At 42.8% G+C, this 56,788-nt stretch overlaps 1 protein-coding gene across 3 annotated transcripts; it reads right to left on the minus strand.

The window, feature by feature from the left end:
* Nucleotides 1-4,967: 4,967 nt before the first annotated feature.
* On the minus strand, nt 4,968-54,046 carry KIZ (kizuna centrosomal protein). 3 transcript variants are annotated; one of them, XM_010574910.1, is made up of 14 exons: nt 53,972-54,046; nt 51,251-51,313; nt 49,612-49,765; nt 44,140-44,229; nt 39,304-39,679; nt 36,492-36,741; nt 32,009-32,143; nt 30,682-30,846; nt 29,215-29,365; nt 25,462-25,621; nt 24,383-24,463; nt 14,881-14,980; nt 6,860-6,903; nt 4,968-5,071 (listed from the first exon to the last, which is right to left on the minus strand). In XM_010574910.1, exons 2-14 carry the CDS (start codon nt 51,277-51,279, stop codon nt 4,968-4,970), a joined length of 1,839 nt encoding a protein of 612 aa, XP_010573212.1. In that variant the 5' UTR covers nt 51,280-51,313; nt 53,972-54,046. The 3 variants fall into 3 exon arrangements, with proteins under 3 accessions (XP_010573212.1, XP_010573213.1, XP_010573214.1); XM_010574911.1 differs by lacking the exons at nt 24,383-24,463; nt 25,462-25,621 and having other exon boundaries at nt 5,000-5,071; XM_010574912.1 differs by lacking the exons at nt 4,968-5,071; nt 24,383-24,463; nt 25,462-25,621 and adding an exon at nt 5,831-5,866.
* Nucleotides 54,047-56,788: the final 2,742 nt, after the last annotated feature.

Below are 56,788 nucleotides of genomic sequence, written 5' to 3' on the forward strand. Positions count from 1 at the left end.
GGAGGGGGCGGTCACGTGAGTCGCACGCGGCGGGGCCGCCATCTTAGAGGCGGGCGCGCCCCAGTGCGCAGGCGCAGGGCCGAGGGCGTCATGGAGGTTTGAGGGCAGAGGCGGCGGGGCCGCCGTCTGGGCTTGCCCCTGACCTGCCGTGAGGGGCCCGTGGCGTCACATCGGCCCGGAATCTGTAGGGGAGCTCCTTAGGCACAAAGATGACAGTCGGAAGGGAAAAGCCTGAGGCTAAACTGACGTCTGAGGCAGCACCACATGCCGTCCTTGCTCTCAGACGGGGCTCTGTGTGAAAACTTTCCTCCATTAGCTGCCCTGTTAAACAAAAAAGGTAGCTTGCCGTCGTGGGATGGTTTGGGCAGAAGACACATGACAAAAGTGATTCAGGGCATGGCTGCTCTGTCAGAACTAAAGCTGTGAGGCTGCTTTCAGTTTCTGTGAGCCTCTCTCCACAGTAAGGAACTTGGACTGAAAGGTGAGGCTCTGGAAGAGGCCTTTTCACCTTCGAAGGAGGGAGGGAGCTGTTGGCAGCGCTGGCAGGGTGGTGGAAGAGCAGCAGAAGCTGAGGGGATGTGGCCAGAAGCAGCGAGCATAAAATCACTTTTTGCAATTCGTGACAATGGCAAGAGGCAGCGTAAAGAAACCCCGTCCTATTGCTTTGCCCGTTGCATAAGCAAATACTATTAAGTTAGCCGTTTGACGATGTTGAAATGGAATTAAACCTTCAGGCATTAAATAGGATTAACATGAGGAAGATTTTGTGCTCTGCTATGTCCTGTCGCTATACATCACCTTCATTAGGAGGGCAGTGACGGGGGCGAGGACATGAAAAAGCAGCCTGGGAATCATTAACAAAAATAACAAAATCTCAGCAGTGCTTGTTGAGTCAATGCCGCTGATTTGGGGAGGGGAGAGGAACCTTGCTACCTTGCTAATTTGCTGTAGAACAAATTAACCCAATATTGTATTTCTCATTATTTTTAGCCGCACTTAGCTGTTGTTAAGCCATTTTCTGGTGTCACTCCTCTTAATAAAATCTGTGACTTGAATAAATTTCCCCAGCAACTTTGTATTGGCACCACATCTGTGGTATCAGCGAAAGATTGTCCTTTATCTGTTCCTTACAAAGTGTACCCTGATTGAAGTTTCCTATTGTAGTGCTTCTCCTCCTGGAATTTAGTATCGAGCACGACAGCTTAGTATTAACGTTTTGTTTGTATTGATGGGCAATCAGTTGTTTTTCTGATAATGCTAAAGAAAACAGAAGACAGCAGCACTAGCAAATGCAAATGAAATGTGATCATCTTATCTTATAATTACTTGAGTAAACAAGTGCTGAAAAAATTAATACTGCAACAAACATTTCCTTGAAAAGTCAATCTGCATTTTGCTTAAAAAAAAACCAAACAAAAACCCACCAAACAAAACAAAACCCAAACCCTTACAAATATCCTAAAGCAAAACTTGTGCTGCAGGAACTTGTGACCTGGAATCCTCGGTGAGGGAGTGTGCCCAGTACTTGGTAGATGAAGGCACAGTTTTTTAAGAACAAGATAGGCAAGGCAGAGGCAGCTGAGTGGGAGGGCTGCTGTTGTGCCAGGTGTGCACCAGTGAACTGAAAAAAATGGAGTCTTCTCTTGTGCAAGAAGCAGTAGCAGAGGTCTGCCACTAGAGAAAAATAATCTCGTTGACAAACAGCAGTTAACAGTTTCTGCCAAATGTCCGATTTGAAGTGGGGATGAGCTCCTTTCTCAGTACGACCTTCTTTCCCGGGAAGCGACTGCCAGCTCCGTCGGCTTCCCCATCAGCAACCGAAGGCCCTGCTTCTCTCTGCAAGGTTTCGGAGTCCAGGCTGCATGCCCACACAAGACTCCCATTTCGGCTCACCAGACAACGGCACTCATCTGGCATTTTTTTGTCAGCCCCTATGTGCTAACTTGTTTTTGTCAGCGGATGTACAGGGGCATGAGCCGAAGTTTCGCCTAGCAGCTGTGTGCGTGTGACATGTGAAAAAAAGACCATAGCACCAAGTCGCTGCACATGCACAGCAGGAATACGGGAAGACTTTTCGTTACAGTATTTTCCATAGATGAGTGGCATGCTGATTTAAATCTGTTAAGGCTGTATTGATTACAGTCCCCCTGTCCATCACCATCATCTGTCATCATCTTTGGGCTGCCAGTATGACAGCTGTGAAGGAGCAGAATAAAGTTGACTGGCAGAATGTTTTGCATCTAATGAGTCTGTGCACAATAAGAGTATAATAAATAATGCTCTGGAGGAACTCGGCTATCGCTTGAACACCGAAAGAGAGATATTGCCTTAGCAGAAGCTCCCAAAGCCATCTGTCATCTGTCACGAGTTGCATGTCTGTGGCTGAGCTGGACTGAGGGAATGGAAAGCACCAAAGACTGGTGATGGGTGCCTTGTATCATGCAGAGATATAAAGTGGGCTGACATCAAGAACCCAGAATCACTCAGGAAGAGCTTAAAACTACAAAGGTGTTGTGGATTTGATGCAATGTTACTTAGCAGCGCAGGCTGCTAGAGAGACTTTTTCCAGATGAACCTTGGTCTGACATTTACTGAAAAAATCACGTAGCAATAGTCTGTCTGTGGTGTGACATGCTGGTGAGCTTACATTTAGCAGATGGCTACGACCATCAGGAATGAATTACCACGGCTTAGGGATGATCAGAAAAAAGCAGCAAGGAATGATGACCCAGCGAGGTACCAGCCCTCGGATGGTGGGTTCAGACAGTGGTTCCGATACAGGTCTCCTGGGTGACGTTGAGCATGCAGTACACGAAGAACAGTAAGCCTCCAACACGCTGCTAGGAGAAGCCCCTAAACCTACTTGGTGGTCCACCAAGAGCAGCAGCATGACAGCGTGCCAGCCCTTCTGGTCGCATTGCCATCAATCGCAGAACTTGTTTTCAAGGGTCACAATTTGCAGGACGGTCCTGTGATTCCCATCCCCTGCCCCCTTGAGGCTTTGATAGCCAGGTGTTGACTGAGGCTGGCCATAGCAATGAAGAGCTGGGAGCTGTTCCACCCTCTCCAGCAGCCTGGCACAGCCCACACCATCGCCTGGCACATGGGAATTGCTGCTTTGGGAAGCAGGAGACCTCCTGTGGTCCCCATGGGCTGCCTTCTCCTCCCAACACACCTCCAATCCCTTGACTAACTTGCCCATCACACAACACAGGGGCTTCTCTGTGGGACAGTGGTCCCACAGGACATGGGGAGCTGGTGTGGCAAAAATTGGGAAGGGCAGAGGTATCTTTGCTGGTTTTGTGGCTGAGGCTGTATCAGCTAGCCAGCCTCTGAAGGGAGGGATCACAGGAGCCTTAATCCAAAATAGCCTGTGGTCAAACAGGCACGGAAACCCCAGCACTGTGGGGGAGGACATTAAAGCCTTCACTAAAGTCCAGCTTCAGTCCTTTAGTCAAGTCCAGCTGTCCCACATGACATCAGCCCTGGTCATATACCCACCCAGCTCCATTCTTCATGCAGCTGATTTTCCCATTGTTGGAACATTCAGCACTGCACCATTGCCAATGTTAGACTGAAAACCACGAGATTAGGCAAGCCAGCAGACATCTGTACTAAGGGTTTCTTCTCATTTTCAAGCCTTCTGCAAGCCTTTATTTCATATTCTCAAGCTTGTCTCGGACCACACACTTTTTTTATTAAATTGAATATTGTTACCATTTTAAAATTGTTTTTGATGGACTGGGTCCAGAGATTGGTGCCTGTATTCAAAGATGCAGTACTGCTTTGCAGTGGAGTTTAATTGGGGTGCTGTTTTTTGCTTTTGAACTTATCGTAATTATGAACAGATTTTTTTTTTTAATATGTCCCCTGGTTTCTCCCTTCGAAAGAAAATCTCATGTTTAATGAACTTAATTTTAGATAAAAGGAATTAAAAGGAGAAAATTAAAAATGCATGAAGCTCCTAGAGTCATCCAATTACTGTGATGTCCATACAGCAATGCCAGCATGGATTTTACAAAGCAAGTAAAAGCAGAAAATCACTGGGGCTTGCCACATGTAAATGCCGCTCTATTCCAAAACGTGCCGAATTAGAAATGTACATTTTATGCATTTCTTCTTCTTGATCTGTTGCAGAAGAAGATAAAGATCAAACATGCCAGCCCACCCTGAGTAGCATATGTATGCATACCCAGAATGCTCGCTTTCTTTCTTCAAAACCCCATCTAGCTCGAAATACCAGAATACATACAAGCAGCAGCAGAGGATAGTCTTTGCATTCACAGTGCAACAAAAGCAGCGATCAGGCTGGTTGGAGGAAGTGGCACTACTGAGCAGTTCCCAGCAAGAGAGAGGCAAGCCGGATTTGGCCAATCAAATAGCACTGTCAGTTCCAGATCACTAGCGATTTGACTCCTCACCTGTGGCAGCCTCCTCACCTCTGCCACACAGAAGAGTTACCTGTCACACAGCTGCGTCCTGCACCTGTCCTGCTGGCACCGGGCAGGAGATGCTCACAGTGAGCAGGGGACTGCAGACAAGCAGCGCCCAGCCCCAGCAATGAAGAAACAGGACACTACACAGAGGGACCCCGCTGCCTGCCTGAGGAGGAGGTTGTTTCATAGACAGCCCCCACCCTCCGAGGTGACAACGCTCAGAGGCGAGCACTGTGCAAGCATCTCCGAGAAAGCAGGCATCTCAGGACAGATCTTCACTCATCCCCCAAAACCAAATAAATCACAAAAAGGCTCAGTCTCACAGGGCAGGTTTGCCATCAGATCAGGAAAACACTTAGCAGTTAAGAGAAAGCATGCATACAGGAAGGCCATGAACAGTACCAACTAATATTTATTTTGTATTTAAATTTTATTTGAATATAAAGCAATAAGCTGCACTTTAAACAGTGGCACTCTCAATATACACAAGACGATACTGCTTATTTCTTCCCAAAAGCGAGCGGGGGAATCTTAATCATAGAAGTCATCAAATTCGTCTGCTTCTGTGCTGTGAGTTTGTGGGCGCAAAGCAGCCTCAATCTCGGAGCTGCTGTCTTCAGATTCGCCCCAGAAAGCTGAGGGTGAGGAGAGAAAAAAAAAAAAAAAATCTTTTCCATGTTTATGTCATTTATGTCACAGACATGATCATTTTACAGCTCTCCAGGGGCAGCTAGACACCATGGCTTATAGAGAAGGTCAGAGTTTTGAAGACCACAAGACCTCAGCGTGCATTTCCAATACAGCGTGCTGTCAATACGTCGTGGTCTCCAATACCGGAGCTGCTGTGGCCAAACAGTGGGTTCATTCAGAGGTCCCACTTCATTGTTCCTCAAGGTAGCTTGAGAGAACATTTCCACTCCAAGCAATTTACTTGACCAGCTGCTGCCTGAATTACAGCTTTGTCTATTATGTTCCACTTTCTCCCTCTACTTGACCCTGCGGTGAAGTCACAATCAGAGCATGACATCACAGAGTTGGCATAAAAATGGCAATGATGTCACACATGAAAAATGACCACTTTGAGATGGGATCAAATACAGGCAAGATTGACTTCAAAGAACTGCATGGCTTTAACAAACAGCTCTGGGAATTAGCAAACAATTTCACTGAAATAAACAGAATCACATTTAAATTCAGAGTGCCTGGGAGATTCCTCAATACATAAATTCATTTGACCTGAAAAAAAGTAAAAAGCAGGGCACATGGGGAAGCACAAGTCAAGCCCACAGTCACTTACAAAGCTGTGCTGTCTGCTTTCAGAGGGCTGCTGTTTGTCGAAAGTCAGTGCAGTAGCCACGATATCCCAAATGAGGCATAAGACTCAGGAACAGGGATTCAGGCAGCAGGAGGGAGGAAGGCTGTCATACCTCCTACAGAAATTTCAGCTCATGTTTGGTTGAGGCACCATTAATGCGTTCAGCGCTTTTGATGGCACAAGCTATATAAACATCTTATCTACAAATGGAGCAGCTGCATCTTTCATCCTATATCCCTGGCCCCCTGGACTGCAGGTCTGCACTCGGCTGGGAACATCAGAGTGGCGCCGGCTGCACCCTGTGCTTGCTCCCATGCTTGACACCTGGGCAGAGGCTGAACATGGCTGAAAGGCTCCAAAAAAATGAAATTCCTCAGCAGAGAAGGAAATGGGCTGGGGTTGTGAGGGCACCTTTCAAATGGCACCACAGCAGCTGTTGTTTATGGCATCCTTAAACCAGCCCAGACACCACACCTCTAAAATATGTTCTGTACCACTTGGGACTGCATAGTGCCTAAAGCTGGGCTCCAGGCGAAGAGCTGCCTGCTCCCAGCACTGACTTCACTTACAGAAGGCTCCATTAGAGGTGACTTCAGACACCAGTGGTCCTTATGGTGGTTAAAAGAGAAAAACAAAATGCAGGGGAGAATGAAAATGTGCAGGACCCAAACACCAGCTAAAAAAGAAAGCCTGCTTGCTCGTGGAAAACAACTGTTCCAGATTTTTTGTTCCAGGTGCACGGGCGCCTTTGTGCACCTACCTATTGTAACTGTGCAGACACACGGGCTGCTGCCCATCCACTTCTGCAACTCATATTTCAAAGGGAAGATCAAGAAAACATCAGGTTTTTCCTTCTCTAGGCTTTCTCCCACCTGCTGTTCACTACTGTTTGATTTGATTTGAACCCCGAAGCAAAGATCACTACTCCTTCCATACCACTGACAACTATTTGCTGGCTCCTGTATTGAGACAGGGCCATTCCATGCTTTCCCATCTCCTCATGCCCATATTTTATTCAGTTCCATGATGTTGTCCTTAGAGGTTTTCTACAATATAAATTACACTTAGAAAGACATCTGTTTTAAAGGGCGTAACATTGGCTTCTTACCTTTGGATTTTATAGCAGCTACCATTCCCTTCCTGGTTTCAGTCCTGTAAAAGAGAAAGATTTCAAATAATCAGCACAATGTGACAAAATTAAAAGAATGTAAGTCAACTTTTAAAAAAAAACCCAACTGTGAGGTGGTTTAAAAAAAAAAAATCAGTAACTTCTGTAACTACTTTTTCTTTAAAAATAATTATTTTGTCAAGGGTTTCTTCACCTTTATGTCTTCTAAAAAGTGGAGAAATTAACATGCAGCAGGGAGACTGGTCCAGATGTTCAGGCAGCATGAACTGGAGTCATTCCTTGGTAACAGCTCCAATTTACACCAATAGTGAATTAAGGGTACAAAGGATCAGAGCTCCGTCTATCTTTTGCGGCCTTTCAGATAATGCAAAGAAAGTAAAGAAAAAATCCAAACAAAAATAAAAGCACCCCCCACCGATGCTCACTGAACTTCCTTAGTCCCCTTCCTGCCAGTGTCCTCCTCCAGCCCAGCTACTGGGTTCCCATAGCATCATCCACATCCCTATGTAAATGTGCAATCTCCCGGCTGCCTTTGATCTACCTTGATGTATATGCAGTTGCGACTCTGTTCTGTTAAATGACTGCTCTTGTGTCTAGAGCATCACAGGCCCTTTTGAATCTCTCAAACAAGCTGGAATCATTTTGATCTTTTGTGTGTAGCGTGTGTATTGTGTTGGGGCTGTGAAATAATCACATAGGGGCAATGATGTAGGAGAATTAACTGTTATATTAACAGTCCTGCAATAAGCTCTAAAAATAAAGCTTCAGCTGATTTTAATAAGGAAGATCAAATAGGAGATATTTGTGACATTGCTGTGTGAACTAGTAAAATATAAGCAAATGCCAAGCTGCAATTTGAAGCTGTTGTCACAGTCAAAACAGGACTCAATCAGCTGTCAAAAATTCCACATGATTTGCTGCATTTCATTTAAAGACATGGCAGCTAATGCATAGTTGTTTAAAGTGGGGAGTTAAAAATATTCTACTATTGTGGAGGCATTTATGAAGGAGATACATAAAAAAAAAAGAGATGATTCACTGCTTGTCTTGTACCACTGTATTCAGTGAGAATTTCGGATTGCAGCTGGAAAGCTAAACTTCAAGCAGGGGGAAGTTTCATTATGTTACAGCTACCTATGTTACAAGAACTTTTCCTTCTAAATAAGAGAAAGCTCATACTCTTTAAATCACATTCCTTTTCTACAAGCTGTGAATGCCATTAGCACACAGCCTCCCTCTTTGCAGATACACAAAAAAATCCCTGAAATAGAATATTAAATGTAGCCAAAGTTCAACCAAGACACCAAACTGAGGCTTAAGTACTAGTAACAGTAACAATACTAGTAAAGTATTAACAGTGATATAACTAATTATTAGCTTATTAAGTAAAAAAAGTTCAAAATGTTAGCCTTCAGATGTTTGTCTGCCATTTTAGCATTAGCAAACCATGCAAATGCCTTTCTGTTTTATTCAGAGTCAAACCCTACACTGCATTACACTTCAACTTCTCGTTCAAATACATTTACTCAACAGTTATTTCCAGCAAGTATTTTAAGTCGGAGCCTCTGGGCTGAGTCCTGCAATATGAACACCCTTAACTCTTGTTCACTTTGGTGAGATTCCATGACCCTCAGCATTTCCCAGGAGGTGATCCACGTATCCCAGGCTTAGCCCATAAAAATGTGCTCAAGAGGCTGCAACTCTGGCAGCTGGATCGTTTTTCCCCTGGGTGTAGAGAGAGAAACCACTTGTTGCTGAGCTACAAATTGAGAGGTGACTTCTGTGGCAGACTGCACAAGAACCATTTTCTCTTCAAGTAGTTCAGTAAAACAAGATCAGGCAGCTGGCAGCTACCGCTTCCACTGCCTGCTGCTTCGTCTCCCATTGTCAAGAAGGGAAGCATGTGGGGTTTTGTTATTCAGCCATGCTAGGAGGTCCCTAGAAGTGATTTTTTTGCTCCACTTCTCTCCATGGTTCAAGCCCAGATCAAACACGAGAGGGTTGGTCATTTGGGCCCAGAGCCCCTGCTGTGCTGAAGACCACTGCGCACAACGTGGAGTGTGGGACCACCACTGCAGGACTTCCCAGGTCTCAGGCGGCTTGGTCCTCTGGACAACTCAAAGCACTGTGAGGTGCTCCAGGTCTGGCTGAAGGCCAGCGGTCTCATGGAGAAGTTGCAGCGGATAAGGACCACCATGGCTGTAGGAAGGTCTGGAAACCTTCCTCCTTCTGGCCTGGCTTCCCATGAAGAAGGTGGTCAATGCTGACAGGAGAGGGGGAGAGACAGATGTTTGTATTCTACCAAAACCCATCTATTTGCTGGGGTTCATCCTCCCGGAGCTTATCCCACCGCACGTAGAATGGGATTCACCCCCAGAACAGCACAGAGCTGTAGCGCTGCACCCCAGGAGCTGGGCGTTAGCGTGACACAGCAGTCCATAAAGAGAAAGACGGGGAACAGGGCGTCAGCAAAGGCTTGGCACAAAAGCTGTTGGCACACAGAGAAACGCCTGGGGAGATAGGGAAGAATGGAGCTAGGACTTCAGAAGGGCCAGATTGGAAATCGCAGCTCCACCAAACCAAGCCTGGAAAATGCTGCAAGATAGCTTTGTAACAGGGAATAAAATTACTGAATTATGTCTGAAGTGTTGGTCAAGGCTGATAAGATGCAAGAAGATCTCTACGTTGCAAAATTCAATCATGAAAGTTATCATCTGGTATACTGAGCACACAATAACGACACAGACCTCCGCGAAGAAATTTTAGGAGTATAAATGAAGTAAGGCCAGTTTCACTGCCTTGACTAATCCCCCGTCGTGACTCTTCAATATCCATTTACACATTTGCTTCTTCCCTAAAATAATTCCAAACTGAACCCAGGCTCTAACAATGAAAAAACCCCAAACTAGTTTAACTTCAAAGGGCCTTTTAATCTCTCCTTTACTGTGATGAAACAGGCTTTTTGTATTGAAGATGCTGCAACAATAAGAAATGAAAAAGCTCCAAGAAAATATTTTTCCCTCTCTAAAGAAAATTAATATTAAGAGGAAAATACCAGACCAACAAGAGCCAAGTTAATAGAGGTGGCGCACAGAAAAACAGCAGAAAATGTTTACTTTACTCTGAGTATCTTTTTGCTATAGCACCTGTTGAACCTCTCTGTTTTAGTGTCAAGTAAAAAAAGACACCCAAACGCCAAGGGGGGTAGAGACCCAATTGCAAAAAAAAGAAAAAAAAAAACCACCCCAAAACCAAACACCACAAAGAAAACTACCCAAACATCAAGGGGAAAGAAAAAAAAAAAAAACAAACCAACAAAAACCACCCAAGCACCAAGAGAAAAAAAACACCACCCAAATGCCAAGTTTTATCAGAAAAACAAACAAAACACAAAGTGTAGCAGTGTCAGGAACACTGATACTCCAGCTAATCTTGTCAGAGGCTCGAAGCCTGCGTGCCTCCATCCTGCACAAGCGCTGCTGAGGCAGCATGCCACAGAAAACAAATCGAGCACTTCTTTTTCACAGGGTGGTGCTTATTAACCCTCAGCGAGAGAAGCGATGAAGCTTCTCCCCAGCAATACGCAAGGATGCGGATTCGTAGATCCATCTTTAAAAAGCATGTTTCAAAACCATCTAAAAGCCTCTTGGTAGTAAGCAGGCCAGGCTGCTTAGTGGCAGTGCCTCCGATGTGACAGTCTCAGCTGGGTATCCCCCATGATCATACGCTTTCCTGCCAGTTCCTGCAGAACCCCGAGGGCTCTATCATTTTCTGCTGATCATTTACTAGAAACTGGGCATCACAAGTATTGCCCACCCTGGAAAGTCAGTATAAACTAAAAAAATCCATTCATCATGCCAGAATTGGAGTAATACTATTGAATTTAAGTAATTACACGGCAAGCAGGATGACCTTTTTTTTTAGGATACAAAGACCTACATCGAGCTACATTTAAGATCGTTCGCTGTTTAGATATACCATGCTGAAGAAAAAACCCTACCATTCTTGCCTAGAGAAACTGCTAACACAAAGACTGCATCACAGGGCTGTGATGAAGCTGTGTCGGAAAAGCGTAGGGCATCGCCGCAAAAATAAACTATTTCCTCTGTACTACAAACGCAACGTATTTTGATAGATGTTGTTGCTTCTCCCCACAAACCATTCCCCACAAATATCCGTAGAGCATCCCCACTACAACATTACGATTTCTGCAACAGCTGGATGCTACGATTTAGGAAAGTAAGCTCACAGAAATATCTGTAACGTCAGAAAAACGTGCTTGAATTTACAGTCGGCTTCTTACAGAAGTGATGTGACAACTGAAAGTACAGCAGGAGGGTACAACAGCCGGATACGGGCTGGTTTCTAGGTGTATCTCTCAGGAGCCTGGAAACACGCTATGCCACTTTCCCTGGATTTCCCGGTAAACGCATCTCCCGAGCGCTCCCAGCACCAAACCTCTGGAGACTCTCCCCAGAGCCCCGGCCAAGGCGGGCTGTTCTCCCCCCCAGCCAGTCAAGGGATGTTGGGGCCGGTTTTGCAGGGGGGGACGCGGGGGATGCGCAGAGCCCGAGTGCCCCCCGATGGCCAGCCTCGGTGTTAAACATCGCCCCCGAGGATAATTAAGAGGATGAATTATAATCTGCCAACTTTTATTTGCATGTCATTACATCTGTGTTTGGTAAAGGCGGCTTTCGACTAGAAAGCTGCCTTCAGAGACCAGACCGGATTACTTCCAGAAGACAGATTAATCAAAGTTTAAAATACTTTACACCATGTTTATGTCCTGACAAATTAAAATTGTTCGTTGGTTCTCAGTCGATAATGCATCTCTAATCTCCAGATTATTTCGAAACGAGACAGCGCAAACAAGTCAAAGAAAAATAAACTGCTTGCATCAAAAATTCGGAATTACCCAGAAAGCTAGTGACCTCCACTGGCTGCATCCATCGCTACAGGACCATGAAATGCCACACACATCGCCTGCTGCCCGCTCTCGCTGAGAGATTCAGTCCTGACTTCTGATACCTTTTCCCCCAAGTAATTGTACAATTTAACGTGCTCTTTTCTGCTGCAAAACGCTAACTCCTCAAACGAAAGCTGCATCTCTGTGCACGTAAATATTCCCTCAGTAAAGTAAATGAAGGCAGGAGAAAGTAGTTTTATAGCTAAGCAAAGAGCAGGATGATATTTGCGGGAGAAGAGGAAGCTCTGGCATGCACCTCCGAACAAAAGGGAACAAGTGGTCTTTACTCGGAGAGCAGCTTCCTATTAAGACTCACTCCTTCGTACATTATGCCTTTCATCCCCACTCAACCACAAAATGATTTTGCTGTAGGAAATACAATGGCAGAAAAAGATTTACATTGAAAGAATCTTTAATAATAAACTGTTGCAGATCTGCCTACTTCCCCATGATTTATAATACAATAAACATCGGATTCTATTAAGTCTCATGCACTGAAGACACGCACTGAAAAACCGAATATGAAAGCCCTCAATTCTTCCCGTCTCCAGTACCATAATAGTGAAATGAGCATGTATAAATGTGCTAAGAGTATCTCTTTGCATCTTTTATAGCTTGTGTGTATTAATCTGTAAAGCTTATTAAGAAAGTCATTGCTATGCAAAGCAGCACCCAATCTCTTTCTCTTGCTTTTCAACAGAGCGCAGTGTTTAGCCAATAGGACTGGTCCCCTGCCCCTCATTCGGCATTCATAACATGCAACATTTGCACAATGTATCTCTCAAAGGCTGCTGAATAGAAAGCCTTAATACTCATGTAAACAACTGCAAACCAATTACTTAATGAATCAGGCCCACACATAATGAGGTGCCAGACAAAGAGCTATAAATGCATTTTTGCGCCCGAGCCTCTGCTTTAAAGTAAAATCCCTCAGCTGTAGTTTGGGCTTAACTGGCACATCATAATTATTGTCTGGAGGACATCAGAGGAAGCCATTTTTTTTATTTAGGTCCAGCAGGGTCTTTTGCGAGGTCACTCATCAGCTCAGTGACAAAACGGAGCAAAGAAGAATTTATAAAAAGTACCACAGCAGTGCTACACAGTTATGTTTATTCTCAAGTAGTGGGTTTCGAGACCACTTGTAAAAGCAATAAAGCCCGAGAAGTGACTGCAGTAAGTGGAGCGCTTAAATGTGAGCGGCAAAGAAATTGCACTGCGTCCTGGCCGCAAACAAGCGGCTGGCCGCCCTTTCCATTTCTCCATCTTTCTCACTACTTTTGCCACTCTCGGTCTCTGCAGAGCAGATGCCAAGTGTCCAAAAGCAAGGGTTGTTAACAAACTTCATGTTTAGCAGGCTGCGTTATTTTTGACTTATTTTGAAAAACTAACTTTAAGCCGCTGTGAGAGATTTCTTTTTTTAGAGCAGCATCATCATGTATCAGCACATGAAGCGCACTTGCTTCTCAGTGCTGAAAGGCATGAAATTATAGGGCAGAGAAAATTATTTTAAAATCTATCGCAAACAAGAATTTGAAAAAAACAGCAAAAAAAGTACGCTGTATGAACAGCATCTGAAAAATGTATTTTGAAGTTGCCGAATGCATTATTAGCAAGCAGTGCAACATCCAAGGGGGAAAAACCTTGGAGGCTTTTTTTTTTTAATTAAAAAAGATAGTTCATTTTAAATTATACATATTTTATTCAGGTGCTTAGCAGTGATGCTGTAAGCAAGTTCTCCAGGGCGTGATCCTTTTCTTCCTGCTGCCTGGGCTTCAGTAAATTATTAAAATTTAACATTTAAAAATTCATCTATAGGAGCACCCTTACATTTCACAGCATTAGATAGTATGATTTGGAACATCATTCTCAAAGTTTCAGAAAATTTAAAAAGAAAAGAAAAAAGAAAAAAAGAGTTTGAGCATAAGACTATAAAATTAATCCTAAAGAAAAGCATGAATGCCATTCATCAATACTGTATTACAGCTTGTATTTACTGTACTTGAAGAATTACAGAAATACTGTGATTTTACCACAAAATGCAGAACAACACTTGCAAAATTGGAACTGACCTCATCAATAACAGCATAAAAAAGCTAAAGAAAGATAGCGATGCCGTATAAGCAGAAGGAGTTAAACATTTATCAAAATGCTTTAAAGTCCTTTCCTGAGTGCTATTGATGGCAGTTTTCAGACCAGGAGCCGCGTAGCAGCAGCACCCACTTGCTGGGCTGTTCTAATAAGAGCAGATAAGGATCTAAAGCCCAGCCAATATTTCATGAGATGGCTGTGTTATATCCTATTTTCTGCTGCTTCTTGACCACTAATTTGATTGCTGCTGTTTGATTACTGTTACATGCCAATGAAGAATACAAGGAACATCCAACAGAACTGCTCAGGGACCCAAAGGGAACTGCTGTAGTTAAACCCGCACACAAAAATCCCCCCAAAAACCCACAAACCAACTTTTTTTCTTAAAATAAAAAAAAGAAAAAAAAAAAAGAAAACCTGCAGCCTTTAGGTACATGGGAGGCCATTAATTAAACCTACTCAGTTGGAAAGCAAGAAAGGCAAGTTATAAATACCCCAGTAAATATAAAAAAAAAACCCAAACCCTGAGCCCATGAAAAGCGTTATCCAGTTACAGCTAGTTTACATCTCAGATACATGGAGAAGAAACCCACCACTTTATTTCTTGAAGACTTTATGTTTTATGTCTGCCCCTCTCCTGACAACTCCTATTGTCCGGCCCCTGAGTAGCCCTACTGAGAGCAGCTGTACACGCTAATTTGTGGTTCACCGAGATGTCAATTGAGTCTTAAAATGAGAAAACAACAGCTGCAAAACAATACTTGGCTGTGGCACAAATATTTTCTAAGGTGTACCAAAGTTTAAGATGTTATATTAGATAAACATAAATACAAACCTTAACCCTAGATCAAGTAAAGAATAAATTAATTGGAGCTTCAGGGATTTTCTGTCAGCGCTTCTCATTCTACAGAAGCATTTCAAATGTTACAAGATTTAACAACTTTACCTTGAGAAGGGAGGACTTCTTTCATTTGGTGAAGAACTAGTTTCTGAATGCATTTCTTGGCCTGCTTTTGCTTTGGAACTATTATCGCCAGTATCCCGACCTGTTAAGTGAAAACACGAAATGTAAATTTTCAAATAATGATGGCTGGACCTTATGACAGCGTGCAGTGCCTAGCAGCAACACACTCTTATTTTCAAATAGATGCACATAATGGCCACAGTCTCAGTTTGATGACAAAGTCCAGAGAAGAGCACACAGTTATGGTATCTGCCTCAGGACTGCTTGCTCATGATTAAGTGGAAATCAGTTAAACACACAAAAAACAAGAGTCCCTCACTATCAGTTTTCTGATGATGATTTCTTGTGAATAGTGAAATTTCTATATGCTTTACCTCATTTTAGAAAAAAGAGCAAACACTGAGATTCTTTTAAGAGCTGTATTGCATCATGGTAACTTCACACAAAACTTAAAAGGATTTCTGAGGTCTTTCTACTCTTTTTTTTTTTTTTTTAATTCCTGAGTTCTCATTTCTTTAGTTAATCAGGAAGCAAATTTATTTTTATTTCCCTTCCCCTTAAATGTAGATTATTTTTTGTATAGGATAGTTACAGTTCTCTTAATATTATTTGATACATCAGTATTTTCAACCATTCTCTTGAAATAGAGCTGCATTTGGGAGACACAAATCTTGGGATTTTTATGACTTAAACAGCTAAATACACAGCTATTTCAAAACCTTTTATCCATGCTGTCCTTTCTTTCCTTTCACCCCCCCGCTCTGTGTATCTCATTTCCATTCTGTAGAGATTGATTTAAAAAAAAAAAAAAAAAAAAAAGAGGTAAATGAATTCATTCACTGGAATTGTACATTTGCTCATCTTTGTACTCGTTCCCAAAGAACATGATGCTCAAGTACAAATCCCACTTTGAAAGGCTACTTTGCATATATATATGAAAATATTTATATATGAAAATATTTATATATAAAAGTACTGAAGTTATAAACAACCCCTGATTGTTTCCAACTTCATTCCAACCCAGGATAATTTAGTATTTCTGTACATCTTGGACACTCTACTTTCTAACTGGCTGTGCACATCACCAGTCCGCTCCAGCAGCTCACACCACTCTGCGCTTGGATTTCAGTAGCACAAATCTTGCTCGGTCTCAGCAACAAAGAGGTGCAAGATGCCAGACTGGCACAGGGGATGGCAGTGCTCGGGCACAGGTGCTGCACTGGCAGCAGCATGCTGCTTGCGAACAAAGTCCGACCACTTCCCAGAGAATGCATGGAGAAAAAAAGAAATCAAGAATGGGAGGGGAAAAACAGAGAAAAGGAGAAAAAAAAGAAAAGGAAAAAAGGGGGACACCTCCCTTTCCCATGATGTACATGCACAGAGGAGCAGAGACCTGCGGAGATCACAGAGGACGTCCTGGATACAAGACTGATGGCAGCTCAGACCCACAGACTGAGCAGTGTGGGCATGCACTGAGAAACCCCTGACCACAAAGGAACGAATAGTCACGCTTGTTTGTACATCACTTTGGGAAAGTAAAAAAGCTAATTTAATCTAATCAAGTCAGAACTCCCAGAAACTGCTTTTCACTCCAGCAATAAAGCACTTAATATGGGGGTGTTTTTCAGGGCACCTCATGCACGGATTCAAACTACAACACACAACACGTCCGAGATTACGTGCTCACTTCTTGCCTGGGGATAGAGCAGGCTTTGCTTCAGGAGAGCATCCCTCTGCCTCGAGAAAGCCTTGCACAAGCAAGCTGTGCCCAGCTAACAGAACATAACAGGCCATAGACTCTGCGAACATTCAAAATCCAGTTACATGTACTCTCAGACATGGCTCCGGCGCATGGCTCGCTCCTTGTGTGAAGGAGAACGTGAACCAAATGGGCTCCACACAAATCATCAGTTCTAACCACCCTTCCCATTTCAGCCCTGCACATGCAGAAGGACATATGTACCTCATTACAGTCTGTTAATGAGCTGCACGCTTTTCCTCTTTCCCAACTGTAACAGGTAGAGTTTCCAGAGCGGATGGCAGCTTCAGAGGGTGTTAGCACACCGGTTAAGTGGCTGTATGCGGTGCGTGCTTCTCAAAGCCTTCCATGTTTAAGGCTAAGCCTGGGAACCCGACCCTGAGCAGGGACCCGATACGTAGCTTTCTGTCGATGGGGTCCCCTGCAGCAGGAACATATCTGCAAACTCAGGGAAGCGCTTCTACCTGTGCATGAGTAACTTTCTCTGTTGCTGTTGAATGCTCTTCCCATCCCTCAGGGCAGTGACATGGAGCCCGTCTTTGATCCAGGCATACCCGCCACACCTTACCAGTTGGCACTTAAAAGTCCAGGTCTTTGCCAGCCTTACCAAAACTCAAACTGGGCCCTGTTGTCATGCAACTCTCCTTACAGCTTTTGCACACACATCAGCCTCAAAAGACCATTCTCCCAAGCTTTCTGTACCTGCACTGGCTCCCCTTCCTTCGCAACATCAAACAGTAACACAAACTACTTGTTCTTCACCTTTAAGACACTTCAGAGCCCAGCTTTGCCTTATCTGTCAATGGTAATACAATGCTGGGCTGTCAGTCCCCACTTCTGCCTTAGTTACACCAGACTGCCTTGCCAATTAGTCCAGTCTCTCCCCTCGAGCATCTTTGTGCTGACTTACACCCTACACACCCTACAGAAATGGGAGATCCTTCTAGGAACTCCTAAGCCCACCAGCTCACCCCCCTGGAAAGCCTGCTGCGGCGATTCATCTGGGCTGCAGCACCCACGAAGTCTCTGACAACGCGTAATCAGTGCGCAGTGACTGCTGCTTTGTGTGCTGAGCAATCACCTGCTCTTACCTCTTCCTACCCCACTCATCCGCTTAATCTCCATGCCTTCCACAACGTGTCCGCATTGTGAGGTGGCAGAAAGGAAGAGTCTCGGTTATGGACGTGCAGCGCTAACAAAACCAGCCCAACCTGGGCGCACAGCAATACTTGCTTCACCATTGTGAGAAAGCACAAGCGATTGGTACAACGTACAGGGCAGAGAAGATACAAGAAATACGCTGCTAGGAGAGAAAACCCTTAAGCACTTCACTCCTGATAGAACTGCATCATGCCATAAAACCCTTATGCAGATCAGTGTATTTCCTTCATAAAACCGATCATCATGCTTAAGGTTAAATGCAACTCAGTTCAAAAAGACACTTATTTTGGGTTGTGTGCGTGTTTTTGTTGTTTGTTTTGCCAGAAACATCTAACTTGTCGTGCTATAACAGCCAAGAACACCCTTCCTGTCACAGGCTGGGGACAGCGAGAGGCATGCTATGCTGAAACACAAATACACATTTATCCCTGAGCACACAGCAGAACACAACAGCGCTGGCAAGAAAGATGCACCGAGTGGAGAAGAGGCAAAAAAAGAAAAAAGAAAAGAAAAAAAAGCTACGTTGAGAGGGCATCAGCAGCGTGCAGACTGAAACTCTTGGATAAAAGAATTGCCAGTGCCATAGAAGTCATTCAGCAGGGAGCAGTGGCACTGGGAAGCAGAAGCAGAGCCGAGAGGGTGGCTGCAGGCAGTGACAGCGCTGCTGGAGAGCAGCGGCTCCCGACGGCCATCTCATAATGCCTCCTGGGCCATACACAGGCTTGGTAAAAAGCACCTCTCCCTTCCCATCCCGATTTGGTAAATTCAGACAGATGCTATCTGCTTCTGCTTGATGTTCTCTGCCTAAGCGGTCTACAGAAGGAGCAGCCTCACCACACCACCAGCTCTCATGTTCCAGAGACACCCCAGAAGCAACGCAGGCACACAGGGGTGAAGCTGTCTGGATGGGGTGCTTTGAGCATTTAGTCAGTCTGAGGGACCAGCCTGTACGGCACAGACACAACTGAACAAGCTTGATAAAACTCAGACTTTAAACACAAACTGGGATGTTAATAATGGAAAGATCTTAATCCAATCATTTGAGCAATACTGCAGCAGAATGGGAGCTGGTGTGTCCCAGACAGACAACACAGCTCTCCTTGCACCTTTTTCCCTATGCATTGTTCCTTCCACTCAGAACTAGCAAAGGATCTGCAATACCACTATTAATTAAAAACACTCCACACTTTTCAACTTTGAATTAATTGTGCAGTCAGCATGGGTCAAAGCAGCTTTCATGTCAGCTTTTACAATTTTGTTCTGAACAAAATGGGTGTAGTTTTCTTCATTAGCCAACAATTCCAGGAAAAAAACCACTGTTGTTGCATAATGAACTACTATTATTTTGTTCTGCCAAACCATTAAACTGATTTTAACCCAGAACACACTGTACCAGCCCAGAACTGAAAAGAAGGTATTTTCTCTGTGTTCCTCCCTCTATGGCCTAGGCTGCAGCATCTATCAATTTATAGCCAAACATCTCAGCGGCTAAAAAAGTGATGTCATGTAATTTTCTGCAACTGAAGAGATAAGAAAGCTCTTGGCCTCACACTTGCAACATTTATATCTTGCTAATTTTATTACCTGTCCCACAGAGGAAGAAGCCCACACCTTTTAAACATCAAAACCAGCATTAAAGCCCTTCACTGCAGCTAGAGTCCCAGCATAGAAAAGTCATCTGCAGACACCAAATTGTCTTTCCACAAACAATCTCCAAGTGCTTGACTCCGCTTGTCTGGAAATGGAAAAGCTAAATCACAAGGTTGATGGTTTTTAAAATGCACACTGGGAAAACAGAAATACCACTGTGTTCATGTGTAGCCCGTACGGTTTGTGAGCAAAACTGAAGTCTTCGACCTAAGCAACAAAGCACGTAAGCAAGCCGTAGAAGCAGAATAGTAGGTGCTGCTCTACCGGGAGCGGAACAAGAGCACTTTGTATGCCACTCAAAAGCTATAAAGAGCTATCATCCATTATTTCCAATAACAATCAATAATCCCATATGCAAACGAGGGTAGTTGGAGGCCAAAAGACCCCAGTGCTTTCGCAGACTCAACCCAGACACGTGTCCGTATCTTCCTCCCATATGCAAGTGAGAACCTACACCAAAAGGAACTTAGCTTTTTCTGTGTGCTTTTATCACCAATAAAATAGTTAGCAGCTTGGGTATTTCAGTTGTCACTAGACTTCAAAGTCAATAATGCCTTGAAAGGAATATTATCAGGATCAGCTGAGCCTGCAAGCTGTGTAGCTTTACAGTTACCTTGGCAATAGTTACTGCATCCACATTCAGAAGTCCTGGTAGGTCTGGGCTGCCATACTGCTAGGTCCTGTACCAAAATAGAAAACTAACAATAGCTCCTGCCCAGAACAACTTTAAATCTAAACAAGCTCCTCCACCACAATAACACTAATTACTGCGCTTGCTGACAATCTACAAAGAGCTACGCAGGATTAAAGGTGGGCTGTCAGCCACCATGCCACTGCCAGCACACCAATGGCCGCCGTGCACGCCTCTGCCTTGGGACCAGAGGTGTGAGTCCTGGCTGTATGCGGGCTCTTCTACACATTGATTGCCCTTGCAATAAAGCAAAAAACTTGCATACAGAGAGAAGATAAAGGCTACCTGCAAATCTGATAAAAGGATGTCCTCTTTGGAGAGCAAACAGACAGAAAAAAAATCTCCAAATTAAAACCTGAGCAGAACAATGAGATAGCCAGTATCCAGAAGTAGGTCAAATACCAACAAATATCTCCCCTCTTCCTTTAAATGAAAAAGAGGATAAATCCTCTTATCGTAATAATATACCAACATACGATGCTATCCTTTCAAGAGCAGACACTTGGATGACCAGTGAACTCAGGAAATATCAGTGGAGCAAGCCATCCAGTGAGAATACTCCTAGAAGCTGCTGCCTCTGTTTAAAGATCGAAGAAGAATTTTCACCCAGAATTCATAACTATAAAAAGACTCTGAGGTCTTTCAGGAACTTAAGTTGAGCAGCATAAAATATCACCTACTGGAGTACGTAATCCAAACTAATTTAAGCAAAACGTACAATCTTACGCTGTCCCAAGGTAGTTCTGTCAGACCATAACAGCAGCAGCAATTAATCACGTACAAATGAACTTTTTTCATAAGAGCAGTTGTGAATGGGTTGATATCAAATGAAGCAAAAAGTTGGGTAGACTTATTAACACCTTTATTAGTGCACTCCAAGTGGAAGCTCGGGAACCTTTTAACTTGAAGCTCAAAGGAGGACCTGTGAGGAAGGATGCGTGGGTGTGGGAAAAGTGTTGGCAGGATTATTGGCTCATTAAAGGTGACCTAAAAAGGAAAGGAGAATTTCATTTGTGCCCTTTCATGTTCTCTTATCATATATAAAGAAGGGCTAATTTTTTTTTCTTAAGAGGGTTTTCCCTCCTTATTTCTACATTAGAGATTTTATACCTGGAGAGTAGCTGGAAGGTGACATTCAAGATGTTGTGAAAGTGAAGCCTGATGAATGGAGAAGTAACGCCTTTTTTATTCAAATGCTTTATAGCTTTAATGTCTATTTAAATCAAAGACATAAATGAAGGGTAGAGAGAATCTGGTTTTGGTAAAGATTTAACAAACCTGCCCCTTCAATAAAATCAGCAGTTTCCTGCTCATAAATGAGACTCTTGAACAGGCATCCAGCAAAACAAGAAATAATGGGGTTTATCCTTTCTTTTTTCATCTGGCATTATTCGCATACCTCAGGAACAGCAAAAAAGCTGAACAATTTATTTTACATATCTTCCCACGACAAAAAAACAAAGCATCCATGAAGAAAATGAGAACGGATCCACATATCCTCCTCTATCCTCATATAACCTGGTAAAAAATGAGATTGCTATTAATAGCTAACTCCTCTCTGGGTGAGACCATACACAAAATACAATCCTTTTAAAGTCAATTATCACAACACAGCCTTCCACAAGCTTAGGAAAGAAACCATCTTTATGCTATGAGCTACATTGCCCCCATGCCCCCAGGTGACTATGGGTTTGCAAAGCTCATGTGGCCTGCCAGGGATGGGAACAGCTCAGCAGATGTTTCAGTCCAAGCCTCTCTTTAGAAGAGATCTGGGTGAAGTCTCACGAGCAGTTTCAGGCTGTCCCTAAGTGACATCCAACACCATGCCAGCTCTGACTCTAAAGCCCTTTCCCCAAAGCCACACAGCTATCTCCTTCCTCCCCTACAGGCATTAAAAAAAATACAAATATTTCCGGAATATTTAAAGAATATTAAAACAAATAAATATTTTGGTTCTTTTTTTCTGTTACAGAAGAAAAATAAACCCAAACTATAGAAGTATTCGTAAAGTGCCATCACAGAAGACTGCTTGGAAGCATGTCCACCCAGCTCTCACAATGAAGTCCATCAAAACTCGGAAGCCTTGGGGCTTTTAGTGTTTCAAACCAACACTTAAAGCCCTTAAAGAATTCAGCAAGTACTGAAAAAAACCAAAATTTGTATCCCTTAAGCTTAGAAAAAGTTGTACAGCAAAACGATCGTGTACAGAATGGACATTAAATATCAGGCCATCTAAAAACAGAGAGCCAAACCCTCAAACAAGTCATTTGAACCCAAGAGACAATGCACAGAAATGCTGTCTCTGTTTTAGGCACAGAACAATTTCAGAGCTCCAGGGCCGCAATCTACAGCAAATAATGATGAGCAAAAATGAAAAAAGCGACAGGCTGGAAGGGCGAGGAGCCAGAAGAGAACAAGAAGCCCAGAGAAGATCATGGGCTGAAGATGAATCGCATCTGAAAGGAGCAACTTTGCTTTCAAGTGAGATATGAAAAGCCTCACTCCTAGAGACAATGCAACCGCTGGATACTGGAAACACGCTGCAACAAAACAGTAAATAAAGCAGACTCAGAAAGAACAGATTTTAAACTGAAGTTACCGGTTTCAGTGTTTAGGTTACGGAGAGTTTCTCAGCAGTTTTACTAATAGAAAGGATTAGTATTTGCATGCCCATTCAGTGAGAAAGCTACGGGAGAAGTAGGAAAGGGGGATGTCCATTGTGGCTTAGCTTTTGACTAACTGACATCTAACACAGCAACCAGCCGCACACACCATCAGGGTCCCCAGCAGGAAAAACTGCAATAGAGAATTCCCTGACAAATTTGTATGCAAAATCATAGCTAAAACTAGTACTGGTAAGTCATAAAATTCAGGGTGGGGAGAAGCAAACCAAAACCATTGGCAGCTATGGAGATCCAAACTCAAGAGCCAGTATGCTCTTTAAAAAAAAAAAAAGTATCAGTGATGGCATTAGTTGGAGGGAGTCACTGTTCCTGACATTGTTCTTGCTGGCACTCTCTGCAGTTTAGGGAACTTAAACCCCAACCCTCAAATTTGAATCCTCTTAAGTTAAACAAAATCGAACCAATCCCAAGATTTGAAAAATTTTAGATTAATTTTCAAATGAGAAGTGTGTTTTGTTTCATTAAAAAGATTTAAGTGGCTTTTAATTCCTCTGAAAATTAATGCAATTCATGTTTTAAAATACACTGCCATGTGTGACTGAAGGACAGTTTAATAAGCAGGAAAATGGAAAGCATTCTACTCTCTAGAAAAAAAATAAAATCTAAGTTTTATTGGGCTAACATAGGAATACTATTGCTGCAGTATAATTCAGGAGTACAAGAAGCACATTTTTATATTTCAGCTGCAAATTAGGCTCAAAAAGCAGCAGAGGAAAACCTCTATAGAGAAATGAATTGCCCTCTGAAAGACAGGCTATTTTGAAGCCGTAAAAGAGCAGAAAAGCAACAGCGAGTGTTGCATAAGCAGATGCCCTCGCACCTTTCTGTCGGAGTACACACCTGCATAAATAAATATTTAGCCAAACATCAAAATTTATAAGGAAGCAGCCCATGACTTCACAAAATCAGGCAAAAGCAAATTGAGACTCATTGCAAAGAGCCCTGCCCTGAATACTAATGTGTTATTGATACCCCAGGACCGAAAAGCAGCAACATCTCAGGATCCTAAGCAAGCTTCATACATCTGCTGCGGGAGGATCTGAACACGTCTTGATAAAACCTTATTGCTAAAAATTTTGTGTTATCAGTCAGCTTTTGTAACAGAGACGAAGGCAAGGCTTCCTGGCTAGCAGGGCTTTTCCCTGCGCTTATTCTAATGATACACATTCAATTACTCGAGAAAAGAAAAGAATCAAATCAGAAACATCTGTAGTTTGCCATATAATTACTGGATCTTCCCCATGGAGACTGACCTTTGTAACACTGATACCGGGACCTGAAAGGCTAAATGACAGGATATTCACATGGTTTAAATGTATAACATGATTACAAGGAATTAAATAGGCGCTGTTATTTTCCATCTTGGTTTATGTTAACATGAGCGTGGACTTTATGATCTTACGTTTAATCTTTGCGCTCAGTATGTAGTAGCTGAATTTACTCACTATTAGTGGACCCAAACCACTAAAATGCCATGTTTTGATTATATAATAAAGTTGAATACTGGATTTGAGGTTAATATGCAGCCATTACTTTTACCTGTAATAGCAATCTTTTCAACCATGCTTTCTTCCTTGCTCTCATCTTCACACCAGCTTGTGACTTCTGGATGTGAACACACTATAATGAAACACATTTCAAAGTCGCAGTGATCAGACTGGTTTGTTTGCTTTTAAGCCCTACTCCCTTTAATTTCTCACTTTTGTTATCTCTTGTTTATTGATCTAAACTATCCATTACCGTTCTTAAAAGAGGTGCCTACTGTGAACTTTCCTCGCATGCGAGGCTACCCTGCCTCTCTGTAGCTTCCAGAGAAAAGGACAAGCTAACCAAATGTCTTAAATAATTTAAGACCCAATGGGATTTAGGAAACAAACAACCCACAGTAACTCTGCGATCTCGTCCAGCAGCCCGACAGCAGCAGCGTAGATCATACCGACCACGGAAAATTAGTTTAAATCAAAGTCTCTGTCTCCTCAGCGGATAAAAGTCGCGTGAATTTAGGAGGCCTAAAGCAGTTTGTTTACATTTGTTGTGTAAAGAGCATTGCAACCTAATTGCCTGCCTCTTCCGGACTTTGATGTAAGGGATGCTCTGAGAGCAGACTGAGCAAGTTGCCGTTGCCGGTTATTACACCGGACTAATATATTACTTCCTTATCTAAAGAAATTAACTGGGTTTTCACAAACGTATTCACCTTCTAAGCTCTCAAATGGCACCACACACCTTTCTCAGCATGAGCCCTTTTATTTTTGAAAATTTATTTTGCCGTCTGGCTTTATAATCAACGGCAAAAAATATATGCTACAATTTCTAAATGGCAGATGTTTTTTAAACACATGCACACCTATAGATCCATTTTTAATAGCTGCCACAAGGCTTGGTTTTCTCCTCCCGCAGAAAAAATTAGCCACAATAGGCATCACTCATTTTAAGAAGTGACAAGAATGACAAACGATACTGAGAGATTTAGGAAAATCCTCCAAAGTTCGTGACAAATATACATTAATTTGCCAGTCACTATAATACAGTCCCCTGCAGATTTGGATAGAAAATACATACATACAGAGAAGGACACTAACTTCAAGCGCGCAGCCGGACCTTGTAACACTTGTTACCTTGTCCTCCTGTGCCAGCGAGCCGGGGAGTGTGTTTCGCCTGCTTTATTTCCCTGCCGTCGTTTGGGATCGATGGCAAGCTGTAAGATGATTCATTACTCTGAATAGATGACCTATCCCCACACTCTTCTGGAAGGGCCTCTCTCAACACCGGTAGAGCCTGCAGCATTAAAAAAATAAAAATAGCCGCAGCCCTATTATCCTTCGTCTGGAGCATTTTCCAACATACATTTAGGCTCATCTATACTTCACGGTGTAATCTGTTTCCAGGGTGTTTTTGTTAGATGTTAAATTACCTCCGAGTTAAATCGGCGCTAGCTCAGGAATTGCATTCTGCCTTGAAGTAACACAAACTTTGAATTATTCTTTTAATCACTAGGTTTTCTGGACATTCTCAGTATTCCCTGCCTCACGCATTCAGGGTAAGCAAAACAGGAGGGTGTATCAAATATGCTGCAACAGCAACAGACTGAGAAGAAATCTCTCCATTTCAGGCACACAGCAGTAAGGCAAGTTAACCCACAGTGTTGGCAAAAGCCTGCAGCTTAAAACACCACCGAGACTGATGAACCCAAAGGCAGAGAACCTGATCCACAGCTTGCCCAAGCTAGCCTCAGCCAGGCACGGTTCTGATTTTAATCTGTACTACTGCTGCACGTTCATGAAGTTTGTTCTCTCCTGCCTGTGTGTGCAGCCCTCTGCAGCAGCACTATTCAGACCTCCATAGTTAAACATATTTTTGATGCAAAAATTTAAGCTGGAAGACAGTACCTTTACAGGGAGCTGAACATACCATAAATATGGCCGAGTTAAAAGCAGGCTGAAAATAAAGCAAGTGCTTCTTAGGTTATCATCCACCTGTGTTAAAAGTGCTGCATGGGGCTTTTTATAAAGCTCTTTCTGAGAGCAGGAGAAATCATCCTTCCTGGCACTTATTATTTCACACAGAGCAGCAAAGGCTTTTTGGGCATCCTTCCTATCTCTTCTTGACTTGTAGGGTGTTCCTCTTGGTTTTATTTTGTAACACAAAACATGGACTTGAGTCTTTAAAATCTACTAGATTTTCTGCTCTAATTATCTAATTATTTAATAAAACAATTGTTTAATAAAACAATAAGCCTTCAGCAATGAGGGCCAACATCTCAGAGAGAACTCCAGGTTTTGTAACTTGTATGTATTGACCTGAGAGTATGGAACGGCTTCAGGCCCAAGCATTTCGGACTCATGAGAAAATTCTGTTCTCCTGTATCTGCCCCCTCCTCATTAATCCGTATTTACTCAGGAGCCCAGAACGGCAACTTTTCAGTCTTAAGCAAATGGCTCACCAAATTTTTTTCTGTTTAGTCAACTTACATATGGGAAGTCTCCATACAAAACCAATGCAAGCAAGCTGCTACTTCATTGAAAAAAATGCAGATCTCAAGTCTTGCTTTCTTAATGTAAAGAATGCCTTAAATTACAGGCAGGATCTGGAAATCTTTACTATTGAAATAAATTAATTCCCATGTAGCAGTTTATCTCAGTGTGGATTTCTCACACCAGAAGTACTTCATTTACCTTTCTGCAGTATCATTTAACATCCAAATAAGCACGAACCATCACCACCAAATATAAGCAATCAGTGTAAACTCTAAAACCATAATTAATCCAGGCAGAAGGAAGGGTCCCACCAGGAGAACCAAAGCTCGGCGTTCAGAGTCACGGGGACTAAGGCAACTTCAGGGTGGCCAACATCTCCATCAGGGTGTGAAGGCATCTAACACGCTGCATGAGCCACATGGGTCTTATTCTTACAGGAGTGTAACTTGTTTGAAAAAGGCACTCAAGTCCCCAGCCTTCACAGCCAAGAGACTATCCCACTGCCCAGAAAAGGTGTTCCTACCACGCTAGCTCCTTATGGCTGTCCCATGTCCACAGGAACAATACCCAGTTTTCTTAACAGGGGTAATGGGAAAGATCCGTGAGAGAAGAGAAAAATTGATAGTAAGACGTAAGAGAATAGAAGACAGATGTAATTTAATGATAAGAGATGAGGAGAAGACAGGCGGGTGGACATACAGACTCTGTGGACCAGTGGAATGGGTGAGATGATGAAAGCACTGAGGGAGAAGGTGGACCTGCTGCTGGTCATTGCCAAACCTCCATGGACCACAAGTGCTGATGGGGATGGAGCTGGAGCTGGCAGACTTGACAGGTCTCTTTGTGTGGTCAAGAGCTCAAAGCTCCCTCCTGCACCTCCACCCTGCTGCCTGGCTGTACACTACCATCATCCAGTAGGGTTCTTGACAGATCTTTAAGCCCTCAGAGAAAGAAGTCGTCAACGTGGGCAAAAAATTCAAACTTTGGAGGCATAAATATTTAAGATCCTTAGATGCAGATTGCTTATGAGTTCACTACTACATTATATACATCTTTATCATAAAGCAGCTGTTCCCTGTACATGCATGTTGTGTAATTTATATTGATCCTGTTCTGTGCAACCTGCTTGGAAATAAGGTGTTTCAAAGTAGGGGATGCATCTTGGCATTACATTTAATTGACTAGATCCACTTAATAGGTAATATAAATGCTAAATGCATACGCGTGGGCCACAGTAATACGTAGCAATAAATAGATTATTACTGCCTATATTCACCCACAAAGCTTGTGTTATTGAGCTTTGACTTTGTAAAAGTTTTTACATGGAATTATAAATTTATGTACGGTATTTGTTTATCTCTCACCAACGCATTCCTTGCTCATCTCTTCTACTTGACTGAATGTTTTAAGGACAGAATACAAATTACTTATCCAAATATAGAAAAAGAAGTTATCCTGGCTATAAGTGAAAGTGTACAATTGACTAAAATATTGCATCTTCATATTTGTTTCAAATGCTATTAAAACTAGAATATAGCAAAGCAGTTCAAACTGCTTTTTAATTTCTCATTAAAAATTAGAGGAAAAATATTTTTTGCAAATATTTTTTGGAGCAGGGCACTGGGCCAACTTGTTAACGGCAGGCTGCCTGGCAGACCTCCCGCTTCCCACCCCAGGGACAGTGCAGAAGCAGCTGGGACGTCACCCCAGTGCCAGAGTCCCAGTGCTCCTGGCACGGCTGCAGCCCCAGTGCTGGAGGCCACAGGGATCAAAGCCCTGCCCTCCCTGCGCAGCTGGCTGCTCTGGGTTTGCAGCAAAAGAGGTCAGGACACTTGCAGGTCTACCAAACACCAACTTTTTTTTTTTTTTTTTTTTTTTTTGAAGAGTTAGTTCATAACCTTTTACATTAATGTTTAAAAAAATGAGCACACTACTGTTTGTAAAATGCACTGTGTATTCAGTGTACTAAACATAACTTTTTAAAAAAAATTAAAATACATAATTCATGATAAAAAGCTACTAAGCCAGAGAGAAAGACAGATGATATAAGCTTTGTGATAAATTTGCACCACAGCAAATGGTGAGCTTGTTTAAATAAATAACTGGTTTGAAGGGTGGAAAACAGACACTCTCCTGGAGACCTTAAAGAGACTGTTTTCTTCAAGAGATGAAGTGCTGTATGTGTTTGCACTGAGACAACTGAAGAACCCGTATTCTCTCCTTACCCACCTCCTAACCGTCTCCAAGGCTGATTAATGAATGCAGACTGCTTGTTGTTCCCTTTAAAGTCCACTCACCGGATTGCGTTAGCAGCACAGGGCCCGTCTCACCTTAACAGTGCAAATTAGTCTCTAGGTGTCATTGATTTAGATATTAGTAGATGCAAGTGCCAACCTGGCTGTCCTGCGCCTTCTTGCTGGAAACCAGCAATCTTTCAAACATCTCTGCCACTTCTTCCGTGAGCTGAACCTGGTGCTTTTTCAAGAACAAGGCATGGTTGCTCAAGCAAGTCCGCAGCATGTCCACGTCCCACTGCTGGTCTGGGCTGAGAAACAAACCCAAGCACCATTAGTAGGACACCCTGCATACATGAGACTCACACAGGTGTGACGCTACTCATTTATGTGGACAAGTGGGTCAACATACAGTGGGAAAAGCATCACACATTTTGTCCTTAATTCCCACTTTTTCTTTTAAAAATGTCCAAGTGGAAAATGCAAGAAGTCACTTGTGACTTCTGCAAACGTGGGGAGGACAGGCAGGGGTGATCACTGTCTTGTGTGTCCCCAAGTCCGTCCTGAGACTCGGAATTGGGAGGCATTAAACCTTTTCTGCAGCCCCTAGTCTCAGCCTTGGGCAGACTTCACTTACTCCATCAGGCACTCTGCTGGGCACCCACTTCCCCAGGCTTGTCTTTTTTTTTTTCCCCAGAATTCTTTTTATTATTTTTGAGCAAAAGTGCCTTTTCTTTGAACACAGAAAATATAAATACTGCAATCTTGTTTGCCAGAGATGTTTGTTTTTCCAGTTGCTCCAATGAAGTTCCACAGAGGAGTGAATTCCAATTAACTCTACAAGTGTTTGTCCCTAAGAAACCATTCAGGAAATACAACAACATATTAGTGCTTGCAGGCATATCAGCCTCGAAAGGAGAACCAGGTATAGTTAAATAGACCATTCTTCAGTGCTCACAAGTGCCCCGATCCTGCTAACACTTGAGCATTGCTGAGCCTGTAACAGGGAAGAAGGTCTAGACAGAAGCTAAGTAAGAAAGAATGGAAATTGTTTTCATTACTGTACTAAAGAGACCTTAAAAAAAAATATCAATTCTCACCTGTCCTTGTGGCATACGCACAGGAAAGAAAAAAAACCATTTTGAATAACTGTGGTTTATTGTTTTTAAAGGCTATATGCATCTTCTGCTTCACAGAAAAATAATTTGCTTCTCAAAATTACATTCCCCATCCTTACGTGCCTGAGACTTGTGCTGAAGATCACAGAAATTACTGGCTAAGAGGTCTCTGAAGTTAATGTTTCCTTCCCTGCCAGAGCAGCCTGGGGTGGCATATGCTATGGACTGGGCAAGACGGTGGGACCTGGCCCAAGAGCTGCCCCATGGTCTAAGATTCACCATCAGTGAATGAAAAAGAAAATAAATTAATTTGCTTAATGTTCTCATTTCAAGTCGCGTGCCTGCTGCAAAGATGCGTTAAGATCAGCACTTGGATGTCTTTATTTTCCAGTGCAATCAGAGGTCTGGCTCCAGGTCTGCTTTCTCTGCACCAGAGAGGCAGAGCAGACTTGGGGAAGAAAGAAAAGAATGTTAATCACACCCACACGCAAGTTTTGTGTCTGCGATACCTGGTTTGCTTTTCATCCACCGCTCTACCTTCAGCGTTGAGTGTCTTCTCAGGTAGGAAGCATCCATTCAGCATGCTCTGTAATAAAGCCTGAAGCTGATGAAGGACGACTGCTTCGCATGCTTCAAGGTCGTCTTCTTTCAGACTGCTGGCCCAATTACAAAAGCTACAAAATAAAGCAGGTATCACATGTAATGCTTATTTAAAGCCCAGAGAACCAGCATTGGTTTGAAGGCAGAATCTGTAACACTTCTCCTGGCTAATGGGATAACCAGTGGGACAGCCCAGAGGGACAAACATCTGTGATGCTCTCTGCAAAAGATGTGGAACAGGACAGGAAGCTCAAACCTAGCGCTTAGAAGACGCCAGGTTTCATCTCACACCTTTGCTTTTTGACAGGGGGGGAGGACCCTGCACATGTCCACTCGGTGAAACTGCTTCTTGGCCAGGCAGCCTCAGCCATGCCGTGGCCAAAGCAGTCATGTCGCAGGAACTCATCTCCAGCGGTAGGCTGCAGGGGCCAGGTTGGTTTGACAACCCTTCCCCTTAATTCCCTAGAAATCCTCTAACCATCAAGTGCTTGGAAGAATCCTAGTCTATGGAGGCTGACATGTAATTTTAAGTAAAATTCCAAAGCCTTTCCCAGTTCTTGTAATTAAGAGCCTGTGCTGTGGAGGGACAGTGAGGGCTCTGTGAACCCAGTTTTGTTAACACATGGGTTTTGGCGATTCTCTTTGCTGTTTTACCTCGAAGAAGAAATTATTTTTCTGGTTATTGTTGTCTACCTCAATAAATCATATCAGCATTACTAGCTAAGGGGATGCTGTCACTCTTGGAAATAAGTATTTACTTCACTTAAGGGATGTGCGGAACAAGGCTGCAAAAAGTGCTACATTTAGGAAAGAGTATTTGTTGGGAGTAATTTGCTTATGTGATTCTGAGAGCCATATTTCAGCTCTCCGATGACATTAAAACAGCAGAAGAGGAAGGAGGCCTCTTGGCAACTGGCAACGTTTGTTTGCAGGAGCCCGCTTGTTCTTTGCGCTGGCCATTTGTCACTGCAAGAGCGAGGACCCCGGCTCAAATCTCAACAGGCTCCTCCAAAGCTGCTCGGTAACAGCCTCTCGCCATTGCTCACCTGAATTCAATTAGAAGCATGTGAGCAATCAACAACAAAATTATTACAAGCATTACACTGGATGTACAGCAGCAAGCAAACAAGAATACAGGGGATGGGGTTAAGGCATAGGCAGCACTGCCTGCCTCCCTGGTTCCTGCCTGCAAGAGCAGTGGAGAGGGGAAGCAGCTCGCAGGGAAACGGCATTAACCTGAGCAGCTCCGCTGTCCCCATCGTCCCCACGCACTTGCCCTGGTACAGCGCCCGGTGCTGGGGGCTCGTCCTCACCACCACATCTTCTATCAGCTGCAGTGCACGGGAGAGTCCCGCCAGCATCCCGAAGTGCCTGCGGACAGACAGCAAACAGGGCTTGAAAAGACCCGAGCTGTGACGAGTATTTTCAATGCATTCCCATCACACCAGCTGGAAAAATAAACACCCTCATTTTAGCTTTTCAAAGTAAACAACAGCAAAAATCATGTTGCTTGAGCTCTGTAGGAAGACAAAAAAGCACATGAGCAAACAAACCATCCAAAAATCAGCCAGGGCCTGAGACACTGCATTGAAATTACCCCTGCGCTGAGTAGTTTAATTCCTTCACCTCCACAATTGAAATAAATCTGGTGACCACCTACAGGTATGGGGGCATAACTGGGACCTCAGAGGGGTTTTGATGAAGCTGCACCTCTATAATGATGCAAATTAGGACTTAAACATTGAAACAATACAGCAGGCTAATCCTTGAACAGAGGTGTAAATGGCTATTCAGGTCCAGGCCGGCTGCCTGCTTTGTTGAGGACTTTCCAGGCCAGGTCTCCACCAGCAATGCCCCAGCTGGTCCTGCGCCCGCAGAACCCCACAGGCAAAATACAGACTTTTTAAAAATTTTTTTTTTTCCATATGTAGAAGCTGACATATTTATACAGTTAACCTTAGCTTATGCTCCCTCAAGTGAAAAGCTCTGTGCACAAAAACTTGCATCATTTTTGCAATCATGTTAAGCTGTACCAAAAGTTGTGTTTTCCGTTGGACTGTTGGGCAACAGTGAACAATTAAGTGGGAGCTGCCGTGCATTTAGTCGAGTTTCCTAGACATTTAATAAGCAAAACAATACCAGGGAGATCACATATGCAGTTAAACAGTGCTTTTTCTTTTGCCCCAGTCTTACAAACCCTGTATTTTAGCGGCCGGCTCGTTTCCCATTGTTTTCCTCCCGCTGGGTGGTCCTTCCAGGGTGCCACTCGAGAGGGATACAATAATAAAAAGGGAAGGGGAAGGAAGGGACACCAACATAAAGAAAAACAAAATGTATGACAATCTGCAGCAGGCTACGGATCAGAGGTCAGCAAACAAGAGGTCCTTCTCTTTTACAGGTTGCTTCCTGGAAACAGTCTGATTAAGCTGACAGCTTGAATTATGTGTTACATTTTGTAATGCACAATCCATCTGTGCTAAGTCCTCTTCAATGCAGCTGAAGCAGCACAGGCATAAGCTCTGCCTTTTTCCACCCCCTCAGCACAGCCCTTAAAATAGTCATCATCTTTCTCTGCACTAATTCTCAGAGATCCTCTCCCCCCCACCCCACTGCCACTCCCCGGGTTTAAGTCCTTAAAGAAAGGGCCGGGTGCTGTAAGGAATGGTAAGAGGATACAGAGCCTTTCACCTCCGGTTCAGCAGCTCAGACCGGCAACAAGCAGCCGAGGACCAGAGCTATCGGGTGGCTTCACCTGGCAGGAGGGGAGATTGGGTGCTTCTAAGGTGCTGCTCAAACAAGCCAGGCAAGCCCCCATTGACAAGTGGGCTCCTGGGCTGCAAGACGGAAAATACACAGCCCAGGCTGTCATGTGGGTCTGAGCTGGCAGGATGAGCCTGAAAACACATATTTACAGCCTCTGATCAATGCACCCACCCAGCAGTGCTCAGAAACACAGAAGTTATTTGCCAAAAAGCATAATTTTTAATAACTGCAAAATTCCAGCACCCTACTGTGAACTGCAAGGAAGGTGCAAGGCTTACGCTAAATAATCTTTCGTAGCAACATCACCTTTATTTAACAACTCGATGTTATCATGATAACCATTCTTCTAGCTGGAGAAGGCAGTTTGAAACTAGGCTGAACTCACCCAAAGGTAAAATACAACCTGCAAAACACTTACTGCGGGGGGGGGGGAACCCAAAACTTTTAAAAAAGGGAATGGCATCCCTGCAGTAAGGTGGGAAAGGCATTTTCTCCAAAAATGTAAACTTGTGACTTCCTGACAGGCAACAATGATTTTGTTTTGCCTCTCGAATAAGCTGTGGTCTCTGCACACGAGAGCTCCTTTCAACTCCATCTCCTGTACTAATTTTAAATAATACACCAAAAGCGTACGAATGGCCCAAGGACGACAGGGGAGGGGGAGGGAATGGTACTTCGTTCGGATGCCACAGCAGCGACACTGCTGCATTGGGAAAGTCCAAGCTACAGATATCTCAATTTAAAATGATAAATATGCACAGTTTTGCATAATTTCAGCATATTTCTTCAGCCAGCATAGGAATTTCATTGGAGAAAAACACACGGACTGAAGGGACATCACAAGATCTGTGATATTATGCATTTTGTGAATCTGTGGCACGATATATTCAGACCAAAAAAAGTTGCATTCTCATAGTTTGTGTAATTTCTATAATTCAAATTCATGCAGTAATTAACTTGGAAATTTTTTCCCAAGATTTTCAGCTCATGAATTATTTTGCAAGACTTGAGCATGCACACTACGTTTCACATGCATTGGAAAGATGGACTTGGAAAGCCCACCTGGTTATAAGCGCAACAACGGAAAGGCTACTTATCCCTCCATGAGATCTTCCATGCCTGCCCGTTTTGAAATTTTATCTGCGTTTTAATTTTCAGGTAAAACAAATTAAGATTTGTATCTTTTCTGCAGAAACAGCTAACAGTGGCAATCCCACTTCCATGGCCTTGAGAAACAGAGGTATTCAGCTTGGCATAATGCGAGAGGAAACCTCCACGTTCTGGTTTCAGTTGTGCTCCGCAGATAATGCGAGCAGTGAAACCTTTCGTATAATTTAGCTGGGCTTCAAGAGCATTGCACAATATTTTCATCAGTTCATGAACAGCGAGGCATCACTAGCATCGACGGGGAGAGAACAAAAGGTTAAATTACCATCGCCCAGCTATGACTTCTCTAGCAAAGGCAGGCACTCTATATAACTTCCCTACAAAGTGTTATGATTAACAGGTGTTATACAAAAGAAAAACTGGGTAAAAGCTATTTAGATGTAAATTAGATGATGTTTCCATAGCAAGCAACAGTCTGATGCAAGTGTGAAATGATAAAGTTACAGAAGTGTATATTGATGGCCACTAGTTTCTGCTCAACTGCCATCTATTAAAATACAAACTAATATTGAAATCAGTACCTAAGACAATGCAACCATGAATGTAGGAAGAATGGATGCATTAAGCAGATTAAAAAGCTGCAAATGACCAAAAATAAACAAAAAAACCAACCAGCAAAAGAGTACTTACTCTCCAGGGGTAGAAACGCTGGTTTCTTTCGTACATGGCCTCTCCCCAACGTACAGCCACCACCTAACCACCCTCTATCTAGTTAACCACTCCAGCTAGGAACATTTTGCATGTGAACAACACCCACACAAGGTAGGGAGACCCAAGGGGAGCAGCACCCACTGGAATACAGCACATGCCTGCACAAAAGGCTTTTTTCAATATTTCTGTTGTGACTGGGGGCACGAAAACGCCAGTGAGGAGGGAGAAGGGTGTTGAGGATACAGAGGACAAGGAAACAGAAGCATGTCACTAAGGGACAGCAGGCAGGAAAAAGGCAGCAAGGAGTCACATAGGTCACAAAACTGTGGGGCCAGGCAGTGGTTGGATGGCCGGGGTGAAGGGGGATGTGGGCATGAAGCACTGCAGAGGGAATTGGTGGCAAATGGACTTTCAGAAGAACTAAGAGACGGGATAAAAGTGGGAGAGATGCTCCTGCAGCCATGGGGCATGACAAGGTGAGGACCCAGGAAAGGATGACAGCAGTTGGCATGGGGCTGTTCACGGGCAGCAAGGGAGCAAAGCCAGCCCTCCCATGTGACCTGGCCAAACCCCATGGACCATCTCGCAGTGGGTATTGCCCCCCGGGATGGGCATGTGCTTCCCTGTCTTACGAGGGCATTGCAAGGCTGAAAATTCAGCTGTGATTGATATTACAGCTGACACTCCAGTATTGCAGTTGTTGGCAGTAAAACTCCATTACTTTTGTATGGTTGCAAAGGACAAGCCGTGCATCACTGTGTTGCCCTTTCCTCTCTCTGCTATTTCCAGATAAAAAGCTCAAGAAATTTATCCAACTGGAAATTTTAATCCACGCAAAATATGCTGTTTCATAAGTTATAGGTACTATTAAGCTTGTTGAAATAAGATTTACTTACATTTAAAGAATGTCTATTGCATTTTAATAAAAACATAAATTACCTTCTCCAAGTCTCACCTGAATGAGTTACCTGAAGCCATCTAACCACTAGCACAGAGGTAGCGAGATACTAAATAAGTAAGAAGCCTGCCCACTTGTATACGAGCTTTAGTGCCACGCATCAGCCAAGCTGTGAAAATGGCCTCCAGGGCATACACTAACAAATGACTACCAGGAGAGAGAAAATACATAAGGACATACCTGTCTGGTGCTGAGCTGACCAAGGGCTCCTCCTGTGCTGCGGGAGGGTTTGGTGGTTGCAGCGGAGAGCCCTCCACAGCACTGGCATCCATGCCCCGCTCCCAGCTGGCCGGTGGCGAGGACGTTCCCTGTGGCACACTGGGAGTGCTCGGCATCACCTCCTCAGCACTTGCAGGGCCTGGGAGCTCAATGCTGCTCTTCCAGCTTGCCTCCTTACAAGTCCACCAGTTACTCAGGCAAGGCTTTGGTCCTGTTAAAAAAAAAAAAAAATTACCAAGGAGTACATTGTAGCATAGGGAATGAAAATAAGATTACCTACACTGTTCACCTCTTTCACTTAACAGGCATGAACGAGCATCCCTCTGTTCTCCCTTCACTTTGGGTTTCCCTGCCCACGGCCCCGTGTCCTTCTGCGCTCCTCTCGCAAGGGGGAGTCTGGGGAGGCTCCAGCCTCCACACTCACGATGGGGTTTGCAGCTCGCGGCAGGTGGGAGACAAATCTGGCACTCCTCAAAAACCATCACCGGCATGAAGACCAACTACTTCACTAAATCATCTCTGGAGGCATGATGAAACGGAAAAGCTGGAAAAAAGCTTTTCTTTGGGAAAAAAGTGCACCTGAAGAGGCTACTATCATACACATTTTTTTTTAAACCTTGCAGAAGAAATACATGCCTGGAGGCTTTTAAACTCTGCACGTTAATTGCCTTCTCTAAAAGAGGAGAGTATGGGGCTGAATCATGCTTCTACGATGACAGATACATGCTACTTATCTTTTTATACAATGCCAAAAGTTAATGGACCAGTTAGTGCTGTAACAAATTAGTATTGCTACAGAAATTCCCAGTTTTCCACAAAATTCACCATGGGTTTAAATTAACCAGCATTCACACACCTGCTAACACTACAGCACCCAGCATTTCTGCATGTCTTGGTCATGGAGTTTCACTGAAACTGAATCACTTAAGGTTTATGCCAAACAGTAGCTTGTGCCAGAATGGGCTCTCTTAGCCTTGTTTCCAAATTTGTGAAGCAAATATGTGCAACAGGAACGTCACTCCTTCACCTGCTGAGAAATGAGGACGGAGAGGAACAGAGTTTTTTTCCCCCCAGTTTTGGGGGTGGGGAAGGGGCCATTTTATTGCTTTGTTAACCTGGGGGAAACGGGATTTGTTCCCTCCTACATTTTTGTGCTGTTGCTGCCGAGCAGTGGCCAGGGAGCAGCAGGAGAGTCTGGCAGTTGCTGCTCTGCACCGAGCCGGCAGCAGAGCCCAGTGCGTGCTCGTTCCTGGTATGGCACAGCCAAGCATCTTCATCAGCTCCCATCATTTGCAGCATGGAAGGTCAAGCTTAGGAGAGCTGGAACAAGCCAGTCCCCTCCACACATTCAAACCTGGACCACATTAGCCTGTTCACTTCACAACACGCATTTGGCAGCAGACAGACATAAAAAGCCCCCCGGGCGGTCTGAGGTGATTACTGCACTGTTTGACAAAAAGCTCATTTTGATTTTGAACCCAACTGTACAGTTTCTCTGAAGGCAGAGATACTGCATTCCAGAAATTAAATGGGTATTTCTTTCCCAGACACGATGCTGGCCACCTCAGCCTCCTCCCCCGGGGAGGAACCATCGCTCTGCAGAGCTGCAGGCAGAGCCCAGGGCTAATGTAAGCCAGGCTGGACTGGTCTCCTTCCAGCACCAGTAAGGACAAGCTTTCATTAAAACAGAGAAATGGCAAATACATCAGATGAAAGAAAATTAGAGGCAATAAATTCCTTAGAGAAAGAAAAAGGAATGGAAAAAAAAACACTCAAGAAAGAGGATGCCAGAAAAACCCCAAGAAGGACTACAGAAGAGCATATGATGGGGATGCCAGCTTTCCTCTATAAAGAAACCCACAATCGTTACAGGAGATCAGGAGTCTCTGCATCACTAGGGTTGCCACCAGTTTCCATTATAAATAGCTCCATTTCAGCAATTGTTGTGGGACTTGGAAAACTAGTTTAAGTTGAAAATTGTGATGTTAACTGGCAAGGTTTGGGGAGAGTATTTCTGCAAGGTCTTAAAAAAGGAATAAACTGTTACTTAGCGACAAATCTTTGTCACTGTGACTTCAAAACCAAGTCTATTAGTTTACTTCAAAGTAACCGACCAAGCCAGTAAAATGGGAGATAATATATTTTGCCAAGATGGGGGTGGGGGGAAGGAATGAGAAGTTGGAAGGCAGCCTTCGAGGGCAGCACATCTCATCCCAGAGCAAGAGCATCTCGGCTGGGAGGGTCTGCACCACCTTTCTCAGGAAAGTCCAGAACAAGGCAGAGAACCACCACCAAGCAGGAGTTAATCCAGCCACATACGGGGACATACTGATCCTCAGTCTCCATTGCCAAATCCTGTTTTTGGAAATGGATGAACTATTGTGCACAAGCACAAGGGAGAAGGAAATCAACCTGAAACAGAAGTGACATCCTCTTCCAGTGAAGTAGGTTCATGTTAAACCTCTTAAAACGAGGCTCAGACTACTTCAAGACAACTGTGGGCACAGCAGTGAAGAAATCTTCACTTTCTAATAGGGAACCTGAACAGGATCAGCCCCCCAGCAAGCCCTTGCCTGTCCAGATGAGTGGCCTGGGAGGAAACAGAGTCAAAAGAAAAAAACCAGGTGGGTGGGGGGGGTGGGGAAGAGTGCCACCATGCTTCAACCACAGTGCAACAGGCGTAGGGGAAACCAGCAGCCATGAGCATCACTCTGGTTGAGATGAGCACACCCCAGCACTGGGCAGAGGCAGACAGGCACGTGTCCCGACGTACCTGGGATGCTTCCCTGCGGCTGTTCCTCCTCAGGGGTAGCTGGTTTGGGATCAGATGTTGAGGAAAAGAGTTGCTCAGAGTCTTCTTCACTGGCAGCCAGGTCCCTGTGTTTCGCTGCTCCCTCCACTGATGCATCACTCTCTAAATCAGAGCTTCTGCTCTCTGGACCGAGTCCTTCAAGTGATGGAGAGCATGAAGGCGGGTCAGGCGCTGAGTGGCTCTCTGTGGGCTGTGGGGGTTTCTGCCATGTGCCCAAACCTCCTGCAGCTGAGACGGCTGATGTGTGGCAGCCCATAAATACTGTTGCTGGATGATACAGTCCTCTTGGCATGGCTGTCTTGGTGCTGATTCCTGCCTGTCGTCCAACCCACGGCATCTGAAAAACACAGGTGGGAGATGGCTTAAGGAAACAAACAGGCAGTGCATTGCAAGTTGAGCTTCTAGGGGATGGCATGTTGGTTTCTGGAGAGAGAAGTGTCACAGAATTCAAGTATTTTCTATAGTAGTAGTAGTAGTATTACACAAACACTTGGCACGCATTTCTTGCATTCTAGTGTGAAAATGAAGGCCTGGACCTCAACTGGAGCTCTGTGAGCCAAAGCAACCAGTGGCAAAAGCACACTGCACCCCCAACCCAACTAAAAGGGACTGAAATACATGAAGGACTCTAATCTAAACAGTAATTGGTTTTTACAAACAGGCAAACCTTTAAGATTAGATTCCTGCAAAGGCTTTTAAGACCCTGGACCAAAGCACAACATTTAGAGCTACCCAAAGTCACTGAAAATGCCTTGAAGTTACTGACTCTAGAAGAACCATTGTGCTCTACTTGTGCATGACTCTGTACAGCTGCGGGTAGCCTGTGGTTTAGGTACCACAGCATCTCGAAGCCAAGACATGCCCATTAGGACCCCATTGCAGTGTCCGTGGCACAGCTGGCCTTTCTGGAGCCACCCACAGCAGCTGCTCTGATCAGCCTCCTCCTGCCGCTCTTCTCATGGTCTTCTCTAGAAGGCAACAGGATGAGGAAGGGTCCCCAGAGAGTCTGAAACACACATCTGCCATTGCTTACTTGTCTATATCCAGCTTTGCTCACAGCATGTCAACAAAGCAAATAAGAATGAGGCAAAAATCACTGTATTCATTATCTTTCTTCTGCTCTTTCCTGTCTGTTAAATCACACCAAAGAGGTAGACTACTCGGCTAATACCACATAGATGAAATCGCATTTTCCACAAGGCAACTTCGGGCACTGAGCAGAAACATTTTAAATGGCACTTTCCTTCAAGAACTGTTGAACTTGCATAAAAATAGTTCCAACAGTATAACCACTCTGCTTCTAAATGCCAGTGTTTTAATACTTGTCTTTTTTTCTTTGTAAACCTACTCAATCAGAACAATTTAGGAGGAGTGGCTACTGCCACCACTACTACTAAAAGGTCACCGCCAGTTTATGCAAAGCCAAAATTAGCTATCGTAATACCATTGTTCATACTAAGCAGGGCTTACTTTTCAGCCCCAAATCACAGCAGGACAATTTACAGTCACCTCCACTCCTCTCTCCTCTCTTTCATTGCCTGACCTCTTCCTACCATACAAAGTCAGCTGCCAAGCCCAGCTTAGAGGAAACAAAGGCATCTTGTCTAGTCTGTGACCAAGTTTCATTAAAAAAGCTCAAATTGCACGTAACAAGAAGCAGAACAAAAAGCCATGAAGTTATTTTAAGAAGTAAAGGTTTGCTACTCAGATTAATTTCACAGCTTATTCTATCACCACTGCTCTCGGGTTCCTCCTAATTACTTTTCGGGTCTTGGATTTGCTGCTTTAAAATGCATCTAGCAAGTACTTTATGGATTTAGCAGCTCCTGGATGTAGTGTTCCAAAACAAATGCAATTCAAACAGGTACAAGTGCTTGGCAGAGTCATAGCAGATGCACATCTCTAACAAGCTCCTCTCTGATTGCGGGGGTGGGGCGGGGGGGGGAATCTCTTCACCACCTTTGCATTCTCAAAGCAAAAGTATGACAGATAACATTGGTCTATGTACTGGTTTTGCCACCAAACCAAAACAGTAAAACCATGTAGATGAATTACCTAGAACAGTCAACAAAATTACTGAACTTCATGTCACTCCAGCTGGCAGTTAAATGAAGTCTCTGCACAAAGCACCCTTACAATCCTCTTTTTGATTGTGGAGTGCAGGCTCCCCACTTCTTCCTCCAGTAACAAATACAATCTTTTTTTTATTATCATTAAAGTGTTTTGAAGGAACAAAGATAAGAAAAAAATCCCTTCCACTAGGACTTAAAAGGGCCCAGTCTCCCCCAACAGTAGACTACCATGTGAAAGCTAGGGAGGTGAAGATGAGCCAGAGACTTGTCTCTTCCAGGCGCCAGGCTTTACTCTCACCTGGGGACACCCCCTTTCTAGGGGAAGGATGCTCTGCCACCCACAGGTGTCCCTGGGAGGTGCCCTGTGCCCTACGTCCAACAGACACGGCTCCGCCAAGACACACCAAGTCCAAAATCTTTGAAAGACTTCAAGAAAGTGCTTCGAAATTGAAGAAGCCAGATTTCATGGCACAAAGATGTCAGATGCGCAGGTTACACAGCTCTGCCAGCTGAGAAGGACCTCTTCAGTACAGGACCTCTCCTCCAACTTCCAACACCGGATTGCCATTACACTGGGCTTCAAAAGACTGGTGCTCAAGTCCTTTCCATGGAGAATCATGGTTTTCTAGACAAACACCATTTGGGTATATGATTTCTGAACTGAAGAACTCCATAAAAATTGAGAGTCCAAGAGGGTGCATATCCCACAGCTCAGAGAAGTACCAGATATTCAAACTGGTGTTTTAGGGGATGGGATACTGACCATCTCTCTAGAAGATTGGTTCTGTGATTGTCCTTATTGGTCTTTAAAATGCATCACTGACGAGGTTAGCACATGACCACTCCTGAAGGAAACCATTACGATACCAGTGCTGGTAAATAAAACCAGTTTCTAGCTGTGTTGATTTGCATCCTGGATATACCACCTGCTAACCACACGTGCTCGCTATGACTGACTCTGTGCCACATCACTGAGAACAAATTCCCTTATTTTGGACGTAAGAATAAGCAGATTTTAAAGTGAGGTGAAGGTGGTAGGAAACAGGCACAATCAGTCTGGGAAAAAAAATGGAGCTACAGAGTAAGATCTGAGACACAGCACACAGACAAGGCAAAAGGATGCACAATTTAGTTGAAGTTACCTTTGTATTTAAGGAGGGAGATGGGAAGAAGAAAGAAGGCGACAGGGGATGAAAGAGTCCGCAGTCAAGCTATTAACTGTAATTCAACATAAAGTGACATTTGGGTACGCACCAAGTTCTTGTACTGTCCAAAACCTGCTAACAGTTTTTAAAAATCTAAGTCACACCACAAGCCTTTGATGTTCTAGCACTTATGTAAACTTTTCCATAGGTTAGAAATCATGTCTCCTACACTGACTGCTTTTAATTGAAGAATCTAGCATTCAAAAATCAACTTACCTTTTCATGTACGTCTGAATTAAAAACGTAATTCGCAAACTGCTGGAGGCCTGCTTATATAGGTCAAGGTTGCTCGGGTTCATTGCTTTGTATATTAGTTTAAAGAATGCTCTAAATTCAAGGTTTTTAACTTTTTAATCTATTGGGAAAACTTCCTATAAACTCAGATTAACGACTGCTAATGCACTGAAGAAAGAAAACTGAAAACCTTCCTCCTACTATAAAAACAAAATAGTGTGGCCTCTGTTTCTTTTCTGATAAGAGTCTTAAATACCAAACATTTAACTGCATAATAACATTTACTGGCAGCCTGGCAGCCAGGCAGCCTGCTTAGCAGATATATAAAGCAGGTAAAAGGAGAAAAAGTTAATTTCTTGGCTGAATGATTCCATCGGTAGCTATAGGGCAAACTAGAAAGTCTTTTAGTAAAGTAGCAGTTGATTCTTCTATCAATCTGCAGCACACATACTCTTCCAAGGAATGCATTAAATATGAAAATCATATCCCGTTATCATCTGTTTCCAGCTTTCAGCCCAGTAAGCTTTTCTTAATGAATGCTGTAGCCTAAGGGACAAGCATGCTGTTGGCTTTTCTGAATAATGGAGTGATGCTACCGTTTTTGCTTATTACAATATCGACTAGCTGAGGGGGTTTCACACATAGTCACAAGTGACTACTCTTGCCAGCATGCTCCAAGTTATTACAAGATGTTTTTAGACATTTCATCTAAAAGAGCTTTACTGCTTTTAGTGAAGAAAACAGCTATGGTCTTGAACTGTATCATTTATATGGAGATAGGAGGAGGGATTAGAAGCCTGCATTACTGCAGATATATAGCAGAATATATTTAAGTATTCCTTGTCAGTCTTTTTGTCTGTTACTTAGATATGCAATCTCTTTTTGCTTCCTCTGAGAAAAGGTCAAAACGCACAAAATTATACATATACCATATGAATCGACTGCTGCATTTTTAAAAATATCATTCATTAAGAATACTTCCTCCTCAGTCAAGACCATTTTCACACTATTCGGCATAGGAATTATAAAAACCAACAAGAAGATGAATATAAACAGTTAGAGTTCTCCCCCCTTTTATAATTCTAGTTCTTTGGTTGAAATAATTGCACTTTTTACCCAGGTTATTCTACTTCACTCAGGCACTAAACAATATTTCACACTACAAATGCCACAACAAAAATCCCCACGCAAAGACTGCTTAGCAATGCCTGCCTCTTCATGCAGCAGCTGAGAGGAAAGCACATCAATGTAATAAAACACATTTCCCCCCACTTCGTTGACATTACCTGCTCGTTGTATTCTTCCACGTCACCTTCTGCTGACAAGTTACCTTCTTGACATGATAACACGCTTTTAATTTCTCTTCCATACCATTCCTAAATGTGAACAAATCCATTACGTAAAACTGAAGGCCAAAAACCCCAAACCACAACTCAACAAATATTACTTTACAAATTGTGCACTTTTAAATGTAATGTCCCAGCAGCATTTTTTACTTGGACTATATTTGAAGAGCCAGAGATCCCATTTTCTCCTAATTTTTCCACCCCCCTGAACAAATGACATGGCCTGTACACAATCTTCTGCAGGTTTTTAATACACATTTATTCATTCACATAATTTAGAATCCTACAAAATAGTAGTAACTTGTTGACTCAAATTTATTTCATCCCAACTAGTATTTGTAATGCCAAATTATTTCTGCTGTAACCAGACAATGACTCCGTGGCTTTGGGATGAAATGAGCTTTAGAATTTGTTTTACATACATCATCTCACAACTCATTGAGCTATTATAAGGAAAAATATATGGCAGATGTTACAAAGAGCAACCCAGCATGAAAGGCAACTTGCTGTAGTGTTACTAACAAACAACTGCATAAACCGTCTTCACCTCCACTACATTGTTTAATTGACCAAATGTAATGCATTCATAGGAGGACTACTGCTTAAAAGCCAAGCACATGCAGCACCTATAATTAATCCTGTTTGTTAGTAATTGTAAACCCCAATAACAAGTTACATCAGCCCTGAATGAAAGCACTTCAGTACCTATTCTGCATCAGGTAATATGCATGAAAATAAATCTTTAAAACAATTAACTTAACCAGCTCTGCACTTCACTCCAATGGTACATTCAGCAAGTCCGCTATTTCCCAGGTAATAGAAGCTGTTCGTAAAATTGTAAACATGAAATTTTAAGAAACAAAAAACTAACCACGTGAGAATTAAAGATGCTTAAAATAAACTCAAATGTAACTACTGGATTTTCCTGAAATATTAAGTGAATGTACTTATACTCCCAAAAATTACTAAACAAACTGCAGACACACACAGGGAAAAAAAGTGAATCTTTCAGAAACAAAAGAAGTTTTGTCAGCTATAGCCATATAATAAACTGTGGACATAGTTATGATAAAGCACCCCTAAAGGGCATTCTCTCTCTCTGAAAAAAAAAGAGAAAATAGTAATAATTTCTTTCTGTGTACTTCCATGATAGATTAAATGATTACATGCTCCATAATTCTTATGCAATCCACAACAAGGGGGCTTTCCATAACTGTAGCATAGGGGATGTGTAATCTGTGCTTTGTTCGACAGCTCAGAAAAAAATAAGTCTAACTGGGCAAAAATAAAATGGATGGCATAGAAACATCAAAATGGAAGCAATGAACGAAAACCCTGCATGCAGATCAACCACGGCACAACTGACTCACACCAGTGTAACAACCTACCACTAGTCAAACTGGTGTACGTTAGGGTTGCTCAGAAAAAAATAATCCTTAAAAACAACAGGGGAAACCTAGCATCACAACATACCCCCAGTCCTGCTCTGCTTTAAATAAAAATGAAAACCAAAAAATTTAAAAAGGAAAAAAAGAAGAAAGGGGGGGGCAAAAATCACACACACACACACCCCCAGGGACAGTCTCTTAGCTGTATGTTACTAAGCTGAAGCAAGGAAAAGATGCTCTGTGAATGTCACCAGACCCAATAGGTTTAAAAGAATTACCAGGCACTAGCTGGGCTATAGTTGTGCGAGGAATTTATTAACATGGGCATGCAACCATGGGATGTTAGCGAGCCCGTTGGTTTATTAGAGTGGAAATCAATTACCACCAAAAGAGATAGCTGCATCTTTTCCAGAGAGCTTCCTTACTTCCAAAGGCAGGGAGATCAGCTAACACCCCCCCAAATCACCCGCTCTGTACGCTGAAGTCAAGGACAGCACCTCCCAAATAGGAAATGGACCTGCAAACCTACTAGCCTTTCAGAGGGAGCATTCATCAACACAAACCGGCCTCATCACCCCATCTCAAATCCCATACATAAAAATCTTCCACATGATCAGAGAAAAGCAGAGATTGGGACTGTTTACTCTCATACAAACAACGGAATGCAGGGTTAATACGTTGCAAGTTACAGCAAACATGGGGAGAGTTGTCTGAGGCCAGCTAGTTGTTGTTGTTCTTAATAAAAAAAGCAAGGAGATCTTCAGTGAAATCAAAGACAACTAATTTTAAAACAATAAAGTTTAGGGGTTTTTTTTTCCTTTGGTTGGTTTTTTTTAGCCACAGTACAAAATTACTCTGTAGGGCTTGTTGTCACATAATACTGATTTGACAAAAGGCTTATGAGGATTCAAAAAGGACTAGACATTGCATTAACATTAACATCCATAGTTAAAAGGACCAAAGATTTTTAGAAAGGACAAAGGCTCACACTTCAGGTCATATATTTATCTGCTGAAAGAAAGGAACTTTTCTAACATAAGAACTGCATACTGTGCAGTCTACTGTGATGCAGCTAGTGAAAGCCAAACCAGACAGTAGGAAAAAAACCCAAAAACCAAAACAAAAACCAAAAACCATTACTGCTTCTACATCCCTATTTCAGGCTAAGCTCTAAAAACACTTCCTACTGTGGTGTTTCCAGAGCATATTAAGAGAAAAGTTTCCAAAACTATTTTACAGTAAGGTTTGCTTGTTTGTTTTCAAACTTCTACATCATTTTATGCTTTTTCCCCTTCCGCTCCCCCTGTTTTTATGTTGCAGCCTGATTCTTTCCTCCTCTTAGCTTTTTTCAGAAGTACTTACGTATTTCTTTTCATATACTTGCTGCATCTGAGCACCTCAGCTACCCCACATTTTTCTTTCAGTCCTGTACCACTGTCACCCAAGGGTGCTGCTGCAAGTTCACGTTTTTTGGAAACTGGACCCTGGCTTTTTAGACACCTCCTTTTAAGAGGACCCCAGTCTAAGTTTTACTGTCTCAGAACAAGCTCTGTGTGCCCCTGAACAGAAGAGAGAGGGGGGAACAGTACACTCTGTAGAACACTGTTCCTGTTTTAATTCAAATTGCATTTCAGAGAAATAAAAACAATCACAACTGAGTTCTAGACAGCCACACAAAAGTAAGTGTTGTGTCAGTACCACATCACAGGGGCTTAAAATGCCTCAACTAATTTGTTTCCTTCCCTCCTTTCTTCCAGCAAGTTAAAAACGGGAGTGGCAGAGGGACAGAAATAGCCCCTGCCAAATATTTCTGAAGAATACTACTGCTCTTGGAAAACAGATATAAACACATTTCCTTCCCAGATTTTACCTCCCCCAAAATCTGACTCCATGTATTAGTGGCACGAGTACCTCTGAGATCATTACCAAACTATATTATTTTGCAACATCCCAAATTGTTCTTCAGTGAAGAGCAAGACAACATAATAATATGATTCAAAAATCCTCAAAGCTTGGCTTTTTCTTATAGTAGCCTATTAAACTGAAAGTACTTCAGTCATGAGTTATGATAAAAAAATCGTATTATATAACCTTAAATATGGATTTAAGAATCTATTTACTAGTACGAGTTTCATTTTATTTCTGCACTAATTATAAAAAAAGCAATACAAATGCAACTCTTAAACCTACAAATAGCATTACTGATACATAACCATAAGGAAAAGACTGAAGCCATTTACCCAATAGGGTTAAACAGGAAAAGCAAAAAGTCTGTTCACATTTGCAAATGAGGGTTTGAAAGGCTGGAAAATTAAGAGAATCATCAAATTTACTTCAGCATGGGGGAAAAAAAAAAATCATAGCATTTCAGGCCTAGTGGTAACTGATCTTTTTATCTCAACAGAAATGGAACTACTATAAATGTTTGGGGTTTTTTTTCCACTTCCACAACTTTTTTCTCCCATACTATTTTATGATATTAAGGTAGATTGACTACTTACTGGAGGTACAGAAATCCCCATTTGGTTATCAGTTCTAATCATCACAGGGAGAGATATTCTAATAGGGGCTTGCCAGAAGACAAATACTTTTCTCCAGAAGGAAAACACTGCAGAGTCAAGCTGACTTTTGACAACTGTTTCCACAATGAGAATTACAGACCAAAACAACAGAAACAGGCAGAACAAATAGCAGAGGATGGCTAATGTAGTTGTTGAATGGTCACTTTCATTTGTCCTCATGAGAGCTTTTATTCTTTCTTTTAAAATGTAGTGACCATGCATGTTTTCTACCTGTTGTGGTAATTTTTAAGAAATTAATCATTTAAAACCAGAACAGGCATGTATTAGTTCAACAGCCTCTTTTGTAAGGCTAATTCATCCCAGCACAAGCTCTCAAACTGATGACATTCAGTGAAGTCAGTAATAAGACCCCTTTTGCAAATGTAGACCTTTGAGCTGACACCAGTCAAGGCTATGAGAAAGAGCAGCATGCTTGCGGTCATCTTTGATAACAAAGATGCTACAAAGAAGACAACAAGAAGTATATTCTGTGGGGTATCGGCTCTTTTAAAAGTGGTTATTTGGTACTACCACACTCCTACCATGTCAGTTATGACACACAGCTCAAGCATACAAGGTAATGAAACACTCCTTGGGCTTGGCTTTACCAGCCCAGAAGGAAAGTTCACAACTTCCCCAACTCTGAAGGCAGATGAATCAAACCTCTCTGAGTACATGCAAAAACATTACCAACAGCAAAGTTAGGAGTGATGCAATAGGATACTGGAGGAAGTAGGTTTTTTTCTCTTAGCACTGTTCAAGTATTGCTAGTTGATTGTTTAGTAATAGAACTGTGACCTCATTTGAGCTCAGATTTAGTCCCGATAGTTCAAATGCAATAATCTGTTGTAACAGAAGTTATTTACTCTTACACTTCCTCTGCTGATGAAGATGGAGCAATAAGCAGGGGCAAGACTAACTATGGCTATTTAGGGTGTTCACACCAGCAACATGAAAAATATGTTCTGAAATTACTTCCACAAAATATATGCGGGTACTTTTAAGTAATAAAAGCCTTACTGAAATACTGGTTTATAACAAAGTCTCTATGAACATTTTACAACTCAAGCCGCCTTTTTGTCCTAACCTAGATATCACTGGTTTATTATCTTATCACTAACACCCCAAACACATGATCCATTTCCACATTTTTTGATCTCAGCTCTCCCTTGCTTCCAAGAGACTCAGAAGCACAGGGCACTTTACTGTGGACCAAATGTAGAGTTCTGTGAAGTGTCGCTGACTACCCCTGCAGCTACAGTAGGGTGTATTACATCATATATTAGCAGAGTTTGGGTTCATTTCAAATTCCCAAACATTACCACTTTAAGCACTCCAAAACATATAATGAGGTTTCACTAACATCTGAAGTCTTCATGTGTATAATACTCAGACAAAGCCAATTTAGCAACCCTGTAATAACAGTAAACACTAACGTATTAAGTCTTATAGAAAGTTACTTCCATCTTCTGAATCATCTCTGAACTTGAAGTTTTCATATGAGCTTCAAATTGGTCGAATTGCTTTAGAAAGGCCTGGTTTCGCAGTAGAGCTCCTTTTTGTCGTTCATCTATTTCTTTCAGGTATTTTTTCAGCTTCATGTATTTTAGTTTCATTCTACAGGGGAAAAAGAAACTGTACTTAGGGTATGAAAATAAAACAAATGCATCTATTGCAATCACTTTTCCTCAGACACAGACATACTAACACTTACGTAGGAGCTGCCCCCCCCAGCCCCCAAAAAGGAGTAGACACATTCTTCTGCACAACTGTCCAAAGCTACATTATACAACCGACAGGATGTCTGCTATATAACTTCAGATTTAAACAGGGGTTTGGGTGTTCAAAAGGATAAGTCTATTAAAAAACGCTTGTAAATTTGTTTTAAATGGATTATGTTTTAGTCACTTACATTAAATCAAAATGAAAATTGCATTTAGAAGAACGTGCTCTGAAAGTCATACAAATTGTCACATTAACGCTGCCGTTTCACAACTGCTTTAAGCCAACCTAAATCCGTGCTGCCACCAAAAGGGGCATCTCACTCCAAGCCTTTCTTTTTTGTGCCAATACTATCTGCTATGTGGCCACGTGGCAAATTAGGCCAAGAGTAATCCAGCCAAACCAGTTCTCACCCACCCAAAAAAACAGATTCACTTTCAGCCTGACCTATTTTCTTCTCTGATTACAGGGCAGCCACACAAAGGGAAAATGTGAACCAGAGGCAGTAAAGAGCATATTTTGGTCTCAATGTGCCTACAGGTCTGCTTAAATCAGTAGTGAAATTGCAACCTAAATCCCCCCAAGCTGGCAATATTTTCAGAGAAACTTCAGTTCAAAACCTGTTAGACTAAAAAACATCAAATAAAAACAAAAAACAAAGTACATGTGATGCTTCCCTACCCATTCAGGCAACTTTTTTCTTTAATTTACACCTTTTTCTAATCTAAAGGCCCTCTTTCAGAAGAGGAGTTCCTAAGGGATTGGCCATTACTGCACCTAGCCCTCAGTCGCTTGAGTCAAGACAGAAAAGTCGAAAAGTCACCTCTATGAGCTTTACAAAACACATCTGGGGAAAAGAACAGAACATTGGATGAGACATACTTTAGCCCTCTTTTGTTGTTGTTGTTTGGTTTTTGGTTTTTTTGCTTTGGTTTGTTGTTTAGGGTTTGGATTTTTTATTTTTTTTGTAAACAGACTGTATATGTAATTTGCATTAAACAGATAATGCAGAAACAATCCAAGAAGCAGGCCCAGAACCTAGAATATCCTCTAGGACTTCCTAAAACTTTCAGACTTTATAAGACCCTAGGACTTTCTAGCACAAACTATGCTACAGTGATTTTGTAAAAGTTGCATAAAACCAACCTGCATGTTAGTTATGACTAAGACAGTAACGCTTCCATATTAATAGAATAAGGTAGTTATGTTACTGAAGTTATTTCATCAATAACTTGGGAGACATGAATCTTACATTACACTTAACATACGAATATAAATTTGTTATCAAAAACCCCTTCAAGATAACATTCTAAAAACATTCCATGATACCTAAGTCTCTGTAACTAAAATAACTTCTGAGTAGTTTTTAAATAGGCTTACAGGTATGCATCAGACTTCTTGTATTCCATCAGTTTTCTTTCTAATTCCAGCCTTTTGGCTTCACTGGAAGAAAACAAACAACATACAGTAAGGCAAAACTATTTCACAATTTAAATTCTCAAAATGCAAGAAAGCAAGCATTTTACAGAGCACAACCTTTTCAGAGCAGAGAGCACATTTTTGCTAGATCGGCAGTCTTACAGATTGACCTGCCAGCCAAGCTTATCACAAAAAAAAAAGTCAAAGCTTTTACTTTTCTCTTTGTTCCTCATTGGAACAAGAGCTAGGTTGTTTTTAAAGGGAAGAGATGCCTGAACATGTATACACCCACACAAGACCACCAAAAAGCCAGACTTCTGCCCAGCTTAAGTTGCTGTTTCAAGTCCCTTCTCCAGCAGCTCCAGGAAGGGCTCTAAACCCTGGGACTGGCAGTCCATGAGTTCATCTCTCCCTTTCTTCCCACTCCAAGTCCAACAGCAGTCCACTTTCAATGCAGGAAATACTTTGCTGAACTTGTTCAAAAGGACAGCTCCCCAGAACTTCTCATAGGATGTATCAACACATAAAAATAGATTTCAAAGAAATCCCAACTCTTCCCTGGCTTACAGACCCAATGTGCTATCCAAGTATTTTATTTAACAATTTGAACTTAAAAGCAAGTACATATTTCACACTTACACATTAAAGGCAAGTACATCTAGAGATATGCTACCACTACTGGCCAGAACTTACTAAAGGGTAACAAATACAAGTAACCATCAAAAATATTTATGGTTGTGAAAATGCTATGGGGCCATACGTATCTGCCAAAAGCAATGCAAGGCTATAGGCCCATGGGGATGATCAGATTGCTTGAGAATGAACTTCATACCTCACCTACAATCTATTTCAAAGAGAATCTATTTTCAGGAAGAGCAAAGAGTAAAGCTGATGTTATTTAATGATTACAAATTGCATCTGAAGATGAGCAACCATCCCATGAGCAAAAAAAATAGAATAATCAATTGATAAGACAGAGGCTTCCAGTAGATTCACATTACAAACCCTGCAACAATCAAAGCAAGTACCCTAAGTTGCTTATTAAAAAATAATCTCAAATTCTTATTAGGCAGGAAGGCTGTACATGTGTAAGTGATATGGGCAGATACGTGAGACTGCATGCACCCATGTGGCTAGGCACGCTTATCTATGGATTTGTGCACTCCCCTACAAACGCGTCCATGTCATAGCCACACACGTTTGCCTCCTCCCAGTTGCCCTGCACAGAAGCAAGCAAGGAAAAAAACCCTTTCTGCTTCTTAGTCTGAGAGATCAAGGCATCCATTTTACCCATCTGATCCTGCCACTGTCTGAAACAAGATTAGGTTTTCATGTCATGTATGCAATTTAAAAGCCACGCTTCATCTGGGATCTCATCCTTTCAATTTCCTTTTACATGATGGACAGCTAAGCAAAAGCAGATTTCAAGATCTTGTTTTTACACTTCTAGAAGTAATTTTCACGACTCAATAAAGAACACCGATATCCTGATGGATGTAAAAGCCGATGGATGCGAACAGCCATTGGCTCCAATCCTATTCCTCATTCTCTGATACCACAGGTAGAACATCACATTCCTTAGCTCCTGAAAGATCGTTTCCTTTCTACCAGTGTGGTTTTTCAGCATCCCATTCATTAGTCTGCTACAGCTATTTAGACAGCACATGAATATACAAGTAAGGTCTTCTCAAGGCAAAACAAAGCAGTATAGAAAACATCAGGTAAGAACCTCTCAGCATTTGAGCATCGTCATTATGGATGCCTGGAATGGTTACCACACAGCTTATGCTGTTTTGCAACACAGCCCCATCCAAGCACTGAATTAGAGGCAATCAAGACTTTACTTGTAGATTTGCTTGCCCAGATTCTGCCAAGGTTCCAGGAGAGTTTCTTTGTGTCAGTGACAGAAATGAAGCTTGAAGCAGTACAGGGATCATTCTGGCCACTCCATTGCACCACCACCTCCTTTTTTACATGGAAAACCAAAGCCCTCTGCCTGAAAATTTTATTTCTTCGCACAGTTTTGCATTAGGTTAAAATGGTGCAAACAGTCAGTTATCAACTTTTTTCTTAAATGGGCAAAAATAGCACACTTCAGAACTTTTTAAGGACCCAGGCAGCTCATTTTCAAACAACCCTGAACCTTCAGTCTACAGAGAAAGAGTGTTAGTCTGGGATTTGAGAGCAGAATTAAATTCCCTGGTCAACCACAAGCTCTCTCTAATCTCTGGCATTTCACCAGGCATCGATCTGTAGTGATATTTGATCCCTCACCTCCCATTTAAACCAGCAGGACTAAGATGCCTCAGTATTTTTTGAGATACCAGGCCTTAGTCTCTTTGTGCTTCAGTTCCGCATCCATAATGTAGGAATAACAGTACTCCTGTCATGATACCCTGTTGAGATAAGTACATAGAAAATTGCGCAACACTTGGACACAATGCAATTTTCCCATAAAAGTAAGAAATGTTATTTTTACAGTTGTTTTTCTACACCAGCCTGACATTAAATCAACTGTTGAGCACTGAGCTGCATCCACCTTACTAGCCTGGAGCCTGGCCAGAGCCTGCTCAAGCCTTAGCAACTGCGCTGGTCCCCTGGGCGGGTTAGAGGGGGCCTGTTTAGAACCATCGTCTACATACAGCTGATACCAGCACATATTTCTGAAACTAATAATCCTACCTGGTTTACATCCTCTGCTCAGGACATCTCCGTATTTGTACAGGTTTACTGCAAATCACCCTTAGCGTGAAGCATCTGGCCTCACTGTCTGAAAAGCGAAGCCAATTGCAACGTTAGTCACGGTGTTAAGTACAGCACTTAACTATGTAATTTATTTACTTCCTTGCCCACACCGCTGAAACACTGCCTTTCTCACCAGCAACCACCGAAGATTAAGTGCTGAGTAATCACAACATGGTCAGGTCTGTATAAAACACAGAAGGTAAACTCTCTGCCCCATCTCACTTATTATCTTAGACACCTCAAACCTAATTCTTTATAATTTTGCCCATAACACAGATACCACTGACCACCGTACAAGGACCTACGCATACAGTAATTTTTATATTCAGACTGGACAAAGTACCAGCATTAAGAAATAAAGCACATCCAATAAAGTCTAACATGGAATTTAAGGTACAGTTATGGGGTTTTTGCACAAGTGTTAAGGCAGTCCGTGCTGACTGTTGATCAGAAGCTTAATATCTGGTGGCTAATTTCTCAAGCACTTCAGAACTCAAGTACTTAAGGAAAAAACAGATTTATGAGAACAGGTGGAAAAGAAATATCCATGAGAACTCCCTTCTAGTTCACCAAGAGTCAGATGGGGGACATAACCAAGCAGCAGCTTCCTCCACCATATTCAAGCCCTTGCACATACGGCTGCTTAGTAGTGGCTCATTGTTTGCTTAAGCACAACTGCAAACTGAAAGCAGGACTGCAGTCAGGAGTGAAACAGCTGCTGGGTACTTCAGGTCCTAGAACAGGCGACTTGGATTAGATTGGTGCAGAATTCCAAAGCAGGGCTTAAAAAGCTCCAGTGATTTAACAAAAGTTTTTATATTTTTCACTTTAAAAAGTTGTTTAGATAAAAGGTATCACTTCCGAGAAATTCTGAAGAGGCAACTGCCTCTGCAGCACTGTTCCAGAGGCAACAGCAGCATACAACTTGCACTCTGGCATAAAAATTACTCCTTGTGTGTCAACACCACCAAGTGCAAATACATCTTTTATTTTGTATTTTAAAGTACACACAATAGAAGTGTGGCAGGTAGAAAATATTTATTTATTATCACAAGACCTGTTAAGCTGGGTCTCCAAAGGAAGCACAGCTTATACAATCATTCTGTCTGTCTGCCTGTAATGCCCCTTCCCCAAATAACTCCTGAATCTTTTGGTGCAACTGAATTAGAGGAGCTGATGTCTGAAATGTATGATGTTCCCAGAGGTTTCAGAGGAGCTGAAGAAGGGAAGTCCAGTCCTGCAGCGTGAGCTCAGCCCTAGCTCAGACAACAGAGAGGCTATAAAAGAGGTGACCAAACTTCACGCAGACCAGGCTCTTGGGAAGCGCCAGACATCTCTACTCCTAACACGAGGGACATCTGCACGTAAACACATAGTTTAAAGCAGCACACCGTCTAGAACACTCAGATTTTAATCTGCCCTCTCCCCGCACTTTCTAACACCACAATTTAGATAAAGTGTCTTCCATATCTAGGGCCCACATCTTTAATAATTTCTATACAATAAAAATATACTGTGTATATTCTTATCCAGACTTTTAAACAGCAAATTATTCCTGTTTTGTTTGCCAGCGGTCTTCCAGACCAGAACAGGATATTAGTGAAGATACACACAGCGTTTTCGTCAAAGCAGTATCTAAATGCAAGTTCAGATTATCACAGCCATGGTGGTGTTATTTCGGCTAACTGTGTGTATTAGTTAATGTATAAAGCTAATACAGTACTGTAGCTAGCATGAGACCCAGAAAATCAAAGTCTTCTGTATTAGACAGAAAACAGGTACTGCTTAGAAAACAACTTCATAACAGTATACCACAAATGATCTCGAGAGACTTCCTCTGGCCAGAAAAAACACCCGCTAATTGACACCAATTACTGTAGTTATTGCAGTGAGTAACAGGCAGGGAGCATCACTAATTGCACACAGCTTCAGAGGAACTGACCGGTGATTGAGATCCCTCAAGCCAAAGCCCCTTCAGAAAGCTTGCATCACCACCTACACTTGCTTTTCTCCTGAAGTCAGATCCCCCTGAAACACCCACAAACTGAAACACTTACAATAACTTTTCTTAAAGATTAAAAAGATGCCTGTAGAGGAAACATCTGTACACACCCTTTCATCAACTAGCCAGCTCTGAAATACCAGCATCCATATTATTTGCTTGAAGTAATTTTGTAAATGTCGCCAGAAGCACTGCAAGAGAACTTCTCAGACAAGGGGCAAGAGGTCCTCAGTGCTTTCAGAAGTCACCCAACAGGCTAATACGGAGGTCGTACAGCACAACGAGGGAAAATATCGAAATCGGGCGTTACCAATAAGCTAGCTTTCAGTACACACGCCTCCGCCAGCACGTAATCGGCCGAAGGAAGATGCTAAGGCAGAAGGAGGTGACAGAAGTGCCCCCTCTGAGACGCTGCTGGGGACCTCAGGCTACTCCCCCCTCCCCGGAGAAAGCCCCCTGCTGTAAAGATCCCCCCAAAGCACCCCACGAACCCCATTTCGTTTCTCCCGGGGCGCAGCACTGTTGCGTTCCCGGGAAGGCGAGAGCCCGCCTCCCCTCGCCGCGGGGCAGAGACCCGGGAGCCGGCCCACGCCGGCCGGTCCCCTCAGGAGAGCGGCCTGCGGGCGCGCCGGCCGGGGAGAGGCTGACAGGAACCCGCGGGTGCCGCCCTCCCCTCCCGGCCCCTTCCCGACGGCAGAGCCCCGCCGGGGAAGGGGGGCGAGGCCTCACCGGAGGCCCGCAGCGGCCCGGCC

Source organism: Haliaeetus leucocephalus, unplaced genomic scaffold, assembly GCF_000737465.1.
Source record: "Haliaeetus leucocephalus isolate CR32 unplaced genomic scaffold, Haliaeetus_leucocephalus-4.0 Scaffold450, whole genome shotgun sequence".
Lineage (NCBI taxonomy): Eukaryota > Metazoa > Chordata > Aves > Accipitriformes > Accipitridae > Haliaeetus > Haliaeetus leucocephalus.

Bases quoted from the DNA above. Each gene is read 5' to 3' on its own strand.
- KIZ (XM_010574910.1), bottom strand. From the start codon at position 51,279: ATGGAATACAAGAAGTCTGATGCATACCT. The intron at 36,742-39,303 runs GTACGTCGGGAC...TTTTTTTAACAG, and splicing joins GCCGCAGGGAAGCATCCCAG to GACCAAAGCCTTGCCTGAGT. The intron at 30,847-32,008 runs GTTAATGCCGTT...TTTATTTTGTAG, and splicing joins GGGACAGCGGAGCTGCTCAG to CTTTTGTAATTGGGCCAGCA.